This window comes from Vigna angularis, chromosome 1 (assembly GCF_016808095.1).
Source record: "Vigna angularis cultivar LongXiaoDou No.4 chromosome 1, ASM1680809v1, whole genome shotgun sequence".
In the NCBI taxonomy this organism is placed as follows: Eukaryota; Viridiplantae; Streptophyta; class Magnoliopsida; order Fabales; family Fabaceae; genus Vigna; species Vigna angularis.
This window is the reverse complement of record NC_068970.1, coordinates 29,119,281-29,191,369: the sequence shown is the minus strand read 5'-3', so window position 1 is coordinate 29,191,369 and position 72,089 is coordinate 29,119,281. Positions and strand designations below refer to the sequence as shown.

The 72,089-nt window shown below is 33.6% G+C and overlaps 4 protein-coding genes and 1 pseudogene across 9 annotated transcripts; 3 read left to right on the top strand and 2 right to left on the bottom strand.

Annotated features, from left to right (window-relative positions):
* The first annotated feature begins 23,719 nt into the window (after positions 1–23,719).
* LOC108330282 (uncharacterized) lies at positions 23,720–25,281 on the top strand. The gene is made up of 8 exons (XM_052869777.1): positions 23,720–23,892; positions 24,012–24,093; positions 24,174–24,263; positions 24,376–24,498; positions 24,579–24,707; positions 24,809–24,912; positions 24,990–25,080; positions 25,168–25,281. The coding sequence occupies exons 1-8, from the start codon at positions 23,720–23,722 to the stop codon at positions 25,279–25,281; spliced, it is 906 nt and encodes a 301-aa protein (XP_052725737.1).
* Positions 25,282–31,202: 5,921 nt separating this feature from the next.
* Positions 31,203–32,545, top strand: LOC108324694 (protein FAR-RED IMPAIRED RESPONSE 1-like). Its single transcript, XM_017557632.1, has 3 exons — positions 31,203–32,135; positions 32,250–32,342; positions 32,438–32,545. The coding sequence occupies exons 1-3, from the start codon at positions 31,203–31,205 to the stop codon at positions 32,543–32,545; spliced, it is 1,134 nt and encodes a 377-aa protein (XP_017413121.1).
* Positions 32,546–34,078: 1,533 nt separating this feature from the next.
* LOC108319219 (uncharacterized) lies at positions 34,079–38,244 on the bottom strand. 6 transcript variants are annotated; one of them, XM_052869212.1, is made up of 8 exons: positions 38,111–38,244; positions 37,081–37,219; positions 36,538–36,580; positions 36,315–36,447; positions 35,603–35,737; positions 35,193–35,519; positions 34,900–35,105; positions 34,079–34,206 (listed from the first exon to the last, which is right to left on the bottom strand). In XM_052869212.1, the coding sequence occupies exons 5-7, from the start codon at positions 35,735–35,737 to the stop codon at positions 34,911–34,913; spliced, it is 657 nt and encodes a 218-aa protein (XP_052725172.1). In that variant the 5' UTR covers positions 36,315–36,447; positions 36,538–36,580; positions 37,081–37,219; positions 38,111–38,244; the 3' UTR covers positions 34,079–34,206; positions 34,900–34,910. The 6 variants fall into 6 exon arrangements, with proteins under 6 accessions (XP_052725172.1, XP_052725166.1, XP_052725180.1 ...); XM_052869206.1 differs by lacking the exon at positions 38,111–38,244 and adding an exon at positions 37,541–37,607; XM_052869220.1 differs by lacking the exon at positions 38,111–38,244 and adding an exon at positions 37,541–37,607 and having other exon boundaries at positions 35,645–35,737.
* An 11,307-nt stretch (positions 38,245–49,551) lies between these two features.
* LOC108325049 (anthocyanidin 3-O-glucosyltransferase 5) lies at positions 49,552–51,645 on the top strand. The gene has a single exon (XM_017558040.2). The coding sequence runs from the start codon at positions 49,785–49,787 to the stop codon at positions 51,225–51,227; it is 1,443 nt and encodes a 480-aa protein (XP_017413529.1). The 5' UTR covers positions 49,552–49,784; the 3' UTR covers positions 51,228–51,645.
* A 2,331-nt stretch (positions 51,646–53,976) lies between these two features.
* Positions 53,977–55,110, bottom strand: LOC108324695 (G-type lectin S-receptor-like serine/threonine-protein kinase LECRK1; annotated as a pseudogene).
* Positions 55,111–72,089: the final 16,979 nt, after the last annotated feature.

Sequence of the window (72,089 nt, the reverse complement as noted above, 5' to 3'; positions counted from 1 at the left end):
TTTTGCTGCAATTTTGAACAAATATAGATGCAGCATACAGACCTAAAAAATAAACAATTTAAACCAACAACTTGTTATAAGAAAACGACCTAAAAATGGTTTGGTGATTGAAAACACACAAGGCTGTTAAAACTCAAGATTCTTTACCATGAACATGTTTAAATCAATGAAATGAACTTGTGATCACAATTGATTAATGCTAAACAACAATGTCTCTAAGATTTACTTATCCAAATCCAAATATGTGTCAATTCAAACAACTCTACCAATCAATTTTAGATATAATGATTCAAGTAACTTCTGGACACCGAATTGGTCTCAAGGACAGTTTAGAAAACTTGAATAAGACACTATGAAATGATTGCAAGATGTTCAACAATGAACTAGTGGTAAACCATAATTGGAAACTGGAAAATTTTCTCAAACAAGGAAATGTTGTTTATGTAAAATACTTTTAAAGACCATTCTGCTGTGATTTTCACATTGCCAATCAAGCTTATGCGAAACATATCATAGCTCATATGGCATGCATATAAACAGATCTCCATAGAAACAACTTTGAACAGAAATGCCAATTCAATCATCAAATAACTTAATCATCTAAAAATGCCAATGGAAATCTATCAACCAACTCATTAAAATGAATATAACAGTAATCAAATAATGGAAGATCAGAAAGATAAGCAAACCAAAATGCAATCAACACAGTTTAAACAACACTTAGCTTAATCACATGGTGCTCAAACTAAGTCTTTGGATATCACTTGATGGATTTACTTCCCGGTCTTAGATCATTATTTCTGAAAGCATAATACCATGGAGCTCTCCTCTCCTTTTGAGAACTTAACCTGCAAAACCATTCAAGAGAGGTTTGGTCCCCACAATCTCATTTGGGTCCTTGGGGTTAGAGACAAATTACTTTATAATAGGAATCCAAGCATATTTTTCATTAGGAACATTAAAATTTTTGATTCTACATTTGTTTGAAGTATGTCCCTTTTTCATACAATAGAAGCAACAAACACCATGCATTTTGGTTTTTTCAATTGTTCCTTTTTCAACCCAAACTTTACGAGTTCTTCTCAATTTAGACTTCTTATTTTGATGCATGTTTTTATTTTTGACATTGCTTTAAGTAAAATTTGTTTTAACATGTGAATGCGGATTGGTTGCCTTTGCAAGTAAGTTCTCAAGTATGTCAATATCAAACATATGACTCTTACAAGATAGACATTCAATAGGCTGTATAGTTGCATTAGATTCAGACAATTTAGTTTCAATATTACTAACTTTGTTTCTCAAAACAACTTCTTCATCTAGCACTTTTTCATACTTCAATTTCAGTTCATTATGCTCTCTTTTTTAGCTTTTTATGTGCAGCATCAAGTTTTTCAGATTCATTCTTTAATTCAAAGAATGCTTTTTGTAAATCTAACTCACTAGACTCAAAGCTAGAATCACTTACTTGACTTCCAACGTCTTTTGAGTTAGCCATTAAGCAAAGATTTGCTTCTTCATCTGAATGACTTGAGCTTGAAGAGCTAGAAGCATTTTCTTCCCAAGCTATGTAAGCTTTCTTCTTCTTTGGAAACTTTCTTTCCTTCTTTTCTTCACTCTTCTTATTCTTAGGACAATCAGTCTTCACATGTCCTCTTTCTCCACATACATAGCACTTGACACTTGATGGAGAACCTTGGCTTTCTTTTCTTTCTCTTCTATATTTTTCTTTACCTTTTCCTCTCATGAACTTTGCAAATTTCTTCGTCATGAGGCTCATGTTTTCATCATCATCAGAGGCATCATCCTCATTTCTCCTTGAGCTCTTTCCTTTAGAGATTTCAGATTTGAAGGCTAAGGTTTTCCTCTTGCCTTGATCTTCCTCTGCAATTAGTCTGTTCAACTCAAGCTCGTGCTCACGAAGCTTTCCAAAGAGAATCGCCATTGACATTTGAGAGAGGTTTTGTGACTTTGAGATGAAAGTCACCTTTGGTTGCCAAGAGTTGTCCAATGCTTTTAGAATTTTTACATTTAATTCATCAACATCAAAAGTCTTACCCAACCCAGTTAAGTGATTCACAATATGAGTGAAGCGCTTTTGGACATCAGAAATAGTTTCTCTAGGTTGCATTCTGAACATATCGTACTCCTGGATGAGCGTGTTCTTCCTTGCGCGTTTCACATCATCAGTACCCTCATATGTGACTCTGAGGACCTCCCACATCTCTTGTGCTGTCTTACAAACTGAAATTCTATAAAACTCATCAAGTACAACAACAGATGAAATAATATTACGAGCCTTAATATCAAATTGGGCTCTTCTATTTTCCTCAGGAGTCCAATTAAAGTATGGTTTTTCTACTTCTACACCATCAACAGTTGTTTTAGGAATATAAGGACCATTTAGTACAGCTTCCCAGATGCCTCTGTCGACGGACCCCATAAAAATTTCCATTCTGACTTTCTAGAAGGCATAGTTATCACCAATAAAAAGTGATGGTCAATTGATGGAACCACCCTCGGCATATACTTGATTTTGATGACCGGCCATTTTTGAAAAAATTGAAAGAATATCAAAGCAAGCTCTAATACCAATTGTAGGTATCAGTACAACCGGTATCGTAGAGTCGTGTAGTGGAATAAAAATTACAGAATAGTGTGTGTGGTCAAGTTAAAAAATGGTTCCTTTAAATTTCTTATAAACTTTTTATCAAACAGTTGATGAGAAGAAAATATAAACAGTGTAGGGAGTAGAAAAATCACACAAACGATTTTTATCCTGGTTCGAATCAAAAGATTCTACATAGTGATTAACCTTTTTCACTAAAAATAGTGTTACAGTTACAATATAGTGAATGCAATAAGAATGATAAAACCTTCGTTTGACGAACAAACCGGAAGGGTGCTTCCTTCGACCAACGAACCAGAATAGTGCAGTCATAATCTTCCTTCGACAAACGAACCGGAAGAGCTTCTTGGACAAACGAACCAGAAGCGAGCAACCACACTTTCCTTCGACCAACGAACCAGAACAATGCAGTCAGAATCTTCCTTCGACAAACGAACCGGAAGAGCTTCCTTCGAAAAACGAACCAGAAGCAACAACTTTTCCAACTTGAAAAGAACCACTCCGACCTTTGACACACAAAGCACGAACTTCTCCTATTCACAAGACTTGACAAGAGCAATGAACTAGCACTTGAGAACTTCCTTAGATTGCACTGTATTCTCAAATTCACAAAGTTTTTTTCTAAAGTGTTTGGAAAAGGTATATAAAGCCTATTGGTCTGAAAATGAAAAGACGTATTACAATTGCCAGTGATAATCGATTATATGCTAGACTTGGAACAATTTGGATTTTTAACTCTTCAACCGATCGACTCGAGTTCTTCATCTTCTACCGCTCGGTTTGATTTGTCACAACCTCCTACCGTTTGGTCTTCAACTATGTTTGGCCCGAGCCCTTATCACCTTTTGCCATTCCGCTATATTCCTCACTGCCTTTGACCATTCGGTACTACCTGCTTTGTCCTGGCCATGCTCTATACTACTCGGCCTCAATCATTCCTCGCTATCGCTCGGTCTGAACTACTTGGTCTTGGTCAAGCCTCGCTATTGCTCGATCCGCACTACTTGGTCTTAGTCAAGTCTTAAATCGTTCGATATTTTACTATGCTCCATTCAACCTTTTATCAGTGTTCAACCTTCAACTGTGTTCAACACCGTTCGGTCTTTCACTACGTTCGACCTTCAATTGTTACACTTCATTCGACTTTCAATTATTACGACTGTTCGGTCTCAGTTATGCCTTTGCTCTGAACTTCAGCGTCCAACCGCTCGATCTCGTCCATGCGCCACATCTTGGTCTTCGTCTGTGTTCGGCCTTTGACTGATAGCGACTGTTCGGGCTTGTAGCTATATTCGGCCATGAACAATGTTTATCCTTCAACTACTGAGTGACCGTTCAACCTTAATTTGATACGACCGTATGGTCACGGTCATGCCTTCCATTGTTTGGTCTTGGTCATGAAGTCTACCGTTCGATGTTTGCCGCAATGTCTTACTTCTGTCGTTCGGTCCTGATGTCTTCTCTTATACAGAAATGCTTTTAAACTTCATACAACAAGAGTCTTCACATACTTCACTTTGTAGGATAATCAAAATCATTAACTTCAAGACACCAATGCTCCACATTGGTAACAGACATATCATTTGACCAACCATAAATGAATATAATAGTAATCAAATAATGGAAGATAAAAAAGACAAGCAGAACAGAATGCAACAACACAGTTTAAACAACACTTAGCTCAATCACTTAGTGCTTGAACCAAGCCTTTGGATACCACTTGATGGATTCATTCCCTGGCCTGGAGCATCAATTCCAAAAATAAAATACCATAGAACTCTCTTCTCATTTTGAAAACTTAATCTGCAAAACCAACCAAGAGAGTTTTGGTCCCCATAATCTAAGTATATTTTCCATTAGGAACATAAAAATGTTTGATTCTACATTTTTTATAAGTGTGCCCTTTTTTCTTGCAATAAAAACACGTGACAACATTTGAATTTCTATAACAGACAATTCCTCTTTCAACCCATACCCTACGAGTTCTTTCAATTTGGTTCTTAGAAAGCAAACTCTTATTTTTGAAAGACTTCTTCCTAACTCCATTATTTATACAAGATGGAGATTGTGTAGCCTTCTTAAGCAAATTTTCTAAAATATCAATATTAAGCATATGACTCTTACATGAAAGGCATTCAACAGGATGTTCAACAACAATAGACTCATTCATTTCTAAGTTGCAGATTTTATTTCTTAAAATAACTTCTTCATCTAATGCCTTCTCATGTTTAATTTTCAAATCCTTAAATTCATTTTTCAAATTTTTATGAGCAACATCTAATTTCTCAGATTCATTTAACAATTCAAGAAAGGCTTTTTGTAAATCAAATTCACTAGACTCAAAGCTAGAATCACTTACTTGACTTCCAGCATCTTTTAAGTCAACCATTAAACACAAATTTGCTTCCTCATCTGATTCACTTGAGCTAGAAGAACTAGAAACATTTTCTTCCCATTCTATGTAAGCCTTCTTCTTCTTGGGAAATTTCTTTTCTTTTCTTTCTTCATTTCTCTTGTTGTTTAGACAATCGACTTTCATATGGCCTCTTTCACCACATCTATAACATTTGAAGCTTGATGAGTAACCTTGATTTTCCTTCTTTTTCTTCAAGAATTGGCTTCCAAATGATTCACCATTGGCCATCAAGCATAAATTTTCTTTCTCATTACAATCACTCGAGCTTGAGGAGTTTGATGTAGAGCTTGAATTCGAACAAGTCAACTTATTCACATTTATGACTTCATTATAAGTGAGTTTTAAAAATTCTCACATTTCCTGTGAACTTTTATAAACATAAACTTTGAAGAAATCATCAATGGTTAGTGTAGATAAAATTATATTTTTTCCCTTAATATCATATTGGGCTCTCCTATTTTCCTCAGCAGTCCAGTTAAAATATTTTTTTTCAACTTCAACACCATCAACAATACTTTTAGGAATATAAGGACCATTTTTTACAGCTTCCCAGATGCCTTTGTCAATCGATCCCATGAAAATTTCCACTATGACTTTCTAGAATGTATAGTTATCACTAGTAAAAAGTGGTGGTCTGTTGATGGAAGCACCTTTGGCGCAAACTTGATTTTGACCGAACATTTTCGAAAAATTTGAAAGAATATCAAAGTAAGCTTTTATACCAATTGTTGGAACACAACAACCATTATGATTTTGCGTAGCGGAAATAAAAACAAAGTTCGATACGAATTTTTGAAAGCGGAGAGCTTGTTTAGTAAATTTTAAAATGGTTCCTTTAATTTTCTTATAAACATTTTAACAAACAGTTGATGTGTAGAAAATGTAAAGAGTATAGGGAGTAGAAAAATCACACAAATGATTTTTATCCTGGTTCGAATCAATAGATTCTACGTCCAGTTGTTAATCACTATAAAGAGTGATTAACTATTTCACTAAAAACAGTTTCATAGTTACAATGAAAGTGAATAGAAATTTAGAACAACAAAACCTTCCTTCAACGAATGAACCGAAAGAGACTTCCTTCGACAAACGAATCAGAAGAAACAACTCTACCAACTTGAAGAGAACTGCTCCGACCTTTGACACACAAAGCGCGAGCTTATCCTATTCACAAGACCAAGAACTATCACTTGAGAACTTCCTCAGACGCATTGTATTCTCAAATGGCATAGATTCCTTTTCATTCTCAGAGAGCTTCCCTTAGGCACACAACTCTAATACTCTCAAATTGAAAACTTATTTTTAAGAACTGTGAAGACCTCAATTTATAAACTCAGGTTCGTGTAGGGTCAGAAACAGAAAAGACATATTACAACTGTTAGTGATAATCGATTATTGTAAGTGATAATCGATTATCTGCGAGACTTCGAATAGTTAGGATATTTAACTCTTCAACCGGTCGGCTCCAGTTCTTCACCTTCTTTCACCATTCGGCTCGAGCCCTCATCTATTTCTGCCGTTCGGCTCTATTCATCACGGTCTTCCATCGTTCGGCTTGACCTCTTATCACTTTTTTTCGTTCAGCTTGGTTCATCAACTTTCCATCGTTTGGTGCTAGCTGCTCGGTCTCGGTCATACCTCACTTGGTCTCGGTCATACCTTCCATAGCTCGGTTCGAACTGCTTGGTCTCGGTCATCATCTGTTAGTGATCGTTCGGTCTTGTACATGTGTTGTTGTATCTGTTTTTTTCGGCTTTCAACTTCTATACGTCGTTCAGCCTTTTAGTTGTGTTCAGCCTGTGTTTGGCCTCTATTTCAATGTCGTTCGGTCTTCAACTGCGTTCGATCAGTGTTTGTCCTGTGTTCGGCCTTCATTTGTTTGTGATCGTTCAGTCTTCATATTCTTCACTTTGTAACATCATCAAAATCATTGTCTTCAAGACACCAATGCTCGTCATTGGTAACAATATACTAATTGGATGTCATGAAACTTATAAGATTACCCTTGTAGAAAGTGCTTCAGGTTGGAGTTGACTTTTTTATTAATTGAACAAAACCAACCAATTAGACACTCTTTAGGAATCATAAATATTAATTGCCAATGAAACCTACAATGAAAAAATAATGGTTAGTTCAGTAATTACCGTAACTTAAAACTAAAAACTAATCCTTCCATATTTGGAACTAAGTAGACACTAATCCAATTTATCATTTATTTTGTTCCATGAACCCTTGTATTTTTACATTTTTACAGTTGTAAAAAATAAAATAATTTGAATATTTAGTAGAGTAATTTGATGTACAAATTCTAAAACCTTATTTTAAGATGTAAATATGTGTTGTAACTAAGGTTAATTACCATTTGACCTCAAATTAGAGAGAGACCAAATTTCTTCTTTTAAAAATAATGAGGATTAAATTGGATCAAAATTTTTTAATATTGGAACTAAATTAAAAACAACCACTGTCATATAGTAATAAATTGACACGTGGTACTGTCACTACCACGTACCATAACCCTGGCTTGACAATGGCAACTTATGTGTTTTAAAAAAATAAAAATAAACTAAAAAAATATTTTTCTTTTAAAATTACACTAATTGACACATGACATGTATAAATACAGTGTTAATATCAACTTAACGGAAAGAAACTTAGACGAATTTAAAACATACGAAACTAAATTAAAAAAAAGGACGAAATTAAACCAACCGAAAAATACATGTATAATAAGACTTCATTTTATTAATGGAATATCTTGAAAAAAAATTCAGAAAAGTTGGACGTAGTCCTAGAATTTTGAATGATGAATTTTTTATGTTGTCTCACTTTATTGTTGGTTGGAAGAAAAAGTTTTATACATGTTAAAATGAGTTTTAACTTACCTCATGAGTTCGAGCCATGTTAGGCAGGAATAATTTCAGCTTTTTTAATGTAGGTTGAAGTGAATCCAACAAATTTAATTAACTAGTTAAACGAGTTGAGATCGGATTGAGGGTAGACTGAGTCATAACCCACCAACAACATTATTTTATTAATAGTTTTACCATTTTTTATAAGTTTTTATTAAAATTATTTACTACCTATAAGGTTCACAATTTGATATTTTTAAAGACTAGTATAGTTTAACAATATTTGAATAATTTAGATATTTAATTTATTTGTTTGTTAAGTTATATGAGTTGATACTTTAATTTATCAACTATTATATATCTTTATAATAATATTTTAAAAAATAGATAAACACTTTTATTTCACTAAAAGATAGTTGAGTTAATCAACTATTATTATACTAAAATAAATAATAAAAAAAATATTTATTTAAACCAATAATTCACTACTTACCTGAGTTGAAACAGATTACAAAACTTTTAACTCAAAAAATAAATTGAATTAAATTTATCATTATTTTAGTTCAATGGTGAGTCAACATATGTGTTACCTTATCTTATCGTCCGTAATGCTCTATTTTACTTCTTTCTTCCATGTTATTCGTACTTTTCATTCTCAGTATTTTTATTTGAACTATTATTTTTAGTATTGAATGCCGATCCATTCGATATATCTTTTCAAAATTTAATCTTTTTTTACATTTCCACCTCTCACAATGTATTTTCATCTACCCATTTCCTTGGGTTCCTGACCCATACATCTTTTCCAAATCCTGCAACCACCAATAATGATATTTGGACTCAACCTTTTTTTTCAATGTATTCAGTTCTCATTGAATACAAGAATGTTCTTTCACAGATTTTGCTCAATGATGTTAATCTTCAATTTCATTTAACCAAGAGGACTACATTTCTTCACCGATTATTGATAATAAATAAAATTTTAAAAAATTATATAACAAGAACTATAATAAAAATATATAGAGTTTATATTCAAATTTTTTCGGATTTTGTCTCGTAATGTCTGAAGTGGAAGGTGTCATCATCAAGTATTAGTTTGTTGTTATTTGGGTCTTTTAAAATGTTTTATTTTTTAAAATTTTTGATATTATTTTGCAAAAAATTTACTTGTCCACATCCTGTGATGTAACACATGACACTATTTGTTTGTATTTAATCACTAGTAAAAAAAATATTAACACGTTCATTATGCTTCAAATCGAAGCATGGCACAGTAACAATTTTGAAATTTTTGCTAAAGTATATGTCTCGGTTTCGATTTATCCGAAGTAGATGATCTATGACCTCGGTTTCCACGATAGTAGTTGCCATAACCCTTCTGCCCACACTGAAATTCCATCTATAATCTACTGTAGGGTTTTTGGCCTTGGTTGTTTGCAGAACTAAGACCATAAACCCTCTGTCCACACTGACATCCCCCCTCTAACATTCCCCTCTACAATCTGAACAAAATCTCTGTGTATGGTTTTTGGCCTTAGTTGTTTGTAGAACTAAGGTCATAGACCCTCTGCAGACCTCTCTGCACTCTAACTATTCAGCTGACAAAATCGAGGCCATAGACACTTTTCCAAAAAGTTAGTCAGCTGAAAAGTCAAATTTTCAGATATCTGCGCAGAGCTTTTAGCCTCGATTCAAATCTGACCCATTTTGAATATTTAAAGTATATTTCTTTTTTCATTTTTTGGCACCAGTTATATTGCAACCGGAGTAATATGGATCTTATGCTTCGGTTTGGCGGGACTCGAGGCAAAAGAGTTGAACAAAATTACAAAATTGTCATTTTAAATTAATTTTGAATTTTTTTTATGACTTTAGGTCTCGGTTGGGTGGAAAACCGAGGTCATATCCCCCATATTGCCTTGGTTTTATGAAGAACCGATGTAATAACCTTTTTAGATTAAAAATAAAAGATAGAGGGTGAAAAATTTTGTCTTCTTTACGAAATTGTGCTTCCCTCTAGTAACAGAAACGCTGCTCTGTCGCACGTCGATAACCCATTTTCTTTATATTTTTCACTGTTCAACGCCGTTATTTATCTTCTCTGTGGCTGTCATGAACGTTTAGGAACCATTATCATCGATTAAAATAGTTCCAAACCTCTTCTTGGGTTGGTTATTGTGATTCTCCACCTTAGAGGTAAAATTTTCATGTTTTTTTGGCGTTTTGGTGTTTGTTTTTGTTTCTAAAACTAATATTTTGTTTGTATATTTGTCTAGGTTTGATTTTTGCATAGTTGAATTTTCTACCATTTTGATCGCGGGTTGTGCATTATTATTGGCATTTCACACTCTGAGGTTCTTATTTTAATGTTTAAAGTTTATTTTTTAATAGGATCATATAATTTTGTAGTAGGTTCTAAAATATTTTATGTTAAATATGTGATTATTTCAATGTTTATTAATTGTAGGATTGAATTAAATTAACTTTAATTTCCCGTTAAATGATCAATAAAAAAATTATTTTTGTATTGTAATTTTGTAGAATATTTTCGAATATTTATGTATGAATCGAAATTGGATTAATTTACTACGCATTAGTGTTGAGTATGAGAGAGGGGTAGAGGAATTTATACAATTTGCGCAACGTAATGAGGATAAAAGTGATGATGAAGTGAAGTCTAGATGTCCTTGTGTCAACTGTTTGAATACGAGAAAGTAGAACGAAACCCAAATTAGGGACATCTTATTTGTGATGGTTTCCTATGATGTTATACAACATGGATATGGCATGGAGAAGAAATACAGTTTTCGACTGTCTTCAAAACTGAAAATGTTATTGATTCCACGATGGAAGATCAACCAAAAGAAGACAAAGTAGAGCAAATGACCTGCGATGTTGGGGCAAAAATTTTTTGCCCAAGCTCATGTCTATGAGACGATGTCCCATGATGCGAAAAATACTTTGTTTTTCGGTTCAACTAAGTTCACACGGTTTTTAGCGGTGTTAAGGCTCATGAATTTCAAGGCGACCAATGGATGGACTGATAACAGTTTCACATAATTATTTACGTTGTTGAATGAAATGCTGCCAAATGAAAATACACTACCCACTCGTAATTGTGATGCGAAGAAAATTCTTTGTCTGATGGGTATGGAGTTGATGGAACCCTCTCCTAGCATTAAGCCCGCAAGAAGAAGCTCCAAAACAGATGCACAACGGAATGAGATTTGGTGCAGTGAAATGGATGCATAGAAGGTGTTGGATGAAGGTGTGGTGTGTGTATGATGCCTCCAAGCTCAGAAGGTCTTTCTACTATGGAAGGAAGCTAGAGGAGAGTGAGAGAATTCAGAATTCTCAGGTCTTTCTACAACATTTCACTACAATCCAAAGTGAAAATTACAAAGGAGAGGCCCTTTTATTTATAGGTGAAGATGGGCCTCAATTCTGGCCTAAATTCTCTCCAAAAATTCAAATAAAAGTCGAGCTTGAGAGCCAAGTTAGTTGGGTCACGCTTCCCACTCCAAGCACACAAGAAAAACATGCAAAAATCAAAATCTGATACGCAGTGGCTGAGCCAGGCAGGGTTGTGGCTGGGTACATATTACAATCCGAAAGCCAATTTCCTTTGCATTTCTAATCCGGAATCAAACCTCTTCAATCCGGAAATCACCTCTTTTTCTCCTATTTTTAGCTCCTTTGCTTTCCTTGGCTTCACATGCTTTTTGGGTGGCTGAACCATGGTCTCAAGGCTTTATTAGACCCTACAAAACAACCATATAAGTATTAAAAAGAATCCTTTAAGACTTAGAGAAAGAAAATCAACAAAGAGCTTTCTAAAAGTCTTTCTCCAACTTTCCTTTCGTAGCCTCAGCTTAAGTTGATACTCCTTTGAATGGAATGCCCTAAATGGGTTTCCATTATACCCTCCCTCTTGAAAAAATGATTTTTCCTCAAATCGAGAATATATAAAGAAGTACAACTTTGGTTTGTCACTTTCCTCCTGGATCAAAAATATATCTACAATAAGCATCAAATATATCTCCAATTAGTATCAATCCAAGAAAGAATTTTTTTATGGAAGTAACTTTAGAATAAGGACTTTGTTTAATAGTTTTAAGGAAATTTGAAAGTCTTAATTCACAATTCACTTTTCTTTTATCTTGAACTTCTTGTATCCCTAAGGGTAACAATAACTCAAGATTTAAATTGCCATATTTTGAAGAGGGTAGTATAATGAAAATTGGTATGGCAATTAATTTAAAAGAGAAGTTATAATTCAAAGACTTAAAGATAATTGGAGAAGAATTAAAGGATTGGAAACCTTCCCTTTTGGGTTCCTCTGTAATTGTAGGAGTAGAAGTTGCCATCAGTAGCAATTTATTTTCTTCTTCTACTCTTTCTTGCTCTCTTATCTTTTTTTGTTCTCTCTCTTTCTTTTCTTCTTTCTTCTTCTCTTCTATCTTCTTCCCTTCTCTCTTTTTGTCTTCTTTCTTCCTCTTTTATCTCTTTTTCTGTTCTCTCTTCATCTCTTCTATTAATCTCTCTTTCTATTTTCTTATCCTTGAGCTCTTTAAGTTTTTCTCTAAATTCTATTTCTCTACAAAGAAAACCATGGTCATTTAAACTCTCAAGAAATATGTTTCCTTCTTCAATGCTATCTCTCATTAGTTTTAGGTTTCTCTTAATGGTTGGAGGCACAAACTTTCTTCTGATGCAAGATTTTAATTCATACCAATTATGAATGAAGGATTTTCCACCTCTATTAACCCTATATTGCCTTTCATCCCACCACTCACTTGCATGTTCTTCTAATCTAGAAAGATATATGTTAAGAGCAGATGATTCACTATCTCTAGCAAAAAAGGATGTATTTTATCAATTTTTCTTTCCCAAGCTAAGTATGTTAAAGCACTAATGTCCCTACTAAAGAATGGAATATCTTTCCTATCTTGGTTGTACCTTTCATCCTTCCTGTTAATTGGTGACTTTAAAAACAATGTTTTCTTTAAATATTTTTTGCAAAGTAGATGACTTTAAAAACTTTCTTGAAACACAGAAAAAGATTTTTAAGTGCACTGGAAATAAAGTTGATTAAACGCAGTACAGAGTTGATTAAGTAAAAGTGTAGGGATAGAAAACTCAAACACTGCTTTTTATACTGGTTCGGCCAAGCCTACATCCAGTGTCCTTCCTCACCAGGAAGCAAATGCACTATAATGATCAAGGTTTTTACAACAAGGCTTTTATAGAGACCTCTACGTCAAAAATATAAAACACCTCTCTAACCCTCGAATCAAAATATAGACATACAACACACAAAGACCAACAGCAAGATGTCCCCTCTCCTGTCGTCTTCAACCCTTTGAGAAACCCCTCAAAGTCCAGAACACAGCACGTCCTCTTCCTGTAGTCACAACAGGGCAGCAACACCAATCTTCACAAGATTGAAAACCTGATCACCAAAACAAACACCTTCAATGCAGATTTGATCAGACAGTAAAAGCACACAATACTTGCTATTCAAGCTATCTCCAAAGATGAACACCACGGTCTTCTTTAAGAGTTCTTGGAGCTTTTCCCAAATCTGTAAGACAACACTAATTTGAAAATTATCACACAATTCGTTAGATTCTCAAAACTTCTTACAAAATTCAAATTTGCGTCAATATATAGTTTTTCACAATTCTGACACTCTTCAGTCGACTTTGCCACTAATGAAGTCGAATACAGTCATGACAATTATAACAGTTAGTAGCAATCATAGCAATTAATTGATTACGCAATTAATGTAGTTGTTTCACAATTAATGCTTGGTCAAACATATTTAAAAATATAGCCGTTATACACTTTAAGACAAGCATTAACAGAATTTCAAAACATAACAAACTTAGTCGAATGGCTTGCGCACATAGTCGACTTTGTAACAGTTAAAAACATAGTTTTGAAAAACTTTCTCTTCAAAAATTCTCACAGCACACTTTGAAAAAGCTTGTGCAAAGCCACGAGTTTTAATCGACTTACTTCATAATGAAGTCGACTTAAAAATACACAATTTAAGTTCAACTAAAGTGCATGTGGTTTTCTTTTCCAAAACAATTTTCATGCAATCACAGATTAAATCTCACTTATATAACATAGTGAATTGCAATGATCAACACAACACAAACATGTTCTCATATAATCATAATCATGAAAGTAATGAACATGTAACACATAAACACATGTGTTATTAATTATGTGTTGTCATCGTCAAAAACCAGAAGCTCTGAGATTGTAGGTTTAGCTAAACCAGTGCTCCCCCTATCAAAACTCTCAACAATCTCCCCCTTTTTTGATGATGCACAACCATGATTAATAAACAACCATGTTGTACACAACAATACAGATTATCAAACAAATATCAATCCATATATATCATTATAATTCTCCCCCTTTGGGCATTAGCAAAAAAGGTATGCAAACAGGTATTGATATTCAGATAATCAATTATTTCAGAGATGCATCAGTAAATCATAAAGCAAACACATATGCTCCCCCTATCACAGATAATCACATAAGCAAGAATGTACTCTCCCCCTTAAGTATAGGCATGTCAAATATCTAAAAAATATGTAATGCTCCCCATGTCATTATGCATGTTGAATATTCAAAACCCAGATGCACAATGTAGTATTCATAGAATATAATAGAGCATTTATTAACATTTGACATATTTGTATATGTTAGAAAACATGTAAGCATATCAATGTAATATCAATACAACAATCTCAGTATAATCTCTCAAACATTTCAATCAATTATAACACAGAGATATAGTAGATATAAAACAATCAACAATATGTAATCAATAAAGAGATAACAATATTCCAACTCATGGAATTTTTTAACCCTTGTTAACCAGAGTCATCTGTCCCAAATTCATAATCAACTTCATTGCTTTTTATTAGAGTTGAATCTCTAGTATTGTTTATCCAGAAGCAATGTTCCTGCAAAAACCTTTCAAAATCCTTTCGAGATCAAGCATTTTAGAATCATTGTAATGCAAGAATTACTACAGTTATAATATGCATGTGTAAATGTATGAATGCAACAATAATCAGTAATACAGTCAACTTCATACATAACACAATTGATTATAATCAGATTAAATAACTATTTTATACTACTATCATCTAAGATTCCCAATTCATTTCGAGTAGTATAAAATCTTTCCTTTTTCAATGGTTTTGTAAAAATATCAGCCCATTGATGTAAGGTATCTACATATTCGACCTTAATTTCACCCTTGAGGATGTGATCGCGTATGAAATGATGCCTTATTTTAATATGCTTAATTTTCGAATGAAGAACAAGATTTTTAGTCAGATTTATCGCACTTGTGTTATCACATTTTAAAGGTATATGATTTAAAGACATGCCATAATCTTCTAGTTTTTCACAATTCTGACGTTCTTCAGTCAACTTTGCCACTAATGAAGTCGAATATAGTCATAACAGTTATAACATTAGTAGCAGTCATAGCAATTAATTGATTACGCAATTAATGCAGTTGTTTCACAATTAATGTTTGGTCAAACATATTTAAAAATATAGCCGTTAAACACTTTAAGACAAGCATTAACATAATTTCAAAACATAACAAACTTAGTCGAATGGCTTGCGCACATAGTCGACTTTGTAATAGTTAAAAACATAGTTTTGAAAAAAATTCTCACAGTACACTTTTGAAAAAGTTTGTGCAAAGCCACGAGTTTTAATTGACTTACTTCATAATGAAGTCGACATAAAACTGTTGTTTTGCTACACAATTTAAGTTCAACTAAAGTGCATGTGATTTTTCTTTTCCAAAACAATTTTCATGCAATCACAGATTAAATCTCACATATATAACATAGTGAATTGCAATGATCAACACAATTTTGCTGCTCCATATGTGCACTGCTTTGAACTTTTCCAGTTGCCTCCTTGCTTGTTTTGATCATTCAACTCTTATACATTGGTGTTTTAATCTTGTAGACCAAAACTGGCTATTGTAGAACATGTGTTCTACATTGGAACAACTTGTATTCGGCCGTTAAGATGCATTCAGATGTATGCTTGATGATTAGCACAGTGCTTAATCAATGTTTACGTGAACTGCTGCAATTAGCTACAAGATACATTCCAAAACAATTTTGCACAGAGAAATCTAGGGTTTGCACTCATCTAATTACTTTCTCGTCAAATCAGTAGCACTTCAGCTTAGATAGATCCATTTGCATCTCCTTGAAGATCACCATTCATTATCACACCTGCATTGTTATATCAAAGAAAAGCTAATGCTCCAATTGAGCAAATTAATTCTTCAATTGCAAAAAGCAGTTCAAATAGGTGTTTCAAAAATCTTTTTGATTATTGGCATTGCCTTGCAAAACAAAAACTACATAGGCCTATTGAATAACACAAATCAGATTCAAGAAATTGAACTTTTCAGCATTGGAATATAGTGCAGTATTTCTCACGGCCAAGGCTATTTTGCTTTAGGTGCAACCACTCAAATCTCACTTCTGAACTGTTTTACGGTGCTCTAGCAAGTTTCTTTTAGGTTCTAAACACTCAATCTCTCATTCACTTTGGTATGGAATTGGTCTCTCAAAATTTGTCTATATGAGTTGGCAATTTTCAGTGTTTTATGCTACTGGAAAGGTTTCTGTAACTTTGAAATGACAAATTTTGCTCCTTCTCCACTTCCTAAGAGGCTACCTTGGTAGGGGAATGTTTCTGTAACTTGAATGCTCCAAAAGGACTTCTTCACACCATCAAAATAATCCAAAATAGTCACCAAACAGATTAGAAATCTGCACCAGCTTCAGCACCAAAATTTGACTTGAATCGGACAATTTAAGAGGCCAAAAAGCTTAAAAGCAATAAAAAAAGGTTTAGAACAGAAGTAGGCACTCAAATGGATCTTAAGAAAGGTGCTAAAACAAATTAAGAAAGCAAAGAAATCAAAATCACAGATTAAACCAAGTCCAGACCCAAACAGTTTGATATTTTGCAAAGGTGTTTGATAAAATGCCCCAATGAATTTCATATTTTGAATTTTTGAATTTTTGGGCTTCTAATATGGATTGCAAGGTTCTATATGCTTTTTGTCACTGGATTATACTTCTTTTGATCATTTCATATCATTTTTAAACATTGAACCAACTTTTACCAATCCAGAATTTAATTATGCAAAGTTAAAAACCAAACAGTGGCTGAAATTGAAATTTTGCACCAGAAAAGTGACTGAAATGGTGGTTTTAAACCCAAAAACGAGTGGAAGTGATTCAACAGCTCATGTGAGTGACCAAACAACTTTGTTTGATGATTTTAAGTGTGTTCAAACTCTTAAACAACTCAGAAACTATTTAAAATTGAAAATCACTGGTTTACTTCTCTTTTAACTCAAAAAGTGATGGTTTAAAGACCAAATCTGAATATAGGCTAAAATTTGACCAAATGAACAGTGCTAGCAACTTTCAAATATCAATGCAACTTTCAAATATCAATTTAAACTTGTTCAAGCTTTCCAAAAGCACATAAACAACAAGATTCGAAAATCACCCTTGCTATAGCCAATTTATGCAGGAAAATACACCATTATACCACCCAAAATTAGTTTTCAAAGAATCAAAAGGCTGGACAACAATTAAAATGACTCAAGAAGATGTATCTCTACTGAACTAAGCTAAAATTGAGATGCTTAGCATGACCAAACTCAGATTACACAATTCAAATAAATTGAGCATGGTGAAAAGCCAGAATTCAAATTTGAAACAATGAATTGCTAAGGATTTTGAGCAACCAAGCTATGCATATTGCATTTCATTGCTTATTCTGGTTTGCCACTCCTTAAGAAACATTCAACAACACTAAACAATGTTGTACCAAGCTTCAGAATCAAAGGAAAACCAACTGAAACAGATTTAAGGATTTAAACCAAAATTGAATTTCTTGAGCAAATTTGAAACCAGAATCAGTTTCTAGTGCTTTTGCTTATATCACCAAGGCTAGAACATGTTCTCATCGCCTTAATTGGTTGATTTAAGGCTTTTCCAACACTCTAAACTCAAGCAAACCGAAAAACACAACAGAACAGATTAATATTGGAACAAACAGAATTAAAACTACATCAGAATATGCACATGACTTACGACAAACTTGAAATTGAAAAATAAGGTTGAAAATGACTCAAGCAAAGAAATTTACCGTTTAAAATGAAAGATAAACATGATTAAACAATGGAAACACAACAATAGTGACTAGAAATAGCAAAACAGACTGAAAAGAAATTACATACAGAAGCTGGAAATCTAAAACAGAAAGCATAGCAGAATGCAGAAATGAAATAGAAAATGGAGGAAATAGCTTAGCTCCTTGTGCGTGGACGACCTAAGCTCATGATACCACTTGATGGAACCCTCTCCTAGAATTAAGCCTGTAAGACCCGTAAAAATAAAATGATGCTTTAATTTAATTATTTTTCTTGGATATTAAATAATAAATTATTTTGTGAAATGGTGTTGAGAAATATTTAAAGAGGTGAATAAAATTAAATTAATAATTGTTTCTATATTAATTTTTGAAAAGAGTTGGAAAGAGTAGTCAAGTATAAATGGTTTCGCTTTGATATCAATGGAGTCTAATTTAGTGGTTGATGTAAGGGAGGGATCTGCGGTTGGTCTTAAGTTCAAATGCTCGCAATTAGCATGCGGGTCTAGCAAAGAGAGAAATAAATGTATTTGGCCGTGAGAAATTGTTTGTGCTACCGTGAATGTGGTTTAAAAAGTCTTCCTTTGCTTTGTTGCTAGCATTTATGAGGCAAGAGAAAAGGTTTACGTGTTATATTATTTTATTGTAGCTTTGTGCATAGAGCTGTCAAAACAGGCCATCCGGCCCGACTCGACCCGGCCCACCACGGGTTGGTCACTTAGTGAGCCAACCCAACCCGGCTCATTTATTAGAGCCAGAAAAATTCAAACTCGGCTCGACCCACCACGGGTTGGTGGGTAAACGGGTTGGCTCACTTAATTACAATTTTTTTAAAATAAAAAGAAATTACAAATTTTCTATAATACAAATCTAAACAAATTTCACTCTCAAATTTGACTCCCAACATGAGTGTTTAATTAAGTTTGAAAGTATGAAACTTAAATAATTTTTTCAAGCAAAAACAAAATAATAAATATTTTTTTATAAAATTAAAATTAAATTTTAATAAAATAATATTAGGTAAGTGGGTTGGTGGGCCAACCCGACCCACCACGGGTTCAACCGGCATGAGCCGGGTTTAAATGAGCCGAGTTGAAATCTGACTCGCATAAAAAAAATACAATTTTTTCTAACCCAACCCGGCTCAAACCCGTGGTGGGCCGGATTGACTCGCGGGTTGTGATCCATTTTGACAGCTCTATTTGTGCATGGAAATTGGCAAGAGAAAGTGAAGAATGAACCACTGTTTTAGGTGATTGGGTGCGCTGAAATGGGGGCTGCACCATTCTTGCATTTGTTTTATTTATTTTTATGCATTTCCTTGCATGGTAGGCGAGAGAACTTAAAAACAAAGTTTGGTTATTGTGTGAAAAATCGAAAAACGTTTAAGGGGCATTCTTTGTGTGACATTTACTTCTCTTTTTCCATAAGTTACATTGCATTGTTCCATGAGTTATATTTTTCATCTTTGTATGGTTGGAGATCATGTTTTCTAGACTTAGAAAAATGTATGTGACCTTGGAGTTCCTTGGGAGGTTACCCATTTCATTAGAATTGTAGGCTACATAAATGAGTATTATGTGAGACCTTTAACACACTTTAAGACTATCAACTACAACCATTAAAGTGAGGTTTATTGGAGTTAATTGGGAGTTAGGAAAGATGTAATCTGAAGTTAGTTGCGTAGGGTGACTTTGTGAGTGACCTTGGGTAGTTGGTTAGGTGTTTGTGAGGTTTAGAGTTAATTTCACTTAAGGGAGTGAGTCTAAGAGAGAGAGGGGGGGGGGGGTACTCATAGAAGTGTGAGAGGGAGAGGCACATTTGAGAGCAACCAAGTTGGTGAGAGAAAGAAGAAAACACTCTAGCTCTTGGATTTTTGAACGTGACCTGAAGGAAGCTTAGATATGGCTTGTTATCTAGTGAGGAAAGAAACCTAAGAGCCCTTTGGAAGCTCGCTTGGAATAGAGGTAAGGGATTTAACTTGGGATATAACATGGTGTATGATGGGTAGAAGGTAACATGATAATGTTGATGCATGCTTTCTTTCTTTTGTGTTGAGATTAAAGTTAACATGTTGTTGCATGCTTTCTTTCTTTTGTGTTGAGATTAAAAACAATATGTTGATGCATGCACTCTTCTTTTGGGTTTAAGTTTCATGGGTTGTTGCATGAAGAATGGGTATTCACATGTTTATTTTCGTTTTGCTATTATATGGGGTATATAATGGACTATATATGATTATATCTTATGAGAAAGTGTTGTTGTTTATATGGGTATACATGTTGGGTGAATTGGGATGTTGTTGTGTATGAAAAAGTGTCATGGGTACACTTAAAATCATGTTTCTATGGTGTGTATCTTGTTTAATTTTACCTTGCATGAATTATATATACACTCTTTGACCAAGAGTGTGGGTAAGAGGGTATTGAGATATCTTTTTCATTGTTAGAAGAGAAAAGAGTGAGTCATGAGATTGAGAAGAGAGAAAGTGAGGTTTTGGTGAGTTGGGAACAAGGGTTGATGAACAACAATGAAGGGAGGAGAAACTTGGTGTCATGGGTGGAAGAAGAACATGAAAGCGGCAAAGAAAAAGGAAGGGGCTGCAAGAGGAGCATCAACCGTGAAGAGAGAAGCTTGAGTGGTCGTTGGAAGTAAAGAAGAATGAGTTAAATGGAGTTGTTGGAGTGTGCATATTTTACGTGAATGTTATGGAAAGAAAAAAAAATATAGAAGAGAGGATGGATAGGTGTTGACGTGAAACAGTGAGGGATTATGTGGTTGATACTTGTGTGCAAAGGGGAAATAAAAGAAAAAAAAGAAAAGAAAGAGAAGAGAGAATGGAGAGAAGTGACGTGAAAAGAGAGGGGGAGGAGGAGAGATGAATTGGGTTGAAAAGTCAAAGAAAAAAAAGAAAGAAGGGATGAAGGTGTGAGTGCATGGGAGTTACGTAAAGAGCAGTAATACAATGACACGCCTACGTGTCACTTACATTCATATGACACGCCACGTCATATTTTTTTTTTAAAAATGTTTAGTGACTGAGGCTAAAATTGGGAAAAAGGTAAATTTGCGTTTCCTTCTTCTTTCCGTGGTGAATGAAAAATACCATCTAGGTGTACTTTCTCTTACTTTCCTCACTCGTTGTCCCTCCTTCTTCATTGCTTCCCATATGTGTTTTTGAGGCTCGTTGTCCCTCCTTCTTCATTGCTTCCCATTTGTGTTTTTGAGGTGGTTGAATTGGTGGTTGTGAAGGTTTCGGGTGGCTGTGCAGTTGAGGGTTGTGGAGGTCTCCTGTTGGCGTTTTGATTTGTGACGCTTGTGTGGTGTGTGACTTTGAGGTAGGGGTTTTTTCAATTTTTTTCTATGGTAGTTTTACCCTTTTGAGCACTTGGGGTCATGGACCCATTTATTTGTCGCTATGTGTAGACAGCATGTATGTGTTATTTTAGCGGGGTGGATTGAGGCCTAAAATGGGGTCCTTTTGTTTCTTTGTTGGGGAGCTTGAGAAAGGCAGTGATAATTTTTCATCTAAGAACTTTATTGACCGTGGTGGGTTTGGGTTGTTTCTTTAAATCTGTCATCTTCCTCTTTGTCATGATTAGCACTTTAGGAATGAAAAAGCTTTATTCTGATATAGAAAGAACAAAGGGATGGAGACCTCTTACCTAAGTATAACTGATTTTTAAGTTCCATTTATTCATGATATACCAAGTACTGTTTTTAATTGTAATAAAAATACTGATGTTGTGTTTTTATAAAAGCCAAAGTGTGTTCTTTTATAAAACAAATTGTACACTAAAATGCTGGTACTTTGTAGTATATTTTGAGTTCTTTATTTGCATTGAAATAATGTTGTTTACGCTGTTTTGGGCTGATTAAAATGTGATAAAACCTTGTTGTCCCATGCTGTTAAAAATGCAGTAAAATTCTTGTTGTATTATGCTGTTTTGATGGTTGTTACTGCACCAAAAACTATATTGTTTTAACATAAAAATGCTGCAGAAATTGTTGTTGTATCTTTTTGTTTTTAGCTTCTTGTTTTCCTGCCAAAAGCTTTATTGTTTAATCCCAAAAGCCTTGTTGTATGCTACCAAAAAGCTTTGCTATTTGTTGTTATGATACATATATAAAAGCTTTGCTATATTGCTGTAAATTCTGCAGAAAAATCTTTGATGTTTTGGTTAAAAAGCAACATAAAATATTTGTTGTTGGTTGTTATAAAACTGATATAAAATCTTGCTATTTTTCTAAAAACAATACTTCCTGAAATGATTTTGGTGGACCACGATTGATGTTAGAATGGTAAATTGATGGTAGAATATATATATATATATATATATAATATATATGGATAATGGATGCTGGTTGGTTACGTCGAAATGGTGTTTTAAAGATGTATAGTAATGCTAATATTACTTGTGTTATTATGATGGGTGTTAAAGGGTTGGGTGTTGTTAATCTAACTTTAAGACTCTAATGTTGGATGGAGTGATTGTGTTGACCTTAATTATGGTTTGTTGTACCCTTATAAAAAAACATGTTTTAAAATGAACCTGATTCCATGATTATGTTTTGTTAAGACATATTAGATATTGAGTAAAGTAGAGTGCATGATAAAATATGCTTTTTACATTATATGACTCTATGTTATGGTGCATGGGATGAAGGGTTGAATTGGGGATGTCTGTAAAATATGTTTGAACATGCACAGATGTATGAAAATGAAAGGGATATGTTTTACGTATTGGTACTGCCTTTATACTGTTTGGTGTGTAATGTTGTCCTTAGGTGATTGCAATGTGAATAATGTGTTGTTTTGGATAATTGAGTTAAAAATCTGATGATATGAATGAGTTAAATACATATTATTTTACCAATATATTAAATTGAACTTGTCACTCTCATTATAGAATGATGTTGATTGTGTTTGGTAAAATGTGCAGGATATAGTGATATGGACAGAGAAGTTAATGAACCTGTAAGTATGCTGTAATTGTTCCAATTTAATATTTATTAGGTAGATTGTTGCATTTTTTATACTAAGATATGGTTTGGTTTATACTTGCAGGGTACAGTTAGAGTTAGGCACCGAGTACAAACCCAACCTATAGTTGAATTAAATGCTTCCCTGTCATCCTTTCATAAGGAAAGAATAAAATCGACACCTTTTAAATTTTTAGTCGATTTGGTGGACAATATCGTTATTTCTAGCCCATTCTTGTAGAATTAATTAGTAGGTGAGATGTCGTACATAAGGCTTTTAGGATCAGGGAGAATTTAGTCCCTTTTACAGTTAAGGATGTGTGTTTTTTTTTAGGTTTGTCAAATTCTAGTCAAACTTTTAATCTAGAAAATGATGTCGATGGCATTGTTAATAACTTTTTTAGGGATGAGGACATAACAAGTTTGACTATAATGGAAAAGTTGAGGGATAAGAAATTTAAAACAAAAAAAAATGTTGACAACTTTGACTTTGCTAGAGTTGTCGAAGAGTAAAGGCTCTTGAGGACAAGGGTTGATAAGCATGCAGAACGCCTACTGGAGTTACAAAGAAGTATAAGACGGTTGGAAGAAGAGGTTTTGAATGAGATGCCATCTTTTAATGATGGTATGGAAGGGCCTTCGACAGATGACAAAGCAAGAGATTTGGCTGTTGTCAATTTTGTGGATGGGGGTGTGGAGGGACCCTCCATAAATGAGAACATTGTTTTTTCAAATGTTTACAGAACTTGCACTTCGGGGCTTTGTAATGATGGTGCTGAGTAAGTTATACACAAAACAATGTTTATATATATATATATATATATATATATATATATATATATTATGATTTATAATTTTGTTTGAAATGAACATTATCATGAAATTGTGTTGTATGTAGAGTACTTTTGGAGGTGTCAAACAACATGTTGACCATAGTAGACTTCAAATGCTTACGACCACGTGGAAAAATTGATAACATGGTAAGTTGTGTAATGAACCAAAACTTGTTGTATAACAACCAATTATGTGAGTGTATAACTTTGATGAACTTTTGGTGTAGGTTATGTTGTCTGCCATTGGGATGATTGTGTATAATCAATTGCAAATATCTGGAATGATTAAACGGTGTTGTTTGAATCCATTTTTTGCGGTATGTAAGGATTAAATTGTTGAATGATAAAGCTTTGTACTTGTTGATATTACTTATTGGCGTATTTAAGGATTGAATTGTTTGAACCAATTTTATGGATGAAATTTTTTAGACAATGGTTATGGAGAGAATGAAGATTCCCAAAAAAAAGCGAGAAGCATTGCCAGCAACAGATTATCATCATTTCTTCCAACCTCAATCATTTCCATTAAATGTGTTGTTAACATCTGAATTTGTAAGTATATGTGTTCTGTTATAGGTTTATCATACCATGTGTTCTTCAATGTATTGATGTTTGTGGTTGTGGTTCTTTAGTTATTTGTGCCCACTGTTGGTGATGACCATTGGTGGTGCTACGTTGTAAACTGTCAATCAAGAGAAATGTTTATTTTGGATTCTCTTGGTCACAAAAGGCGGCATAGAAAAAGAATTGACAAGGCTATGGTAAGACATATTTTGTTGTATTGTTATTGTTTTAAGTGCACTTGACTGTTACAATAGAAGATTTACAAGAGTATTGAATGTGTTCAATATCAATTTGTAAGGTTGCCACTTTGCAAGAATTATTCAATATGATTGACATAGACTCAAACTGTAAGGAGCAGGAATTGAAAGTGATCGAAGAAGATTTGTCTGTGCAACCAAATACGTTAGTGAACTTGTTGGTGTTGACAATTTATTAAGTTGTGTGATATGATCACTTTATAATATTTGTTTAATTTGTAGGTATGATTGTGGTATATTGGTCATCAAGTATATTGAGTTATGGGATCATACACCTAAATTTGATGGGAAAAAAATGCCCGATTACACAATGGTTAGTATGATTTATGTATATGTTTAAATATGATTTATGATAAAACATTTTTTAGTGTAAAATTTAACAAGAGTATTGTTATTGCAGGAACAATTACAAGTTCTGCGAGAACAAATGGTTTGTCAGTGGATATTACACGAAGATAATGTTCATCGTACAAGGGTATTGCAGAAATGTGGGATGGGATCCTTTAGGCATTGATTAAGGCATGAAGTAGGACAACATCAGCAACTTCAATACATTGAAGTAGGGGAACAATTAATGTACATTTTCAATAGAATGTCCACAAAATATGATTGATTAGGATTCAATTACTGGTTTTAAAGTTGTTTAGTTTATGTAATGAAGAATATGTTGTACTATTTAATGTTGATGAATTTTATTATTGCTTATAAAAGGGTATTTTGATGAAAATTTAAGTTTGTTTATTCATACAAGTTTGGCTACCAATCATATTAATGAAATTTGTCCTAAGAAATGTGATAATTGATATTAAAATAAACCACTTTTATTGGTGTTGAGAAACTCTTTAAAAAATAACCATATACAACATAGTACATAAGCACTTACTGGACCTAAGAAATCAATTATTGATATTCAATTAAACCAATTATATTCTGGTTCGTAACCTCTTTCATAAATAACCACATACAACTTAATAGATAACCACTTACTGCAACTAAGAAATGAATGATTGATATCCAATTAAACCACTTGTATTCTTGTTCAGAACCTCTTTCACAAATAACCACATATAACATACTACATAACCACTTACTGCACTTAAGAAATGAATGATTGATATTCAATTAAATCAATTATATTCTTGTTCAGAAGCGCTTTCATAAATAACCACATAGAACTTAGCATATAACCACTTACTGCACCTAAGAAATGAATGATTGATATTCAATTAAACCAATTATATTCTTGTTTAGAAGCTCTTTCATAAATAACCACATACAACTTATTAAATAACCACTTACTGCACCTAAGAAATGAATGATTGATATCCAATTAAATCAATTGTATTCGTGTTCAGAACATCTCTTAGAAATATCCACATATAACAGTACATAAGCACTTACTGGACCTAAGAAATCAATGATTGATATTCAATTAAACCAATTATATTCTGGTTCGTAACCTCTTTCATAAATAACCACACACAACTTAGTAGATAACCACTTACTGCAACTAAGAAATGAATGATTGATATCCAATTGAACCACTTCTTTTCTTGTTCAGAACCTCTTTCACAAATATCCACATATAACATAGTACATAACCACTTACTGCACCTAAGAAATGAATGATTGATATTCAATTAAACCAATTATATTCTTGTTCAGAAGCTCTTTCATAAATAACCACATACAACTCAGCATATAACCACTTACTACACCTAAGAAATGAATGATTGATATTCAATTAAATCAATTGTATTCGTGTTCAGAACATCTTTCAGAAATAACCACATACAACTTATTAAATAACCACCTACTATACCTAAACAAAGGTATTATTCATATTGAAATAAACCACTTCTATTCTTGTTGGAAACCTCTTTAACAAATAACCACATATAACATTGTACATAACCACTTACTGGACCTAAGAAATTAATGATTGATATTCAATTAAACGAATTATATTCTTGTTCATAACGTCTTTCATAAATAACCACATACAACTTAGTATATAACCACTTACTGCACCTAACAAGTGAATGATTCATATCCAATTAAACCACTTCTATTGTTCTACAAAACCTCCTTCATAAATAAGCACAGGGAACTTAGTAGATAACGCTTACTGCACCTAAGAAATGTGATTATTCATAATGAATTAAACAACTTTTATTCTTGTACAGAAACTATTTCACAAATCACCACATAGGACTTAGTGAGCAACCACTTACTGCAACAAGGGAACATAAGGGAATAGTGGAACTATATAACACGTTAGTTTCTCAAAGAACAACACGGATTATTCAATATTTGTTTTGAAATTGTAAGGTGTGTACCAAGACTTGAAACTTATTTAATTAAAGGACATGTCTTAAAACAATTGAACAAAATTATATCACATTACACTTCCATCATTTGTACATTGTTAGAATGCATAATAAAGGAACATGATATCAATCTTGGAACATTGCATACATTACATCAACACTTAATGCAGCAACACATTGATTGAACTAACATTAGTACTTCAGAAATTGTACTAAATAACACATCCGTGTCAACACGCACAAAATACGAAATAGTCAACAACAATAAAACCAAAATACAAATAAGGAAATTGAATGTCCTCAATTTGTTCCACTTTTAATTGTTCTTCTTTGATCCACTGCCTTCAGGTTTGTCGTTGTGAACAGGTGGAATCAATTTGCTAAGGATATGATCAACGGAACGTGTTGGTGGGTTGTTCATAACAATTGGTACTGTTAGACGTACTAGGTCATCAGTTGGGCAGCCAATATCACTTGGAAAAACCTACACATACGGGGAGTGTCATTGAAATTGGTGAAAACAGTTTACAAAATATATAACACCACAATACAAAAGTATGTAAACTTTACCTTAACAATATTCCTAATAGTTATGTTAACATAGTATGTTCCGCGTATTGGTGAAAATATTGCAACCTGTTCATACATTATTGGTTAACTCCATAAATTGTTGTGGGAATACAAGGTCAATAAGTAATTATTGATCACAAAAAATATACTTACATCTTGTAGGATTATCACACTTCCAACTTTTAAGTGTGGACCTATTTCAGGATGATCAATGGCCTTGTGGTGAACACTTGCTTTTACAGTCTATGTTGGATCCTGTAAAGAGGTACATTTTCCCTAAACACAATTCAATATGGTTTTCAAAATAACTAAACATTCCACTAAAGCCATTTACAATATACATCAACAAACCCGAATTGTTATTTTCATGTCACCCAGTCCGTTATGTTCACTGGCTTTAACAAGACATCGCAACAAGGACACCTTACAAGTTCCTTTCAAGGAATCAAGGGTTGAGATATGCTCAACCTCATGTTTAAGCAATAATCCTGCAAATCAAATTATTATTTCCATAATGTTCTTGAAATCAAAAATTAATGTTGCGTATGAAGATGAATTCCCAATTACTGTACTTACCATGGATGTCAATGAATTTTTCAGCCCATACCTAAGCATTGGATGTGAAGTCACGTTCAAAACTGGCTTTTGCAATGTCACTCAAAAATACTTGTGTCGAAATGTTTTCATTCACTTGGCGGTTAATCATGGTTGCCTCAATGACACTAGCAAGGCCCGGAATGACATTGTTATTGGAATTGCAACGGCGAATAAAACTATCAAGATCACTTTCATCAATATCAAGTTCTTCCCAAGCTTCCATGACTCTCTGTTTATGTTGACAAAAAACATCAAATGAAGACGAAGTCAACTTACAAAAACTTATACCATGTAACCTAAACATTGGGAATACATAAAAACGAATTGGTTCTGTGTAGGTAATGTAACCAAAAGATTGAAAATACCTAAACACAAAACATAGAATCGCCAAACTCTGTTTTTCTTTATTAAAAGATAAAAACAAGAGGAAGGGAAAAAAACAAAGTTAATCCATGATTTAGCTATTTAAAGAGAACGTTGGGGCTGAAGGTAACGTAACCCTAACAGTAGGCATACCTCCAAAACGTGAATAGTGCTGGTTCCCTTGCACAAAAGTGTTTGCTCTCACCACATCAGCACAACTTTTAATAACATTCAACCGAAATTACAAAAATGCCCCGTTAAGCATTAATTAACATTTCTTGTGATAGAAGTCATCGAATGACAACTCCATTTAATGCCTCTATAAAATTTTAAGGCTCAAGACACTTTTTGAAGTTTCGACTGCAATGAGAGGTGGGGGAGAAAGTTTTTCCAGCATTTACTTATTAGGAAACCGTAAACCCTAAAATTGCTACAAGATGAAATGAGTGAATGAAGTGGTCTACACCATTTATTGAGGTCCATATCTGTCAACAACCACTGAAGTTGTATTAAATAGGTGAGTCATTACAAGTTTTTTGTGTGCAAAATAATAAATTTCTGTGTTGCCCAGGAGGTTGTTGAAGTTATTTAATGTTTGGATTTATATTTGTCATCTTACTTCAACTTGACTTCTTCTTCCGCATTGAATTATTTAACTTTATACCCATTTTCATTTCATCAGATAGCATAATGGTTTGTAATGTTAACTGTGAAGTTATTGTTTCCAGAGTGGTCATTTAAAATAAAAATTCAAAATTAACGGTGCAATAAGTGGTTATTTGGTCATATACTGGTTATGAGCATGTAAAGAAATGATTAAGATGATTATCAAGCATGTTATTAATTAGGCCAATAAGTAGTAATTATTCTTCTATTGAATTGTTTTAGGGGAAGTACAGACAATGACCATATAAATACATATTTGGATAATATTTAATTTCATGAATAACTTTCACAGGTGTAGTAAGTGGTTATTTGCTCATTCATATGTGGCTAGTTCTTATACTGGTTATGAGCATCTAAAGAAATGATTAAGATGATTATCAAGCATGTTATTAATTAGGCCAATAAGTAGTCATTATTCTTCTATTGAATTGTTTTAGGACAAGTACGGACAATGACCATATAAATACATATTTGGATAATATTCAATTTCATGAATAACTTTCACAGGTGCATTAAGTGGTTATTTGCTCATTCATATGTGCTTATTTATTATTGTGGTTATGGATATCTACAAATTTTATTAACTTACGCATGTTATTAATTAGGCAAGTTAGTAGTAATTATTCTTGTATTGAATTATTGTAGGAGAAGCATCGACATGGACCATACAAATACATCTTTTCATGATATAGAATTTCATGAAGAACATGACAATGTAGAACAAGAATTAAATGAAAACCATATTCAACCTAAGTCAATCCCTCCAACAGTTGGAATGGTGTTCGAAACTAGTAATGAAGTCAAGTCATTTTATAGACAATATGCAATATCAAAGGGTTTTGGAATTCGACAAAAGGACTTCAAGGAAGAACAACAAGAACGAATTATGTTACTTCATGATGGTGTGTTCTAGGGCTGCAAAATTTGTGTCCCCCATTGAGAATCAAATGATTGCACGTCCAACACTGGCTAATGATTGTGCAGCTCGAATGATTGTATCAAAAAGAGATGCCAAGTGGTACATTTCAGCATTTGATGATGTGCATAGTCATGATCTTAGTCCAACAAAGTCAAGATTGTTCCGAGGCAATAAAAGGATGAATCTTAACATTAAAAGAACACTAGACTAGAATGATGAAGCAGGAGTGAGGATTAACAAGAGCTTCCGGTCCTTGGTTTGTGCTAGAAGAGGTTACGTGTCGAACACGATGTTAGAAATTATGTGGCCAAACAAAGAAGAGCATTAATAAAAGATGGTGATGCAAAGGCACTCTTAAACCATTTCTCTTCCATGAGAGAATTAAATAAGGATTTCTTTTTCGACATTGATGTTGATGACGACAACCGTATATTGAATGTGTTTTGGGCCGATGCACGAAGTAGGGCAACTTGTCAGTATTTTGGTGATGTCATATCTTTTGACACAACATACTTAACAAATAAGTACGATATGCCATTTGCTCCTTTCGTTGGTGTTCACCACCATGGGCAATCTATATTGTTGGGTTGTGGTTTGTTATGTTCAGAGGACACTGATTCATTTGTTTGGCCCTTTAATTCATGGCTTCGGTGCATGTCCAACAGACCACCCCAAGGAATTGTTACGGATCAGTGCAAAGCAATGAAGAAAGCAATAGAAGTCGTGTTTCCTAACACTCGTCATAGGTGGTGCTTGTGGCATATAATGAAAAAAATACCTGAGAAGTTACAAGGTTATGCGGCATACAAAGATATCAAGCGACAACTTAAGCAAGTTGTCTACAATTCTGATTCAGTTGATAGTTTTGTTTATGAATGGGAAAGGATGATAACAATATTTTCACTACAAACGAATGAATGACTTTCTTCACTTTATGAAGAACGACATAGGTGGGTTCCTTGTTACTTGAGAAAGACTTTTTGGGCAGGCATGTCAACCACTCAAAGAAGCGAGAGCATCAATGCATTCTTTGATGGATATATTAACTCACAAACAACTCTTCAAGAATTTGTTAAACAATATGACAATGCACTACAACACAAGACAGAAAAAGAGAGCCTAGCTGACTTCACATCATTAAACACAACTCTTCCATGCGGGTCACAATCACTCATAGAGCGACAATTCCAAAAGCATTACACACATGCTAAGTTTGCAGAAATACAGTCCGAATTTAGAGGTAAAATTAATTGTTTCGTTGATGGTGTTGTGGTACAAGATAATTCATCGTTGTACAATGTCATGGAGGACTCCATTCATAACGAAATAAGGGAAGAGAGGGTATTCATGGTTACATATCAGCGAGACACAATGGATGTTAATTGTAGTTGTTTGCTTTTTGAGTTTAGGGGCATTATATGTAGACATTCTATATGTGTTTTGGCACAAGAGCGAGTAACAGAGCTTCCTGCTAAGTACATACTCACAAGATGGTGTGAAAATGTCCGCAGAAAGCACACGTATATTAGAGCATCATACCACAACAAGGAAAAGGATCCCCATATTGAACGCTATGATAACTTATGCAAGAATTTTGGAGATATTGCTGAGATTGCTTGTGAGTCAATACACTTGACACAATTATTGGTTGACAACCTTAGTTCCTTTGTCAAGAAGCATGGATTACAAATTTCACCTTCACCATACGTCAACAACAATAGCCACACACAAGAAGAACACCTACATGATAGTGAAATAGGTCATGATGTTGACACAACTATATACAATGTTCAAATCCAAAGCCCAAAATCTGTGAAGCGAAAGGGACGACCTAGGACAACAAGGTTGAAATCCACAACGGAGAGAATAACAAGGAAGAAACCATCAACAAAAGCTAGTAGTCTAACATTCATTGGTATTGCTGTAAGTATTTATTTCATTATTTCTTACTGTTATAAATTGCAATAAATATTTGGTGATATTAAAGTTCTCACACTAAAGAAATTTAAACTAACTTCATACTCATGACTGATACAGGAAACTATGATGGAGGTACCAAATACAACATTCAGCAACAACATTGATGTCACACAGAACACACGTTACACAACACCCAACTCAATTGGACCGGTAAGATTCAATTGCTTTTTCAGAGTTTAATGATTTGAAATTTACTACAACGTCCATATATTTTAATCTCATGCATTGGATGTTCTGTCATGTAGGCATCAACTATGCAATCCTCTGGGTTCATGTCACTGTTGATATCATTACACAATGACATGCAAAACACACAATCATCCACTAGTAATATTGACAATGTATTTGGATAACAAAGTTTACACTTACGATTAAGTTCCTGACATGTATGTTGAGGAAGATTTTTTGGTCATGTGATTTGAAAGATGTCGTTAAAATGAATGTCATATTTATGCAGACTGTAGAAATATCTTATATTTATACTTTGCCAGTTATATCAATTTCAAGTCTTTTGTTGTTGTACAAATTGTCAGTGACAACCAACCACAAATTTTGAATTCAATAACCACATAATGCAGCAAAAAACCAGAGTAGTTTAAATGACCAAATTATTATTCTGCATAACACCACTCCATTTAAACACGTCATTTGATGCATCAGTGAACTTTTGATATCAAAGTAATTAAAATAAGGTTTATCAATTTATTGTTATACGAAATGTCTGTCACAACCAACCACATATGTTTTATGAAATAACCACTTACTGGAGGAAAAAATAAAGTGTTTCACAGGATTGACTGAAATCAATTTTATTTTTTATTTATCTTTGATGAAGCAACAATTTTAGTTTTTATTTTTCTCTATGAAGCACAAGGTTAATATAAACCCATAATTTAATATTAACTTTTAAGATGAATGTTCAATTTTTCCTCTAACTTTTAATTATTCATTTTTCATTTATAAGTCAAATTATATGCAACCAAATTAATTTTTACCTTGTATAATAAATGCTAAGGTAATATAATTAAAATTAGAATGACTAAAACGAGTTATTTTAAGTACAAGCTTTGGATTACATAATAGTAACTCATAACTATAGATCACAGTAACACTGTTTTAATGTCTAATACTTGGGAAAACCCCATTACAATTTCCTTCTATAGAAGTTTTTAATACCATTTGTCTTATAATGAAAAACAGCTAATAGTGATATAATAAATAATTTTACATATATACTTTATCATAATTAAAAATAAGATAAGTTCACCTTTTCTATATCTTTATAAACATTTAAGTATTTTGAATTACAAATGGCTATAGAGTACGTGCATGTATCTTAAGTTAATTCAAAATAAATGTATTCAATTGTAATAATAGTAATATGTTTAGTTATTTGATTTCAAGTCTATATGGGTATTAAAGTATTTGAGAACTGCTATACACAGATTCATTCATTGTTATTCTCTCTTTTCTGATCCATTTTTCTTAGTCTGTCACTCTTGAATTATATTATCTTGGTCGAATTTTTTTTTAGTAAACTTAGACCATTGAGAACTTGTTCATTCCCTACATAACACAAATATAATGTGTATTTCCTCCAATAATGAGAGTTCTATTTGCCACCCACCTAAATGAAAGTATGTGTATTTACTCGATTATAAATTTAACAATCAAATACAACACAAGTTTCTAAAGAACTTATCATGAAGGATGAATAATTTATGAAGGTAAGGGTGAGCAGCTGCAGGCCAAAATAAATTATCAGTGCAAAATTTGATGATAATTAGTTATACCAAGTTGCTAATATTTTTATCTAATTGAATGCCTAATCTGCTATCTACAGCCATCTGAATAAATATTGTTGCTTAAAGAACCATCTAATTGCAACCCTTTAGGTTTTATCTTCCCAAGCAATTGCCATCTTCTAGGTGTAATCTGTCCTAGCATTTTCATTTGCTCCTTTCTGAACTTCTTAGTTGCATACCAGCTTCCACCCCTCCATCCTAAGGCATACCTGTATATCAACTAAAGTGAGAACTCATAGAAAAAAAAAATCACAATGTTTAAATCCACTGATAGCAAAGTATCAAAGAAAATAAAAGTCAATATGAATGGCTTATGAAACAAGCAACAACAAATGAACAGAGGAGACATGTTCACGTCAAACATCTACGCCAACACCTAGAATCAATCAACAGCTCAAATGCATGGCAGTATTTCCTTTCACAGATTAATACATTTTTAAGTGATTTTAACTGAGGCATCTTGTCCATATAACGAATAAACTTGACATCATATTGGAACAATATTCCAAATTCAAAAGCAGATCCACTGGATGAATGATTTCAATTTGAGAAAACAAAACCCAGACATAAGAAATGGAATGACACCTCCCCCATCCGCCCAACCAAGTAAAAGAAAATAATTAGAAACACAAACAAATGCAATCCCTTTCTTAAAAATATGTTGTTGACTATTGAACAAAAATTTAAAGAGTAAAAGTAAGGATGTACTACTGACTTCATCTGAAACCATTGATAGATGTGAGTGCTTAACCATGAAACGCACCTACCTAAAGAAGAAGGACATAAAAGAACACGTATCAACAATAGAATGTACAACTGACATACAAGGCTGATAAGCGATACTAATGCAGGAATGACATAACCACTAAATACTTCAAATTATTTAAAGAATGAATCCTTACCCTTTATTTGATTAGTGCCTGGCATTTTTCCTATCTAACTTTGTCCAAGTGGTTTTCAAAGCTAGACTTTTCACACGCTTCCTAGGTTGAGCTTTTAAACGCGTGGACATGTTAGATTTTTCAATATCCATCTCTTCATCACCTAAAACATCACCACTCTCTTCATGGACACTTTTTCCACCAGCATCAGGTGTAATGTCAAAAACCTTCTCAAAATTCGACTTCTCAACATCATCACCTTGCATTTGTAATTCTTTCTTAGAATTTGACTTTCCAACATATGAAAGTAATACCTCATAATCTTCCTCTGAATTAGTGGTCCCAAAACCATCAACTACAATGTCATAATCTTTATTTGAATAACAGTTCCCAACATCAGCAGATTGTTGCCTCTTTTGTGCAGCAAACATTTGTAGCTTCTCTATTAATTTCTCAAGCTCGACAATGGATGCCTCTTGGTCACCAATGATAGCACGCAGAGCTTCATTCTCAGCAACAATATCAGCTAAAGATTTCCTTCCGTAGTTCTGCTTCACTCTAGTATTATGATGATCATCTAAGGCTTCTTTAACAATTTCAGTAGCCATCTCTTCCTTGGTTACATATACCTCAGTAATCATCTATAAAAAAAAAAGAAACAAATCATATTAAAATGAATACAAATTACATAACAAGTAATTACTAGAAGCTATTTTCAACTCACTTCATTACACAAAAAGGCTTTTTCAACTTCTACTTCACCAACCTTAACATGAATCCAATGAAGAATTCTAGGTAAACAACTTTTTCTTTTAGCCAACTTCTTCTGACCAAATAAAACATGTTCCATTGCCCACATCTTTTACATACAAAATTCAATTTCCATTAACTAACAATTATAAATTGTAACACAAAAAATTTTCTTACTACAACCAAAATATACCTGTAATGCAAATACACAACCAACCACATGAAAGTGTGATCTTTTTTGTCTCTTCCTTACACACAATGCAACATCACACCAACTAGAAACCAAATACTCATAAATAACACCCCTCAGTTATACTTTCCCATACATGAAAAATCATCTAATAATTCAAATAAACCAAAATGAACTTTTCCACCTCTATTTGGAAACAAAAACTCAGTCAACCCTAGCAACAAATACAATCTACAAACATCAGCCACTTCATCCCCTTTTATATGCTTTTGAAGCTCTTCATAAACATGATGTATAGTTACATCATTTGTATCAAACAATCTTCTACTATAACAATCAACTTCCTCTTTAAACAACTTAAACATGTCTCCATTAACCTTAACACCTAAACCTAAGCAAACGTCTAACTTGGTGAATGGAATAAAGACAGACCTAACTTCAAACTCACCCCTCCTCTCTGACCATCTACTACACAATTCTATAAGTAGTGTCCTACTCATTTTGGCTTCCACATCAATGGACAGTAGCCATCCAAAAGGAGTTCTTTGTATAAACGTCTTCTGCACATCCGTTAATAATGTATTCACATGTGCCAAGTATTTTGTCCTGCATGAATGTCGTGCATAAACCTATATATCAAAGTAAACAATTCAAAAAGTCAAATAGACCACTTCAGGAAATCAATTTTAAACACAAAAAATCATCATGTGCATTCAAACCTGTTCTTCCATAATGATTGTTCCAACTATCTCTATGCTTTGACTGCATGTCCATAAAATAAAGAACTTAGACTTCAAACCATAAAATATTTAACTGGAAGACATATATAGACACATCTCTCACAACAAAATCACATTGATAAACCTTATATAATAATTATATTTTCAACCTACTCAATTTCATCTGCCACTCATATACTAAAAAGACATCCAACTTATAAGAACCATGGTGGTTGTGCATACAAAATACATCCAACATTATTAAAATTAATTAAATAAATTTCACAATATTACAGAGCGTTTATTTATATTACAAATATACATATTTTAAAGCATTATCAAACAATAAATTTCGTTTGTTTATATTAAATGAGATAAACTTGATTACAACAAATTTTATACAAATAATTACAAATGCATGGCCAATGCATAATTACAAATTTCAATTAATGGAAATAATTCCCATATTCTTTTTCTACATAGCAAAAAATCCAAGTCTGCACATTCTATCTAACGAGGCTCAATAATTATGATAGTTACTACCTTGAAAAAAAGGATGGAAAAGAGATATGTTATGTCTGTGATAAGGCATGCCTCAATTTTCTAAGTGCCTGACTCATTAATTCATGTGAGCATCACCAATTTCACCATCAACATCACCTTTAGGAACAAGTGCAGCCACCTATCATGAAGAGAAGGCAAAAAGTTAGTTGCCAGTGGACGTGCATTTAAACTAATTGAAGAAGATGTTGATGACATTGTATAAATCATACAGAAGAAAAAACAAAACAAAAGGGAGAAATGCAAACAATGTTCAAAGAGGAACACTAAAATTGCTTTCATTGTTACCATCTGAAAACCAAACTAAACAGGTCTACAAATAAGGGTTTTCAGATGATAAAATCCGAAAAGTCAAAGTAATTTTACTCAAAAGCTTCTAAATTTTGGATGATTCAATGTGAGAAATACTCAAGCACTACGGAAATTCACTCTCAACAGGTACCTATTCAGGGGAGAAACCAAATGTAAATATTCCACTTCAATCAACTCCCTCGTTGGTTACAATCCTTAATACGTATCCCTTTTTCAGACATTGACAACCACCTCTAATAAAATGCATCCCTCTGAAAACTAACATTGCATTTTGCACGCATCAGGCACGACACAAGTTACAAATCAAGCAAACCAGATTTGTCATAAATCAATATTAGTTTACAATACAGGACAATCAAATTTGTCAAACAGGGAAACTAACCAAAATAATATGCCAAATTAGACATTCAAACACAGTTTTCAAATTAGACAGAGATAACTCCCCAAACCGTCTTCTCTCAATGCTCGTCACGGATTGAGAATTCAGTATTCTCCCTACCGCAACTCTCCCTCAGACCACCTTGCCCCCTTTAGTCTAGGGGTCACCAAAATGAAGCAAATACAAATGGAAAAACACAAAAATCATGACAAAAGAAGAAACAAATAAGAACCATACACCTTCCGATTAAGTGGCACCCATGGAGTTCTCGCCTTCTCTATCAACGGAACCCTACCACAGCACGCTAAAGAAGAACCATACACCCTCCGATTAAGTGGCACCCATGGAGTTCTCGCCTTCTCTATCAACCGAACCCTACCACAGCACGCTCTTCCACTTCTCCGCTTCTCTACCACCCCCCAACCCTAGCAAAGCACGAAGAGCTCTTCCAAAATGTGAAATCAGACAAATTGGAAAACTGAATACAGAGAGTACCCTAAATAAAACGCAACGTTTAATTTAGAGGGTAAATGACAATATCACCCTTCTGTACATTCACAAAATTTGGGCCCCACCGCATGTCATATAAATGTCAAAAACTTTGGCCGTGTCAAAGTATTCTTTTTCTTACGTAAATTGTGTAGAGCTTTGAGTGGGGAAAAACTCAAAATGAAATAAGGAGTGAAAGGAGGTGGGGCCGTGAGCTTTAATGAGGGAGAGAGAAGAGAAAAATGTAGTGTGTTTGGGTGAAGGAGTTGTGTTTACGTAAATGGTGTGCAAAAGAGAGAGAAGAAGGAATTGAAAAGTGAAATGTGAGAAAAAAAGTGGTCTAGAAAGGAGGTGTGGGTCCATGGAAATTGTAAGAAATGGTGAGAGAAGAGTGGTGGTGCTTAATTAAATAGGAAAATTTAAAAGTGGAAAAAGAAGAAGAGAATGTTACGTAAAAGGCAAAAAGTGAGAGAGTAAAACAGAGTTTTATGAGAAATGAGTAATTCAAGTAGGTCCACTTAGTGAGAGAAAAATGAATTTTGTTTTAAAGTTAAAAAGATTAGCGGGTCCACTTGGGTTGGCAAATCTAAGAGAGAGTGTATCTAAGAGAAAGAGGGTAAGGTGTTGCTTTGTGAATTTATTAGAAACGAGGGCGCGTCAATAGATAAATATTTATATTGGAGGGTCGTGGAAATTAATTTATTTATTTTGTTGTGAAATTTAATTTAATTAATTATTTGTGAAAATTAATTAAATTATTGTGAATTTTTGGTTAGTTGTTGGTCAATGGTTGTGATTGACTGTATACGTGTTATTGTGAAATATGTATAATTGTGATGGTGTGGTTGTGAGAGTAAGTGTTTTGTTATTTCCTTATAATTTCTTCAAACAGTTGATTTCGTATTGGTATACGATAAAGTGTTTAGTCTCTGCGGAGACTTTAGATTCGAGTGTCACCCTTCCTCGTACGCGAGGACTTGAGAGGGTTGGATGTCTCGTCCAATGACTTCGGCTCAGTATAGTGCTCGATGGGTGCGCCTAACCGAAGTTTTTACTATTTTTACTTGTAATTCCTTGAGGAGTCGGGGAGATAGGTCTGAAGTTGCGATGGAAGACGACTCGAATCGCCCTGTTTTGGTAAACAGGTTGTATGACAAAATTCAAGGAAACAACATAAGCTTGTTTGAATGCTTTGAGCTATGTGTTGAATACTGTGATGTATTGTAAGGTAACGACTATGATAGTCTAGGTGGTGATAGTCTGTGTTATGAGTTGAGCATTGAGACGTAATGTGATGTCAGAGTTATGAGTTGAGTATTGAGATATAATAGGATGTAACGATTGTTATAGTCTGTGTTTTGAGGATATGATTACTAAATTTTATGCTATGTTATATTCTTAGGTACTCATCCTTTCCTTTTGTGGTTGTGGTTCCACCTACGATGATCGTACTTGTACGAGAGTAGATGGCGGTGCAAATAAGGCAAGGCAGGAGTAACGCGATGAGAGAACGGGAAATTTTACTGAGGGGATTTATTTATGTTTTAAAGACGTTTTATGTTTTCGAATAACAAATTTGAATATTTATAAGGTTTGAATTTTAGTTGTAATATGTTCGGACGTTTAATGTTTTATTTTCTTATGCAATTTTATACAAATGTTTATAAGCGATGGTATTAAAAAAAAATTGGCGAAAATTTCAGATTTTATTATTTACAAGTGGAATTCCATCAAGGGTGTTACAAAGCCCTCAAGAAGAAGCTCCAAAAAAGATGCACAATGGAATGAGATTTGCTGCAGTGAAATGGATGCATATAAGGTGTTGGATGAAGGTGTGGTGTGTGTATGATGCCTCCAAGCTCAGAAGGCCTTTCTACTAAGAAAGGAAGCTAGAGGAGAGTGAGAGAATTTAGAATTCTCAGGTGACTAAAGAGTATAAGAGGTTTGAACAAATTCTACAACATTTCGTTACACTCCAAATTGAAAATTACAAAGGAGAGGCCCTCTTATTTAAAGGTGAAGATGGGCCTCAATTCTGGCCTAAATTCCCTCCAAAATTTCAAATAAAAGTCAAGCTTGAGAGCCAAGTTAGCTGGCTCACGCTTCCCACTCCAAGCGCACAAGGAAAACATGCAAAAATCAAAATATGATACGCAGTGGCTGAGCCAGGCAAGGTTGTGGTTGGGTGCAGATTACAATCCGAAAGCCAATTTCCTTTGCATTTCTAATCCGAAAGCAAAGCTCTTCAATCCGGAAATCACCTCTTTTTCTCCCCTTTTTAGCTCATTTTCTTTCCTTAGCATCACATGCTTTTTTGGGTGGGCCAACCATGGTCTCCAAGCTTTATTAGACCCTACAAAACAACCATATAAGTATTAAAAAGAATCCTTCTAAGACGTAGAGAAAGAAAATCAAGAAAGAACTTTCTAAAAGTCCTTCTCCAACTTCTTTTTCTTAGCCTTAGCTTAAGTTGGTACTCTTTTGAATGGAATGCCCTAAATGGGTTTCCATCAAGAGTATAAAAGGATACATGCTTGTCCCAATGACTATATTTTATATAAGAAGAAGTTTGAATTTTTGCAAAAGTGTCTAAAATGTGGGTTATCACTATACAAGTCAAAAAACAACAGAGAAGATAATGGTCAGATAAAAAAAATGGTTTTGTTTTAAAAGTAGTTTGGTACCTTCCAATTGTGGCCAAACTTAAGCGTTTGTTTGCGAATCCAAAAAACGCTAAAAGTCTTAGATGGCATGCAAACAAGAGAATAATTGATGGGCTGCTTCGTCATTCAGCTGATTGAAAGCAATGAAAAATTATTGATCAACAATTCCCCCAATTTGGTCAAGAATGTAAAAAATATTAGACTTAGTTTAGCCACTAATGGAATGAACCCATTTGGTAATTTAAGTACCAATCATAGTTGTTGGTCAATTATATTGATAATTTACAACTTATCTCATGCATTGTGCATGAAGAGAAAGTACATGATGTTATCTATGATCATATCTGGTCCAAAGCAGCTTGGAAATGACATATATGTTTATCTCAGCCCAATAGTTGAAGACGTGAAGTTGTTTGGGTTGATGGGGTTGAAATATTTGATTCCTACACTTCTAAAACTTTCGTGATGCATACAATGTTATTTTTCACAATTAATGACTTCCCAACTTACGGTTATTTGTTAGGATACAATGTCAAGGGTCATAAAGCATGTCCTATATGTGAAGAAAACACTACAACTCATCCATTGAAAGACATAAGGAAGACGGTGTATCTGCATCATCGAAGATTTTTAAAATGTAATCATCCATATTGAAGGTTAAAAAAACATTCAATGGGCATCAAGAGAGAGACGATGCACCAAATCCACTTATTGGCCTTCAAATTCTTGAAAAAGTTAATAGAATACATCATGTATTTGGGAAAACATCCAAGAAGTCATCTGTAATGACCCTTTGGAAGAATAAATCAATATTTTTTGATCTTCCATATTGGTCAGAGTTAGATGTTAGACATTGCATAGATGTGATGCATGTAGAAAAGAATGTGTGTGATAGCTTGATTGGTACACTACTCAATATTCAGGAAAAGACAAAAGATGGTGTGAATGCTCGTTTGAATTTGGTTGACATGAAGAAAACCGAGGTAGAAAATAATCTATAGGCCTCGGTTGTAGCAAAACCCGAGGTAGAAAATAGTCTATGGCCTCGGTTCAACCACAACCGCTGCCACAAGGTATACTAGATTTAAAAATAAATTAAGGGTTATGGCCTTAGTTCTTGCATGAACCGTTGCCATAAACCCATGTTATTACCTCAGTTGAATCAAGGCCAAACCACCCCTCGCCTCCATTTTTTTCTACTTTACTACTTCGGCCACTAAGGAACCGAAGTCAAAACCCTTGCTCTATTACCTCGGTTGGAACCAAGGCCAAAAGCCTACCATCTTTTTACCTTGCCAGTATATACCTCAGTTCAAAAACTGAAGCGTATTGTCAAAAACAACTATTGACATTTCTCTTCCACTAGTGTAGAAATGGCCTTTAACGTCACCCCTTAGACGTCGGACCACCTAATATCCAATGTAAAAAATGACCGGTGGCTTTTCCATAAATAAAATTTGTATTTAGACATCAAATTTGGGGGGCACCGACTTCTAAATTGATTAACACGTCAACTGCCCCAATATGGACGCCAAAAATATGGCAGAAATTAATTTTTTATTGGTCTTAGACGTCCGAGTTAAGAGCCCCTGACGTCTAATTCGTATTTAGACATCATATTCAGCCTATCGGACGCCAAAATGGTCAACCTAGAATCCCAAAAGTCATTTTTCTTTGCCACTTAAACGTCCGATCCTGCCACCCCGGCGTCTAAATAGCCCTTAGACGCCGGTCCCCCTATAGTCGGATGCCAAATGGCCTGTAGAGGTTGGTAAAAAGTAACTGTTCCATTACCCTTATACCTCGGCTAGGCAGCCCCGACGTCCAAATACTCCCTTAGATGTCGGGGGCCCTAAAGTTAGACACCAAAAGCCTCCGTAAAAATTAATTTTTAAATGATTTAAACGTCGGCTTGGGAGGAGCCCCGACGTTTAAATGGATATAGATGTCGGCCACGGACGGACACCGATGTCTAAAACATTTTATTACCACAGTGCGAACTCGCAAGCAGTTACGCGCACATTTCATCATCTTCCTCCTCGCGTTTTCTCTCCACGGTTTGCATTTTCCTGATTCGTTTTCTCTCTTTTGGACCGTTTAAACTTATTTTTGCTTTGATCAAATTACTCTTTGCTGAATTATAATCCATTTGAACTGATTAAAATACATTTTCGTTGCATTTTGGTGCAGTTTCTCGCGTGTTCTCGGGCGGCGATTTTGACCGTTTTTGGCCTACAAATTCTTGCCTGCACTCCTCCCTTTCCATCTACTGCGTTTTTAATCTACTATGAAGGTTAACTTTGTTGTTGAAAACTTTTTGTGTATGCATGTTATTCGCTTTTGCATATTATTGGCTTTTGGGTATGGATGTTATTGCCTTTTGAATATGCATGTGATAAAGTTTGTTGTGTTATTATGATTGGCATGTTATATTATATGTATGAAATCATTGAGTGAAACTTAGTTCCCGTTTAAAATTTAACACAAACGATTAATCTTTTAATCATTTGTATTAAATTTTGAATTATCCGATTGGATAGTTTGGGAAAATTATTTTTCATAATTTGCTATAACAAGTACTGTCAACACCCAATTTCATCCGGGTAGGTAAATAATTAAAAATAAAGAATAAGAGAATAATAATTAATGGTTGGTAAAAAAAAAGGAAAAAGGAAAATAATAAAATAAATTTCCTAAATGTAGGACACATCACTAGAAAATATTTTTGAAATGGTCAAATATTAATATAATTTGCTTTTAAAGAAGAAAATATGATTTTAAAAATTTACAAATTTTCTGACAATAATTATAATCAATGCCTTGAATATTATTTGATTTCTTTTTCTTAGAACCAAGACATTTTCTTTCCCTATTTTGTTCATTGTCAATTAATTCACAATTAAGGGAAAAATAACCATAATATTATAATGTGTGTATATAAATGTGTACCCTGTCATAAAAAAAGGGGGGACGAAAAAAAATAGAGAGAAATACTCTGAAATAATAGAGATAGAAAGAGTACGGAAGAGTATAGAGAAAAGTAAGTTCTCACGCTAGAGGAACTCTACCAAAATAAACTACCAAGGGAGAACTGAGAGAATACTCAAAGCCAAAAAGGTATGTCATGTCTGCACCATTCTCCTTCTTTTTTTTATTATACATTGAAGGTTTTTGTTAAAAGATTTTATTTTTTTTACTATGTACCAATAATGTTTTTTTTTCATAAAAAAAGGGAATATCTTTTTGCGTTTTTTTGGTATTGGTCATATCTCCCGCATCACGTGATACTTATTTTTTTAAAAGAATAAATAATGAATAAAAAATTTTAAAACAAAAATAAAAAAAGAAAATATTTTTTATCACGTATTTTCCTATAAAAAAATATTAAATCATAAAACAAAGGGTATGAGTACACGTCGGCTTATAGTCAGTCTCTTTCCTTTTCTTTTTTTCCCACCACATTTTTTCAAATAGAAGAATACAAAAATCTTTAAAAAAACAATGTCAATCCTTGTCGAGGTTCGCTCTTTGAAGATTCGAAACAATACAAAATAATTTTCAAACAAACTCACAAACTTTTTTCTAAATAAAGAACTACGTGATACGTAAGACCATCTACAATGCCACGCAAGGCATCCGGAAGACCATCTACAAATAGGATTCATAATGAAATGGATCAATCCAATCTAGATAAGCCAAAAAAATGCTCTTACTACCGCAATGAAGGTCATCATAGGGGAAATTGTCCATTCACTACAAAAAATTATATTTTTTCCGGGGGTTATTTTTTTTTTGTTTCCGGCGGTTTTAACCCCCGAAAAGTACGTTACCCGCAGTTCAAAAAACCGTTGGGAAAAGCTGTGTCGCTAAGTAATTACCGGCGGTTTTACAGAAAATCGCCGGAATTAGCAGGGGTTTTGCTGAAACCGCTGGAAATAACCGGGGTTAAAACCGCCAGAAATAACCAAGGTTAAAACCGCCAGAAATAACCAGAGTTAAAACCGCCGGTACTAATGGAGTTTCTAAAACCGCCCCTATTTATAGGATTTGTCTATCCAAGGTTCTAAAACCGCCGGAAATGTGTACTACTTTTTTTGGTTGTTGACTGTAATAAAATAGGATTGTGAAAAAATTAATTTTATTAATAAAAAAGATAATGAAATAATATGAACTAAAAGTGAATATTAATATATAAAATAAACTACATTGTTATATATTCATACAACTAATTGTATTGTTCATGTATTAAAAAGAAATATGTTCAATAATAAATTAAAATACTAAAAATATGACTAAGATGTTCATTACATTACTAAAAAAAACAATATATAATTTCTCAGAGGTCTCTTCAGTTGCCCACTTCCCTCAAACTCCTCCAACTAATTGCCTTAGTTTCATTTGTTTGGAAAGAAAACCCAAGAAAACCTCTTCCTAATTTCTCAGATGTATCAGTTCATCCTATGGTTCCCAAACTCGAGAAAATACTCATTCATGTAGCATCATCTTCAGGTTTTTCTATTGCATGCAACTTTGGCCACGATGGCAAAGAAAAAGGAACCTGCAATTATGACAGTGAAAGTATAACTAGTTTAGACCTTGAAGCTTTTACATTTGATGCAGAACAATCATTTGGTTTGATTCCCTCAATACTTCCAAACTGTGTTGAGCCATCAGAAAAAGCTTCCACTTCCTCTTCAGCCTCCTTTGAGACAGATAGTAGCATAAACAACTATGCAACTGGCAGGTCAAGCCCAATTGGTGCTACTTTCCTTGAGACCCTTTTTTCTTTGTATGCAAGGGATCACAACCTGAAAAAAGAAGTAGGACCCAAAGATTTATATGATGAATATATCATTTCTCAACTTCAACACATTCATTTACGACCTACACAACATTAAAAAGAAATCAATTTCAAATTTATTCACAAACATTCAAAGAAGCGAGAGAAAGAAAGTTTGAGAAGTCATTACCTTTTGTTTCTCGTTAATGTCAATGTAATCAAATTTGGAGTCCTTCGACTTTGTAACCTAGCTATGCCAAGACATTTCATTGCTCATTTGGTATGTCTAACCTTACAGAACATTAATAAGATCCAAAACAAAGTTAAACACAAATCAATAGATTAAAATGAACTCAAATCAAATTTAGCTAACACAGTAGATATTCATAATATGTAAAATAAAACAATTTAAAGTAATATAGTTATTCAATAATATATACCCTTTACAAACATCATTTACTGCTACTTTCACCATCTATTTTGCTGACAATAACTACATGAAATTTCTTTGTTTTCAAAAAGTCATAACCCCAACATTCAATATGGATCTGAAAAATAAGAGAATGTGATCTATGATGAATATCAATTTTACACCAAAAATTCAAATCTTAGTTAAAAAATGTATTTAAACAGATAAATAATAGAAAATTTAAACTATAAAGAACTATTTATATTTTAGTAAAAATATTATCTCTTTCAAATTATATTTTCTTTTTAAATTTCTTTTAAAATTAAACTATAATCAGGGTACTATTGTAATGATAAAATAATATAATTTGAAAAGGTACAAGGTGAAGAATACTAAGTGATCAATATTTTTATTAGAGTATAAGTGATTAATTTTCTATTATGATTATTTTTTCTTCTTTTTCTATTGCAGTTATTAATTTAAAGGAATTTATATTCTTGTGAGGTTTGATATATTAAACTTATTGTAAGTTTATTTTTAGAAGTGTAAAGAAAAATTTTGAGATGCTGCATGCATTCTTTCAAAATAGAAAAAAACAAGACAAAGGGAAAAAACCAAAAGAATCGGATTAACCTGTGGAGTGAGATTTAAGATGAAAGTTTGAGATGCTGCATGCATTCTTTCTTTCAATTGCAACCATAGTACTCTGATTAGAATCTAGTCTTTTCCTTTGTCCAAGGGGGAAGCCTCTTTTGGTTTCTACATATGACAACCACTCCCAAAAGAGAGGGTGTGCCGAAAAGAATATTAAATATGTCCCACAGTTCTTGGAACCTGTAAGATTTTTTTCCCTCTTTAAGGATAAAAAATGCACATTGAAAGAATAAAACATCAAGTAATCATATTGATACTGCTCCAACAAAATCATCCATTAAAAAATCTGACAACTCTATATTCACATAATGATCCATTTTGAAACATTGAGAAAACTGAAACTTGAAACCTGGTGGAACCAAACCCATGTTTGACAAACGAAGCATACATTAAATTACGTAAGGAAGCATTAACTATTGCTAGATTATCTTTTGAACACATTTCTTCTTGTTGGGTAAATTTTTTTAGTATTCTCACTGATAAAAAGTGAACCCAAATGATGATTTAGTGGAGCCCATAAAAAATTTAACCAAACAATAACAATTTTTTAAACAATGTGTTGTCTCTCTTCCTTAAAACATAATTTAAATCCCAATAGAGAGTATGCAAATATAAAATCCATGAACATAACCCAAAAAGAGAGGTGTCTGCTTGCTGCGAGAATACCACAGGAATATGAATACATATCAGATAAATATATATTAAGAACATATTACTATGGTGGCAACAAGTATTGTACAACAATTAAATAACTATGTCAAGAAAAAGAAAAGGACGAAACATTAGGAATGAAGGCTTATTTTGGTCCAGCAAGTTCAGGGAATGAAGGCTTAGCATGAAGACAAAAAGTTAGGTTAGATTGTGGATTACCATTGTTGTCATAATTACCCTTTGGTTTTTCTGAAAATTGAATGATGCGGCCTCTATCATCTACTTTAACCATTCCATAATCTGAAGCAGGGCTGTAAAGCAGATAAATAAATATGTAAATTTTATTACAAGGAAATTAGTCGTTTCTATTTACTCACCCTGGAAAAACAACTATAATACTTGCTTCGATCCTTTTTATAAGAAAAACTATAATTTCTTCTTTATATAAAAGAGGGTACTATCAAGCAATAGAAACGAAACATATCTGCATGAACACACCTCTTACCCACAAGAGCACATGAAACAGTGATATCAACATTTCTATCAATGTGACTCTGTTCATTTGTAACCAAAGTAAATCAGAAAAGTTTTGATGAATAAAAATAGTATCCATTATACAAAACAATTACAAGTCAATCCTTGCTAAGTTGTAAAAGCAATTCAAGTTGAACAAAATTCTAAAAGTCAAATTTACAACAGAAAAGTGAAGAAAAACACTTGGCTCAAGCGGATGCGCCTAACCTAGACTCTGTTACCACATGATGACCCCTGGTCATGGCGGATTGGTGAGAAACCATGAATCTAATGAAAATCGAGTGGAAGCCGCAGAAGAAGGGGAAACAAACTACGAACCCTAGGTTCGAAGGATTCGTGGAAGAGAACAATTTAAACGGTGGAAAAGATGAATTAGTCAGTGGAAATGAAGAAATTAAAGTTACGAAAGATTTTAAACGATACAAACCTCTAGATGAAAAGGAACAAAGACGAATCAGTAGAAAATGGTAGAAAACCCTACCTATTGAACTGAGGATGGATTTGAGCAAATTTAATCGATGAGAAAGTGAGACAAAGTGAGAAGAAAGTGACAGATTTGTTTCCAAGTTTACTTGCTTGATTGCCAGAGTGAGATCAAGCCTCCAAGAACTTCATACCTTGAAGATGAACAAACGGCGCAGGAAAGGGATACGATTGAAAGAAAATGAGACTGCAAAGACGAGAAGCGAGAAGGAAGGCGTGCGGGAAGAAAACTAGGGTTAATAGAAAATATGTAGTGATTACCCTGAAAAATTATTTAAAAAAAATAAATAGATGTTTGGGGCGGTTTAGCTTATAAACCGCCGGAAAATAACCCCTCTTAAAATATATTATTTTTGTAGTGATTTCGTTATTATTTATTTCTTAATCTTACCCAATTGTAATCAAATCGATTATTAATACATTACTATTAATATTTCTTATTAATATTTTTTTCCTCTTTTCTTCAAATTTGTCTCCATTCATTAAATAATAATCACAATTTCTTTTTTCGTATAACACAAACAATACATAAAATATGTAAACTACTAAATAATTTTCATAAATCAATCAAAACACATTGGTAATCGATTACAACAAGCTTGTAATCGCTTACCAGGGTGGTTCTTCCACACTTAAAACACTGGTAATCGATTACAAAAGTGTAGTAATCGATTACCAGTATCATTTTTGCCTACTACACTAAAGTCGTGCAAGGGAGTCACGATTTCAACATTGTGTAATCAATTATAGGATCTTGTAATCGATTACAGGATCCAGAAGTCATTTTTGGGGTTCATGACTTCACTATTGGTCAAATGAACAGTATGAAGTCGTGCAGGGGACACGACTTCTTCATTTAAAGTCGTTTTGGCCCCCACGACTTCTCCATTTTGATATTTTGAATTGAATTTGCCTATTCTTGTAATATATGATCCATTTTTGACTATTTTGGTAACAAAGCCACTCCCACTTGAATGACAATTACGTGGATCGTGGACGTTCTTCCAAGTCCAATTGTCCATATAACCTCATCCGCAAATCTCCTCCACACAACTTCAAAATCTCCGTTTTCAATAATGTCGAAATTTATTGTTTTGAACTAAAGTCGAAAAGACGAAAAAACAAGATATATTGAATCAGCCCACCAATAATAGTTCACTGAGCTCTCGACCACGTCTCATACCAAGTTTTCTAATGCATTTTCTAAATGATATCACCAAATTCACATAACTTTAACCCAGCAAATAACTTCTACTTCGCTTGCTTCATCATCTTCATATTGTAGTTTTTCGAATCAGTACACCTTAAACAGTTTCTTGTCGTAGCAGCTTCATGGAGACCCCAAAACTCACCCACGTGGTTCTCGTTTCAAGTCCAGGTCTGGGCCATCTCATCCCTGTCATTGAGCTGGCCAAGCGCTTTGTCCTTCTCCACAACTTCAAAGTGACAGTTATCGCCGTCACTTCCCAAACTTCACCAGCCGAAGCGCAGATCCTCAACTCACTCCTCACACCATCTCTCTGCCACCTCATTGATATTCCTTCACCAGACATCAGTGCCCTCATTTCCCAAAACGATGCCGTGTTCACTCGCCTCTGCGTCGTGATGAGCGAAGCCAAACTCGCCATCCGGTCAATTCTTTCCGAAATTACCCCTCGCCCTTCCGCAGTCATCGTTGATGCTTTCAGCACCGAGACCATACCCATAACAAGAGAACTCGATATTCTTGGCTACGTCTACTGTGCTTCACACGCTTGGATGCTCGCGTTGGTTCTCTATTCGCCGGTTCTGGATGAACTGGTAGAGGGACAATACGTGGACCAAACGGAACCGATCAAAATTCCGGGCTGCAAACCGGTTCGACCGGAGAACTTGGTCGACCCCATGCTGGACCGGAACGACAGACAGTATACAGAGTATCTGAAAATAGGAAAAGGGATCGTACAAAGCGACGGCGTTTTGGTGAACACGTGGGAGGAGCTTCAACGTGAAGAGCTTGAAGCGCTGAGGGAGGGAGGTTCGTTAAGTGAAGCGCTAAATATGAAGATTCCTGTGTACGCTGTGGGACCTCTCGTGAGGGAGCCCGAGTTAGAAACCAATTCTTCAATTGAGTCGCTGGTGACGTGGCTCGACCAACAACCGACACAGTCGGTGGTTTACGTGTCATTTGGCAGCGGAGGAACGGTGTCTTCTGAGCAAATGAAGGAACTGGCATGGGGATTGGAACTGAGTGAACAGAGATTTGTTTGGGTGGTGCGCTCGCCCATTGAAGGAGTTGCTGATGCGGCGTATTTCACCACTGGGAGTAGCGGGATTGATGAGGTGGCGAAGCATTTGCCGGAAGGGTTTGTTTCGAGGACTCGAGAAGTGGGCCTGCTGGTTCCCGATTGGGCCCAACAAGTGACTATACTAAGTCATCGTTCTATTGGAGGTTTTCTTTCACACTGTGGGTGGGGCTCCACCCTGGAAAGTATAACAAACGGTGTTCCGTTGATCGCATGGCCGTTGTACGCCGAGCAAAAGATTAATGCGGCGCTGTTGGCGGAGGAGCTGGGCGTGGCGGTTGGGCCCAGGGTGTTGCCGACGAAGAAGGTGGTGCGTAGGGAGGAGATAGCAGAAATGGTGAGGGAGGTTATTGAGGGAGTGGAAAGTGTGAAGGGCAATCACGTGAGAGAGAGAGTGAAAGAGGTGCAGCAAAGTGCAATGAAGGCTTTGTCGAAGGGTGGGTCGTCCCTCGTTGCGCTGTCTCATCTCGTGAATATAATTTCAGGTTGAAGAGATGTTTATGGGGCCATTCTCTTAATGAAAGTAGTTGAAAATATGATAATTAATGGCTTCTGTTGACGAAGTCCTTTTTACTCCTTGTCTTGCTTAAATGTCTCGATTGGAATCTCGTGCAAAGAACGTCAGAGATTGTTATAGTTGAAAGAAGTCGAAGTATGATCCAAGGTTCCTGCAGCTTATGGGTTATGGTTTATAGCCAATCTCAGTATATATTCTCTTCTTCTTTTTAACCTCATATTACTATTATAAAAATAATTTTACTAGAGTGTGTTTATCATCAATTGAAATTTGCTATTTTTTTTATTATTTAATTAAATTTGAAAAATAAACTAGCTCACTTTCTAGTTTTTGTTGTTGTTTTCCTTTTCCATAATTATGGGGAATAATATATTGCACTTTTTGTTATTTAGATAGTATGTAATTAAACTTATTGTTACTGTGAATTTTCTCTTTTCGTAATTATATAATGCTTTATATTTTCTTGTTATACCAAATGATAATGTAATATATGCAGATAAAAAAACAGATGACTTTTTTTATAAGAATATAGTTTATAAAATATATCTCTGTACAATGCACAGGGATCTGAGTCGGGACAAAAACCATTAGGAAAAACAGAAAGAAAATCATCCACTTTTGGAAGTTCGTTTGTATTTTACTTCTCAGCTCTTAAAATAATATCTTTCATGCGTATGCAGCCAAAGCCTCTCTAATTGTTTTTCAGTACATGATATTGTTCACGTGTGTGTATACACTAAATAGTTGCAACCTATGAGCTCTTATAGTAGGATATCGTCATTGATAATGTCTATAATATAAATAGGTGAAAATGCCTTTCTCGTTTTCCTTCAAATAGTAGGATGAAAGCTACGGAAGAAATGTAACGTACGCGTATTATGCATGACACCTTATTAACATGCACACACGCGGCGCATATAGGTTTAATACATATATTTTGGTTTATTGGTTTGATCAAAGTATTTAAAGAAGTTATAATTTTTTTTAGATGATTACCTCGTAAAAGCGGTTCAAATTAATTTTTTTTACTTATAACGTTAAAAACACTAATGCTATAATTACTCTGGCTAATGAGTTTGTAGCTATGATGCAAAAATGAAATCTTATAGCGATTTGTTAGAAAGACCTAGAAAATAGCTTCAACATTAAGTTCAAGGAAACCTTAAAATTGTAGTGATTATTGTCAACATTGAGATTTTTTTTTTGTATTCGTTATTTCACACACCCCTACTTTTTGCTCTTTAAAGGTTCAATATGTTATGATCTTTAAATGGATTTTTGTAATTATGTGAATATATATTAAAGAGGTATTTGGTGGAACATTGTTGTTATAAAGGCATGTTGATTATATGCGGGTTTATGCACTGTGTGTGTTTCTTTTCTTTTAAATCTTAGTAGTTTGTAGAAACTTGACAATTTAGTATTGTATGTGTAGGCTTATGTAGTAATGTCATTTTACAATCTTTTAGATAATATTTGTAATGTATATGTACAATTAATGTTTTAATATTTATTGAAAAATTTAATGTATGAAATGGTTTCTATAGATTATTTGTTCTGCTGAATTTGTTGATTTGCAAATAAATTGAATAAATAGATGGTAAAATAGGGAAAACCTTTAAAAAAACATTCTATCACGTACATGACTTTGTAGGTTAATTATAAATAACATGTATTATGACAATTGAACTAATATATGTCATAGGACCCTAGATATGTTATGACAGGTGAAGAGAAATAGTCATAGACACTAATGAAAAATCAAATTTTATAATGTACAAAAATGATCTATTATAACGTAGTTACTGGAGACATAGTTCTGGGCGATATAATAAGTCTGCGCATTTTATAACGTAGTAGAAATTTACGTTATAATAACATATTATAACGTAGTTTCTGAAATCAGTTATAATATGCACGAAAGATATTATAACGTACATTGTTTAGTACATTATAATATATGTTTTTTTTAAAAAAAATAATTATTATAATTAACCTCCAATGAAATTATAATCATATTCTTGTTTTAACAACACCTTTGGGGTTCTAAAAATTAAGAGAGTTAAAAGAACAAATCATTTTTAGAACAAATGATTTTCTTTTCCATAAATAAATAGAAAAACTTTCTTGATCTTGATCACCTACACGGGTTCTTCTTTCATCTCCCAACTATGAAATTGTTTTTCTATGTTGCCATTTTCTTCTTTATGAAGAGTGTTGCCAACTACACCACATTCACTGTTGATGCATGAACCATCACCAAAGTGTATATTTTCAACTTCTTTGCTCATAATTGCTCTCAACAATAATATATTTGAGAACCAAAATGTCAACCTATTCATGGATAAGAAATAGTAAGCTAAGAAATAATATCTAATAAATGATTGTAATAAGTATCCACATATCTTTTTAAAACTGATGTTAAATAAACCAAACTTCATTAGATAAGCCTTACCCCATTAGTTGGAGTTGGCTACATTAATCAAACAATGCCATCCCAACCTTATGCATTACTAGTTCAACTTCTGTCTTGTTACCTTAACAGCACCATAAAATAAGCCTAACAAGTGATAGTAAGACAATCACAAACAAATAAACTGAAAAGCATATGATTCATGAACACTGCGACATTTCTTAACAGAGAAAATTCAAGTAGAATTAGAAGCGGGACAAGGAGGAATTTCTATGTCAGTGACCCCTTCTAACATCAATACGACACTCTTCATTGTTGGGCGAAGAAAAGGTTCATCTTAATACACCAAAGTGCCACTTTAACCATATTTTCCATGGCAGTTTTGTCATCCACCACTTCCCAAGGAAAGAGCTTATTGAGTTTTCCTACAACAAAACAGTTATAAGCCCAGGAGCAGAGACTAACCGCCTCAGGTTCAGGGGCATGAACTTCGATGTTTCTTCTGCAACATAAAATTTCCAACAGCATTATTCTGTATCTATAAACATCAGTCTTGACAGATATTGGGCCATTCTTGTTCCATTCAGGGGCCAAGTACCCTCTTGTTCCTCTTGCCCCTATCATGGTTCTGGTTTGATCGGGCATGAGAAGTTTTGCAAGCCCAAAATCGGATATTTTGGCAGTCCAAAACTCATCTACCAAGATGTTTTGAGGCTTTATGTCATAGTGAATGATTGAAGCCTCACACTCTTCATGGAAATACATTTTCCCTCTAGCAATCTCCACCGCTAAAACAGTTCTACAATTAAAGCAAAAACTGAACGCAACTGCAGCAATAGAAGAAGTTCAAACGACGCGTTTTAGCGTGGGCGAGTTCACACACGATTTCAGAACATTCAAAGTCCCCTTCATTGCCAGATCCAACAACTCAGTCTGCAATAGATAAATTAAAAACAAAATATTACACAGCCAAAACAGATTAAAAAATGAATACATAAATCAAATCGCAAAAGAAGCAAACCTGCGGATCTTTGGCATCATTGAAAAAGAGAGAAGCAGTGTGAAACACATCGTGACAACCTTCAACGGCAGAGTCAAAGGAACCTTCTTCTAGAAGATTCGCCTTGACGAGATGCAATCTCTCATTCGCACCATCAAGGCTGAGCAAGTGATCTACCTTTTCGGGATCATCTGCCCATCACACATTACCCAATCTTTAATCTTCCAAATAGTAATGCATCACCACAAATAATCACTGACGAAAACAAAAATTACAAAAGTAAAAAAAAACATACTCGTGTCACGAACGGTGGCCTTGACGGTGTAGCCACATTCGAGAAGAAACTTGACGAGCCAGGAAGCGATGTAACCGGAAGCTCTGGTAACACAAACTACTTGTCCGGCGCCTCCGAGACGACGACATGGAGAGCGTGGGAAGACCATGGAGAGCCAACAATGTGGGAAGATCGTGCCATCAATTAAATGTGAGGAGAAATTAGGGCTTGCTAAGACTTCGACACTTTAACCTGACTTAGAAAAGTTTTAGACGTTAACTTCTAATCCTCTTATGTATTATAACAGATATGTATAACTCCGTTATAATATGTTTTGAATTTATTTACAAGTTTGCCACCGTGTTTGAAATTATAACTGATATACAAATTTACGTTATAATATGTTTTAAATTTATTTACAAGTTTGCCATCGCATTTCATATTATAATGGATTTATAAAACTACGTTATAATATGTTTTACTTTTATTAGCATTCTGCCACCGGTCAACCTATTATAATGGATAATTTTTATCCGTTATAATAGGTCTGTCATAAAAAGGTATTTTTCTACTAGTGAGAAAGTGATGATTCTATGACAAAGAAACAAAAGTACGACATAGTAACTTGAAGATATTATGATAGTTAATTAAAAGTATGTCACAATAGGTTGGACCTTCGATGATAAGTAACATAATATGTCAGATTTTCCCATTACATTACAGAAAGCGTGAATTTTCTATGACTACCACAACTATGAAGCCAGAACACTCATAGAAGGTCTATTTTGCCTTTTATAAAATGTCATTTTTGCATTAATGTTTTTGTGTAGAGTGTGAAGAGTTTTTGTGTAAAGTGTGGAGAAGGTTGTACAATATTCAGGAATTCAGGTATGCATACATATACATACATACATATACATACATACATACATATATATATATATATACATATATATATATATATATATATAATATTTCGGTAGGTCCTTATTTTTGTCCGGAATCTCAAATAGGTCTCTTTCTTTTTCGGCGTCTCAATTGGGTCCTTATTTTTGTAAAATTGAATTAAATATGGGTTTTCCGTCAAATTGAGAAGACGCCGTTAAGAAGGGTGTTACGTGGCATGCTGACAATGTCTTATTAAATGATGTGGCATTAAAAACGTGTCTCAATTATTTTTATTTTATTTTTGAATTAAAAAATGAAGTTTAGAAAGTGGAAATATAATATAAGTAAGGGGCAAAGTTGGGAAATCAAATTAAATTAAGTATCCAATGGGGGCTTGCCACGTGGAACCCCCTTTCTCACCCAAATTAGGGTTTCAGAATTGGGTTTTGGAAGGCTTGCTTTTGCCTCCTCTGCCTGCTTCGCGAAGTGTGATGCTGCCAATTGCCATGGAGATCTCTATGCGCAAGAGAAAAATTTCTCCTGTGGTTGCGTTTTGATTTTTGCAGGTGCTTCACGATTCTAATTATCTCTCGAGATGATGGTGGAAAACGAAGGGAATCACGCTCCTGAGTTTCGTCTCCTGAGTCTCGATCGTGCTTATGCGACTAGGGTTCGTTGATTTGGGGATTTTTTTTCCGCATTTTAGGGTTCCTTTGTCGTTTCTGGTTTTTCTGCGTTTCAGGTTGCGAAGACAGTGGAGATCACGATTGGTGGCAACCTAGTGAGTAACTCGCGAAGAGGCGCTAGTGTGTTTGGGTGGTCTCTGCGGCAGCATTGACGAGGTGGTCAGGTGAAGATGCTTCACAATGGCTGTTGATTTGGGAATTTTCGTATATTCAACTTTTTTTTGTCAATTTTGCATCAGTTCACATACATCTTTTTTCTAGTTTTTTATTTGAGAATTCTCATAGGTTCTGATTTTGTCTCACAGTGGCGAAAATGTTGGATGAACTCGCGATTGGGTTCCTACAATTTGTAGTTCTGTCTATGGTGGCTGCCATGGAAGAGTGATTTGGTTACCGGAGAAGAAGAGGGATGGCATTCCAGGAGCAATGTTTGGTGCTAGTAGTGTTTTTGGACCTAAGATGACCACTTTACCCTAATTTAAATTTTATTTTCCCTCTTTTTACTCCATTTTTTAATTCAAAAATTAAAAAAATACACTTCACACACATTAAAAAAGACATTGTCAGCATGCCACGTAACACCCTCCTTAACTGCGTCTTCTCAATTTGACGGAAAGCCCATATTTGATTCAATTTTACAAAAATAAAGAGCCAATTGAGACGTCGAAAAGAAAGGCACCTATTTGAGATTCAGGACGAAAATAGGAACCTACCGAAACATTAAACTTATATATATATGTATATATATATACATATATATGTATATATATATACATATATATGTATATATATATACATATATATGTATATATAATTTACAAATATTGTTATGTGATTGATTCAATTGGTTTCGAATCTAATGTTTGTACTCTGGCATGTGGCCTTGTGATTGATGGTGTACTTATCTCTAGTAAAAAAATAGTTTTTCAACGTGCCTAATACGCTTCAGTTTTCCAAAACCGAAGCATATTTAAACGCGGTGGCAATTTTGTAATTAAGGCGAACTTATATGTCTCGGTTCAGTGGGAACTGAAGTCTATATACTCTACTGCCTAGGTTATTTTACGAACCGATGTCATTGGGCATTTATGTTTTCGGTCTGCCTTCTAACCGAGGCATATAGGTTAATTTGAATTTTTTTTAGCTCTTCAGGCATCGGTTAGTAGATGAACCGAGTTAGTAGCTCTTTCACTGGTTCAAATTACTAAAACCTGAGAAAAAGTTTACACATTTTTCTTCTTCTCCTAGCACGATCTTCTTCTTCCTCTACGACCTCCACCATCACTAGGCGAAACCCTAGCCACCTTGCCGTCAACCACCTAGCGTCGCCGCTATCCTCCATCAACGCGCCACCAGAATCGCGTCCTCACCATCTTCATCGCGATAGAGAATCTTCCATGGCAATCTTCACGAAGCTCCGCCGTCAGCCTTACAACCTCCATCTAAATTGCAACTCGATCAAAGAAATCTGCACAACAACGCAAGCAGAACGCGCCACCATTCATCTTCATCACCTACAAACCCAGAAATCAGAAAATCCCAAATTCCATGGAACCCTAAATTGGTACCTGCAACAAAACTTAGAAATCGCGAACTCTTCTCGAATCAGATGCATGAGCCTCGCGCCACTATGAACACTAGATTGCATCAGTTGAAATAGATCTTGGTCGGTTGCGACAATGTCCTCTGCTTTTCACTGTGACCGAAGCCACAAAGTAATCTTTTTCAGAAGTGGAGATGAGCCACGAGCTGAAGGAGATGTACGCGTGTATGCCAATGACGGAGCGCGACCGCAGAATTTTGATCTTCGGCGATGCCAAGTCCAACTCCATCGTCTACACCAACGCCAGATCGGTGGTCATCGTGAGCCTCGAGAAGCCCCTTCACATCTCTGTCTACGGGGAACATGCCTATCCGGCCACCGTCGCACGTTTCTCCCCCAACGACGAGTGGGTCGCCTCCGCCAACGCCTCTGATACCGAGTTAAAGAGTTAATAGAAGGTTATTATGATTCAACTGAGTTGCCGCAAGTTCTTGTGGCACAATCAGACACTTCTGCTATATTTTACTCTTCAGGGACCATGGGAATAAGCAAAGGTGTGGTTTTAACTCATGCAAATCTCATTTCCATAATGAGATTGATTTTCTGGTGTGCTGATGTTAGTGGATCCCAAGATGATATTTTCTTGGCCTTCATTCCAATGTTTCACATCTATGGATTTGCATTCTTTGGATTAGGATTGTTGTGTGCTAGTATAACAATAGTTTTGATGTAGAAGTTTGACTTCCAAGATATGCTTGATGCAATCCAGAAGCATAAGGTTAACAACGTTCCAGTAGTGCCACCAGTGATCCTTACGCTAGTGAAGTATTCAAGGAAAGCTAGGTGTGACTTGTACGACGTAAGAAGAATGGGGACAGGTGCTGCACCTTTGAGCAAGGAAGTGGCACTAGAGTTCAGGAAAATGTTTCCATGGGTTGAACTAAGGCAAGGTTATGGACTAACAGAAAGTAGTAGTGGAGCAACATTTTTTGTCTCAGATAAAGATGCTAAAGCTCATCCAGATTCATGTGGGAAGCTGATTCCAACATTTTCTGCAAAAGTTATAGACACTGAAACAGGGAAGCCTTTGCCCCCTAACAAAGAAGGAGAGTTATGGTTAAAAAGTCCTGTTATTAGGCTTTAAGTCATTGTTATTAGGCTTTGAGTCATTTAGCTGGCTTAATTCTTGATTGTTGGAAGATCAACAAGCATAAATTGTTCTTAATTTGTATTGGGAGATACTGCCTAGGTTCAATAGGAACCGAGGCGAAAAGTTCTTCAAAAAAAAATTGTACTACTTCGGTTACCGGTGAATCGAGGCAAAATCATACATCTTTTTGTCTCGATTCACAACCGAGGAAAAAAGTCTACTCCTTTTTGCCTGGTCTGTATATGCCTCGGTTGCGGAATCGCTGCCTATAGGCAAAAATAATCGTCGTTTCCCTCAACTGCACTAGTGTGTTCAGATCCACCGTTGTACTATTAAGCTTTGTTTTCCCATTAAAGCTACTCATTATGAAGGTATCACTAGTAAATAAATAGTTTTTTTAACTCCCACATTATGCTTCGGTTTCAAAAAAATTGAAGCATATAAAAATGCGGTGGCAATTTTGTAATTCTGGTGACAATATATGCCTCGTTTAGGGATATACTGCCTCGATTCTCTGACCATTCGAGGCAAAAAAAACCCTACTAAATTAGACTTTTCACTTGACAGTTTTTTCAAAATAGTTCTACTGTCTCGGTTCTCTAATCAACCAAGAAAAAAAACTCTGACAGCTTTTTTGAAATAGGCCTACTACCTCAGTTCTCTGACAAACTGAGACAAAAAACCCTGATAGCTTTTTCGAAATAGGCCTACTACCTTGATTCTCTAACCAACCGAGGTAGTATGTCCTCCTAGAGAATGATTCTGAATGTTTCAAATCCATTTTGTCAACATCTACTGCCTCAATTCCATTTTAACCGATGTCATAGGCCCTTTAAGCCTCGGTTTAAGGGCGAACCTATGCCTGTAGTTAGTAGATATTTTCAAATTTTTCATTTACAATTTTATTTTGAATTTTTTCTAGAAGGTTTACGCATCGATTGTTTTTATAACCGAGGTAATAACCTCCTCGATAGTTAGATTCCAGAAGCGTAAAATAGTAAGCACATCTTGCACAAACAATTTGCCATCTTGAACGCCATAGCCTCTTCTTCTTTCACCATAGAACGTGAATTGTTGCTTCCCATCTCACGCGAACAGTTTGTTGCTCCGCCGTCGCTGCCTCCACCACTGGTCGTCGTCGCTGCCTCCACCACTACCTCTACCACTAACCGCCATCATAAATTTTTTAACTTATTGTTCCACGTTGTTGTCTCTATTTCTCTCGCGCAAACTACGTTGTTCGTTGTCGTCATTGGTCGTTCGTCGTCGCCTTCGATCGTTCGTTGTCGCTTCGACCGTTCGACACCGCCTTTGGCTGTTTCTTCGTCGCCTCCGTTGTCCCAGATAAAAAGTAAAAAAAAATGATTTTGAATAGGCAAAAGTCTCCATTTTTTGAAAAAAAAAAGCATCTACCACCTTGGTTTGAATCCAACCAAGGCAAAAGACCCCCACATATTGTCTCGATTCAGAACCGAAGCAAAAAGACTACCTCTTTTTGCTTCGCTTTTATATACCTCGGTTCATGAACTGTTATGTATAAACGAAAATAACCGGTATAGTTTCCCTTTAATGCACTAGTGTATCCCTTTGCCCTCTCCTATTTCCACATCTTGGTCTCCAGACAATGTGAGTATCAGTTTGAGGAGTAGTTGGGCATAATTTCATAGTTCTGTCAACCTTTAATCCATGCTTTTGTTTATCCTTGGTCTTCAGACAATGTGAGTATCAGTGGTTTTGTACCTCAACATGTGCGACTTGTATTTGTTGATAAGTATTATGTTCTTGCTGGATTGAGGAACCATGTCCATCATCACCAATAAATACGGTGGATACTGCTTTATCTTCTATAAATTTGGTAAATTGTGCAAGTAATGTTTTAGGCAAGAGAAAAACACTTCAATTGATTGCGATTCATCACATTAAGCTATTCCTCCAAATTATTATAAGAGTACACACTGTTCCAATAGAAGGTTTTTCTTTGCTTGCTTCAGTAAGTAATAAACCACCAGCAGTTTTTTTCCTCGGCTTCAGCAACCTGCATTCCATATTTAATCAATGAGAGGCTTTCTTAAATCATTTTCAAGGTATGTAACAATTTAAACAATACTAGTTACACCGAACATCTTTTAACAAGAAATTATATTTGAGACAAATAGAAAATTATCAATAGCAGAAAGGAAACAACAGAAGACGACATAATGTTGACTGTATGAAGACTTTGCTGGAATCTATATAATACTTACACTCATAAAAAAAATCTATATAATATATAAAATATAAAAGCTTAAATAACTTGATTTTTATTCACACAATAATTTTTTTAAATAAAATTTCCACGAACGAATTGATAATAATAATAATAATTTTATTTATATATTTTTATATTTTGTTGTTGAAGAGTTTGCAAGAGTGGACAGGAATATTGTCAAACATTGAATCAGACAATGTTCTTTTGAAGGATTTGACAGGTCTTCCTTCTGAACCTATTTAGGGCATAGGTGGTTAAACCTTATTTTAACATTACCAACCCTCTAATGGCTATATAGGTCTTCATTCTTTATCAACATTATCTAATCTACCTGATATTTCAAAACACTGCAGTACCAACTTTGTTAGATGTGTAACAATTTTTTTTGGTTCTCTTTATTTGGTGCGTTAGTCCTTACAGAAATGGCATCATTTCGATATATAATCACTTTCTTTTTAATAAATTTCTTAAACTGTAACATTAAAACAATTAACCCTTTTAGATAAGGTGAAAAAGAAAATTTATAATTAGAAATTACTTATAAACCTAAAAAAAATTTACAAATTTTGTACACGTACTATTGTGGAATTGAACTTGAATCGAAGCCCATGCAACAGAGATGCATGAGAGAAAGAATGAAGTTGTGGAAAGAGATGAAACTGTGTGAAAGAAATGCAGAAAAAGGAGATGGGTCACTGTGTATGAGGGGAACATCATGGAATGGTCTTGAATTTTTGTTAACGTGAGCAAAAATGTGCATGTATAAGAGGTATAGACTATGTTGCCTTCATATATTAGAATAATTAAGAGTTTGACGGCAATGTATTACATTTTATAAATCAAGCAACATTAGAGAAAAAGGAGGAAGAAAAGGAAAACCAACACAATGCTGGCTCCCATCATACGCTAAATTATATACTGTTGCTCCAAGGTTCAACATCTAAACCAACACTACAAAAATAATATAATTTAGGAAAAGTTTATTTCTGACTGTTCTGAAACCTCCATAAAACTTTTGGCATTTTTATTAAATCTGCAACTAAGCTATGAATTTTTATTTTTTTTAATACATTTTCCCGTGGTTTCTCAAATAAACAGCCAGGAAGTATTCTAAAATTCTTTAATTCCCGCAATTTCTAATTTGGTTAGACTACATTTTCCTTATTTTTATTTTTTGAAATACATTTTCTGTGGTTTCTCAAATAAACAGTTAGGAAGTATTCTAAAATTCTTTTAATTCTTGCAATTTCTAATTCAGTTAGATCACACTTTCCTACTTCTTCGTTTTTTCTCTCTCTTATCTTCCAACCATTTCATATACATAAATACATAAGAACAGTATAAGAAGAACTACTAAACAACACAAAATTCCTTTAAACTCATACTTAGGTAAAGAAAATAGCTTTGAAACCCTCACTAACAATCCCAAGAGAATCCAAAACCCCCAAAATGACATTAAGAAAGTCAAAAACTTATATCTAGAACCCTGAAAACTCTCCAAAACTATTGCAGTGCAGTCTAGTGGTGCCCGGACGCCCAAGAGCTAGTGCTCAGCGCTGACGCCACTAAACGAGCGTTCAACGCCCAATCTGAGTGCTCAGACACTATCAGTAGATACCAAACTCAATTTTCTCACTTTAAAACACTTTATCCCCAACTTCTAAAGGCCTTTAGGACCCTCCAGACCCTAAGAAAACTCTGAAAACACTACTGTAACTTAAAATGACCCATTAAAACCCAATTTCACTTCTATAAGCTACCCAAACTCCATTCTACACTTTCTAACCTCCATACTAGTTTACAACCTGTATAAACAAGTCTAAATACACATACTAGCACACTCAAATACCTTAGTTTCATCCCAACTCTCCTACCTTCCATTTACAACCCTTAAAACCTCTAAAATGGACTAAAAACTCAACTTATGAAATGATAAACACTTTCATAACAGATTTTACTGGTTTTAGCTCCTAAACAAGTCCTAATAGGTATAGTAATAGACATCTAACCTTCCGAAACAGTTTATACTCATGACTCAAAAATATCACTACTTAAAACTCCCTTTTTACACCAAAAACACTTGATAACTTCAAGTTAAAACCCTCCCTCTATTACATAACAATTTTCAACCATCTAGCCATTCAAACAAGTCTCAATTTACCTCATGACTGTATCAAATCAGTTACCATAACACTTTCATACCTATTTCTCAATTTCACTAACCAAAATCCCCTCTTTTTAAGCTTGAAACCTAAGTGACTTAACCAATATTTTCAACAACCATTTGAATTCAATTTTAAACAATGAAACATCATTATCATACACAATTATAACAATATCCAACATCACCATTTCATCACACCAATAGTACACAACACCATATTATCAAAACATCAATTTAACATACATAACATTTACCCAATCACACCAATTTCACTAAAACGTCTATAAATCATAGAAATACCAAATTTATATTACAAACACAACTAAGACAAGGTCTAGCTTCCCTTACCTCACAAGAAATAACCCAAACTCAAAGAACGCTTCGTCGATTACTTAAATCGCAAGGAATGCCTAGACAAACCTACAAAACACCAAATTGAAAATATACAAAGTCCTTAGAACTCTAGTTGAACCAAGAACGAGTAGGAGAGACATGATTACACATGCAATACTACTAGATTCTTCTAAATTGATTTGGAACGAAAGCGAAAAAGGAGTCGAAACTTACTTGCTCTATGACAGACATTGATTGGAAAGAAAAATAGACCTCGTCGCCGTGATCGATTAGACATATCGTCAAAGAGATAAGCGTCACAACTCTTAGAGAGAAGGTAGAGAACTCTAAAAAGTTGGTTTCTAGAGAAATGACACATCTTAAAATAGTAAAACTCGTTTATAACAAAATTATTTATAATTAAATCATTTAATATTAGAATAATCAAATCTCACTATTTTTAAATTATCATCCCTTCTAAAATATCATTTTGAGGGGTTTTACCGTGTCCATCCTTATATCATAATAAAATTACAATTTCGTTTAAAACATCGGAAATGAGAACGCAAGTGAAGAGTGCTCTTTCAATTCAGCAACGGATAAATAAAAAATTGCAGAAGTTGAAGACATCTAGAAAGAGCAGTTTCAAGATGCAAAACCCAGGATAAATAATAGTTAATATTCTTATCATATTAAAAATATTTTTTATATTAATCATTTTGTAACAAATTTTAAAGGTTAAATAGATGACAAAATATATTCAAATAATTTATTTTGGTTTCTGTTATTTTTAATTTTTAAAAAAGTACGTCTACACATCAATATTAAGATTTTTGTAATTGAAACCTTGGTCTTGAAAACAGAATCATGATATACAGTGGAAGAAATAAAATAATAGAAAAGATTATAGTAATGAAATCAGAAATGAAGAGAAACATAAGAAGAAAATGAGGTTGAATTTCAATATCTAATATATAATTTAAAAACATTCCTCAAAGAATATAATATTAATTAAACATTCCAACTTTTTAAATAAAAATGTTGTCCCCAAAAAACACATATATTTAGGCTGCAAATATTGTACTACGATTTAAAATATATATTCAATTTTAAAGACCTAAAATTAAGAAGGAGTACAAAAAAAATGTAGATTTAAATATATTTGAATTCAGCAAATAAATTTAAATATATATAAGTATATATAACTTAAATATATATTTAAACTTTAAAAATGTTTTTAAACAAATTACATTAATTTTTATAATTCTGAATCAAATTGATATTAAAAAAACTAGAAAATCAGAGTAACATTTAAAAAAAACTGAGTAGTTAAAAGTCTTTTTAACTTTAATTTAACTAATTAAACAGGATATTTATTTACCATCATCTTATATTTTCAAACACGATTTAATATATTTTAAAATTGTTTATTAATAAACGATATTATATATATATATATATATATATATATATATATATATTGTAAGACCCATGAAAAAAAAAATATTTATAATAGTAAATTTTAGCATTTTATTAGTAATAATAATTTTAATGGATAGAAAAATATAAATTTTGGATATAAAATTATAGTAATTTTATAAGGAGGGTTAAAATTTTTGATAACTTATTTAGTATTTTTTTTAAGAAAATCGAATAGTAAAAAGTGAATAGTGAATAGTAAAAAGTGAATAGTAAAAAAGTAAATAGTAAAAAAAAAAATTCTTAGCATGGAAGAAATTAAGATTCCTTAGCATGGAAGAAATTAGGATTCCTTAGCATTAGGATCAGATTTAACCAAACTAATGATTAAAATATTATTTTTAAATAATATTAAAATAATAAATAATATTAAAAAATTAATGAATAGTAATTTTTTTTTTCTATAAATAGCCATGGGAGGGAAGAGTATTTTGCACCAAGAAAAGAGGAATCAAGTGAGAGCTTGAGATATAGAGAAGAAAGAGTTAGGGAGAAATTTTTAGTTGAAAGAAGAGTAGAGGTTCTGAAGAGTTTTCGGGGAACAGCTTCTAGTAGGAAAATAATTCTGAAAAAGAGGTAGGGGAGCTAACTTTTCTATGCTTTTATAATATGATTTAGTATTGTTTTTATTACTATTCATGTCTTGAAATTCTGTGTGAACAATGTTAATGCTTACTGTATATCTATCTATGTGGAATTTTGGTGTTAATATTATATGTTGTTGTTTTGAATCTGTAAATAAGAAATTTGTTAAAAACTAGTTGAGGAACACTTTGGCTAAGGAAAGACTTGGTACTTAAGTTGTCCATTGTGACGCACCTCTCTTTCCTAGAAGTCTACTCGATAAGTTTTTAACTTAAATCTTATTGAACAGATTTTGTACTATTAAATTATCGTGTAATATATCTTGTTGGAATATATTCAGTTTGTATGATTTATGAAATGATTGGATTTTATTGCATTTGAATTATGCATCTGAACATGATTGTGAATTATAATGATGTGATTTATGTGGAAAGTATGTGAATGTATGAGATATGTTAGATTCAATGTGATAATATGATGGTATATGGTTAGTCGTGTCTGGGGTTAAGTTTCAAAGTGACAGTATGGTTCATATACGTAATTCCATGATTCTCAAGGAGAGGATACATGGTGGTGATTTGGGGGTGTATAGAATGATTGCATGATAGCTCAGTTTTGGGGGTCATCCTGAAACTCCAATGGTCTTTCTTCTCATGTAGAGAGGATTGAACCATGTGGTGAGGAGTAGCAGGAGGTCCTAGTCTTGGGTGCTTCCATATGATCCAAGGTGAGTGATGACAGATTAACCTCGTGACTGTGGTAGGGCGGTAGTGCCCAAGTTTCATAAGGCGGTAGTGCCGGGCGGTAGTGCCCAAGTTTCATAAAGCCACCACGAGTGCAAGACCCGCCATAGCTCGGTAATCATTCTAGTCCGGACGAGTCGGGGTATAAAGTAACAAGTCTTGTGATGTCATTTTATCATGTGTATCAAAGTAATATATGAATATGTATGTTGTGATTGTTGTATGATGGTATGAGTATGTCTGACATAATTATTATATAAGGTTTGCATGCATGTTTTATAAATGATTGGTTGCATGTTAGCTCACCCTACTTGTTTGTGTTTGGGTATGTGCGATGATCGTATAATTCGTTATACGGGAGCAGATGAAGGAATGTCGCCTCACACAGTGCCAAGGAAAGGGAGGAGTAGAAGAACTATAATTAGAACCTTTTTACATGTATAGACTTATATCAACTAGGAAATTTTAAAAAGGATGAGATTACGAGATGTTACCGTAAATGTAGGAAATTTTAAAGGATGAGATTACATGATGTTACCGTAAATGTAATGTTACATTAATGTGAGAATTTGGGATGTTACATATATATATATATATATATATATATATATATATATATATATATATATAATTTTGTATGGATTTTTCTATTAACAATAAATGAAAAAAAGAGAATGACATATCTATACAATTTAATTTTTTTGCATTTGTATACGACTAATATATTTTAATTTATCTATTAGAACATGATATTGATATCTTTTCAATATCATCTTATATTTACAAATATAATATTTTCAAAATTACCTTATCTTTCTAATCTTTTAAAATTGTCCTATCCTATCGCACAAATATTTTAATATTAATAAAAAAATTAATATCGTTTTTAAAATCATCTTATTTATTTAAACATGAATATTTAAATATTGTGATATTGATAATATTAATATTTTCTATAAATTATTATACCATATTAAGCTTAAAACTTACATTTTATTTTGATTTATTATGATTATTTAAAGATATTTACAATATTATTATCTAAATATTTTATGTTTCAAAATCCTATATAATGTTGTATCTGGCATAGAAAAGTTTCACTTCAATAAAAAATTCTTTCACTTCAATAAGCTGCATATTCAATTTTTGTTCATACATTTATTCACGCATGGAGATGAAGAATATGATTACTAGATGAAATTATGAGATAATTTATCTATGATTTGATTTGGAGTTGATTTTAGGATTAATGCTTTTTTTAAAAGTTGTTCTTATGCATTTTTGTATGTTAAATGAAATTTCTAGGCAGAAAAAGACCAAAAGCATAAAGAAATTAAGGATCTTTTCCAAATAAGAAGAAAAAGGAAAAGAAATGAGAGAAATCCTGCTGAAAAAATTTTACCAGTCGTAAACATCATGATTGAGTTTGATGTTGTTGTTCAGGAGAATGCTCATCTTAACAAACAAGGAAAACCTGTCATTAATAAGTTTAAAAACTTGTCTCTTTTTCACGACGTTCTTTTAGAGTATGTGATTAATTAATTTTTAATTTTTAATTTTTAGTTTTTAGTATGTAGTTTATTACGGATCCTTGAGCGTGTAAAATACTCTCTTTACAAAAAAATTTATGATTTATATAAATACAGTGAATATGAAAATTATAAACGTAGGTTTTAGTTGTTTCCTAATAAAAAGACTTAGCGATTAAATCATACTTTCTAATATGTTTATTGAAGTGGGTAGAAATAATTCTAATAATTCTAATAATTGAGCCTTCAATTATTTGTAACCTATTCATAATTTGAACATTTTCTTGTGTTAACAGGCAGTCTTGTTTTTATCACAATCCGATGAAGAAATTAATGTAAACAGAAAATGAACTAATTTACAAGTGGGTAAGTAATACAATATTTAATTTTTACTATATCGTATACTTTATATATATGTTTTTTTATTTATTTATTCTATTTATTAAAAATGACAAATTCTGGATGCCCTAACTTTTTTTTGCATAATTAATCTCTTTCTTTTATTTATTTATTTGTTTCTTTCTTTACAAGAAACGTTATGTTTATGTAAATCCTATCTCTTACTTGCAGTGTCGATCCTTATATCATAATAAAAATACAATTTCGTTTAAAAGATCAGAAATGAGAACGCAAGTGAAGAGTGCTCTTTCAATTCAGCAACGGATAAATAAAAAATTGAAGAAGTTGAAGACATCTAAAAAGGAGCAGTTTCAAGATGCAAAACCCAGATAAATAACACTTAATATTGTTATCATATTAAAAATATTTTTTATACTAATGATCTTGTAAAAAATTTTAAAAGTTAAATACATACATGATGACCAAATATATTCAAATGATTTATTTTGGTTTCTATTATTTTTAATTTTTAAAAAATACGTCTACACATCAATATTAAGATTTTTGTGATTGAAACATTTGTCTTGAAAACAGAATCGTGATATACAGTGGAAGAAATGAAATAATAGAAAAGATGATAGTAATGAAATCAGAAATGAAGAGAAATATAAGAAGAAAATGAGGTTGAATTTCAATATCTAATATATAATTTAAAAACATTCCTCAAAGAATATAATATTAATTAAACCTTGAATCTAACTTTTTAAATAAAAATGTTGTACCCAAAAAACACATATATTTAGGCTGCAAATATTGTACTACGATTTAAAATCTATATTTAATTTTAAACACCTAAAATTAAGGAGGACGAAAAAAATGTAGATTTAAATATGTATTTGAATTCAGAAAATAAATTTAAATATATATAAGTATATATAACTTAAATATATATTTAAACTTTAAAAATGTTTTTAAACTAATTACATTAATTTTTATAATTCAGAATCAAATTGATATTAAAAAAAACTAAAAAATCAATGTAACATTTAAAAGAAAAAAGATGACCACAAGTACCCCCACAACAAGTTCAATATAGCAAGAAGAATAGACGTAGGCCAACATAGAAGAAAAGGATTAGACTAGCGGAATAAAAACCAAGGAAAACACTTAGAAAACAATTGGATTAGGCCAACCTAAAAAAATACTTAGGATTTTAGGTAATAGAAAAACAACTAAATCAAAACCCTGAGCAGCAATGTCAAATGACTATTAAGTCAAAAACGTATAAGAGACTTGATGTTAAACATGTAAAGCTTATCATACCTAAAGGATATTCAATTTAGCTCTTAAGAAAATGAAACAATGTCATGACAATGTCTTTGATAGAAACACCCTAAAAGACTAAAACTTAAAACACTAAAGAAAACACAAACAATGCTAAATGTTATCTATGTAAAGAAGTGTTTACTTAGTCTAAATGATATCATGAGCTAAACTATTACTCTGTCTAAACGATGAAGTCTTTACTCGACATTTAGTATGTTTACAAAAAAAAGCTAATTGTTAAATGCTACTTCAACTGTAGGATATCAAAAAAATATGTTGTTTTGAGTAAGCATTAAATGACATTAAATGCTCAACATTCAAAATAACAAAAGTGATATCTGATGAATGAACTATACATCAAAACCCTAAATAGCTCATTAATATGTGTCAATAACAAGAAAGACATTTACAAAATGTTTTTATCTTGGGAAATCGTGACACAACACCTATATCTAAACAAATAATGAAAACAACAAGTAAAACACCAACTAAGGAGTCTCTTATAGACTAAACAATATCAACTGCATTCATAAACAAAACATTATTAAACATAGAAACCTGAACAAACACTGAAAGCTTTTGAAAACATTAAAGCTTATAGGAAATAAGACATACATGTTGTACAAACTTCTGTTCTATCTTATGCAGGAGAATTGTTACAAACATTCATTTACCCCATCTTATAAGAATCAAAATAAACGTTGGAAAGAAGAAGATAAAAGAAGAACTGATTAGTTTATCAAAAGTTGTTCAAATAAGAAGTCAAACATGCTTTTGATAAAAGCTTTGAAAACCATGTCTACTCTGACAAAAGACTTCATCCTATAATACACATCTACACCAATGGCCAGAAAAGAACATATCTCAAGACAAGCTTCGTCAAACGGTCATATTATCATATCTCATGACAAGCTTTGTCAAATGGTCATATTATCATATCTCAAGATAAGCATCATTATAACGACTATATCCTCAAGGGGTATAAATAGACGACAAGAAGAAGAAGATGATGATGAAGAAGAGATGAATATGAAGACATATCATCATCATTTAAGCAAGGAAATCTCTTCGAGCTATTAAAGCAAAACTCCTTTAATCAAGGGAAAAAAAGAGTAGAGCTCAAGAAAAGAAAAGACACTCTCAAGCTTCATCAAAACATCCACTTGAGGAAAGAAGAGAGTAATCGAGTGAAAGACTAAGAAATTCTCTCAAGCCTTATTGTAATATCTACTTACCTTTGTAAGGAAAGAGAAGAAAGAAAAGAAAAGTTAGGCAACACTCCTGAGCATCATTGTATTATTTTCTTACTTTTGTAAGATGAGAGAAAAGAATGAGGAGAGAAACACCTACAAGTGTTTAGACTGCACTGTATTATATTCACAACCTCTCTGCGAGAGCAATGGTCTACATGACTTGTAAGCAATTGTTGATTGCAATTCTAGAGAGAACCAAAACACTTGCAACTTAGCTCTAGAAAGTTAAGGAAATCTAGGCAGTGTATCAGGTGATAACAGAATTGTCTAGTACCACGAGTGGTACAAATACTTAAATTGATCTAGGGTAACTGGAGGTTATTCGCTGATCAAGGATATCAGGAGTGGTGAAGAATATTGCACAACCAAGAGTGAGTGAAACTCAACTAAACGGTATTAGTGTATACAAGGAGCGTCTAGAGATACAAGAAGTGGTGAGAATACTCATCTAGTTTAGGGTAACTAGAGGATATTCGTTGACTGAGGATACCAAGAGTGGTGTGAATACTCATATAGTAAAGGGTAATTAACAACTACTTTTTGACTGAGAAACCAGGACTGGTGAGAATACTCAACTAGTTTAGAGTAACTGAAGGTTATTCATTGATAAGGAATACCAGGAGTGGTGAAGAATACTTCACAACTAGGAGTGGGTAATACTCAACTACACGATGTATCACAAGCGATACTGCAAACGTCTAGGATACCAAGAGTGGTAAATACTACACAATCAAGAGTGAGTCAAACTCAACTAATGAGAAGTAAGAACGATTACTTAATAAAAATTGTTGTTTTAAAAACCTTTTCAAAATCTTTGAACCTTTCTTGGAATGCAAGCAAATAAAAAATGTAAGGAAATAAAAAGAGTGAAAGGATAGAAAG

Excerpts from the sequence above, each read along its gene's own strand:
- LOC108330282 (XM_052869777.1), top strand. The coding sequence starts at position 23,720 with ATGCCATCTTTTAATGATGGTATGGAAGGGCCTTCGACAGATGACAAA. Across the intron at positions 24,094-24,173 it reads GTGGAAAAATTGATAACATG|GTTATGTTGTCTGCCATTGG; the intron begins GTAAGTTGTGTA and ends CTTTTGGTGTAG. Across the intron at positions 24,264-24,375 it reads GTTTGAATCCATTTTTTGCG|ACAATGGTTATGGAGAGAAT; the intron begins GTATGTAAGGAT and ends GAAATTTTTTAG.
- LOC108324694 (XM_017557632.1), top strand. The coding sequence starts at position 31,203 with ATGTCAACCACTCAAAGAAGCGAGAGCATCAATGCATTCTTTGATGGA. Across the intron at positions 32,136-32,249 it reads TAACATTCATTGGTATTGCT|GAAACTATGATGGAGGTACC; the intron begins GTAAGTATTTAT and ends TGACTGATACAG. Across the intron at positions 32,343-32,437 it reads CACCCAACTCAATTGGACCG|GCATCAACTATGCAATCCTC; the intron begins GTAAGATTCAAT and ends TCTGTCATGTAG.
- LOC108319219 (XM_052869212.1), bottom strand. The coding sequence starts at position 35,737 with ATGTGGGCAATGGAACATGTTTTATTTGGTCAGAAGAAGTTGGCTAAA. Across the intron at positions 35,520-35,602 it reads AAGCCTTTTTGTGTAATGAA|ATGATTACTGAGGTATATGT; the intron begins GTGAGTTGAAAA and ends TTTTTTTTATAG. Across the intron at positions 35,106-35,192 it reads ATTCAGAGGAAGATTATGAG|GTTTTTGACATTACACCTGA; the intron begins GTATTACTTTCA and ends AATTTTGAGAAG.
- LOC108325049 (XM_017558040.2), top strand. The coding sequence starts at position 49,785 with ATGGAGACCCCAAAACTCACCCACGTGGTTCTCGTTTCAAGTCCAGGT.